This window comes from Podarcis vaucheri, assembly GCF_965113315.1.
Source record: "Podarcis vaucheri genome assembly, chromosome: 3".
In the NCBI taxonomy this organism is placed as follows: Eukaryota; Metazoa; Chordata; class Lepidosauria; order Squamata; family Lacertidae; genus Podarcis; species Podarcis vaucheri.
Window position 1 is genome coordinate 50,713,099 of NC_138761.1, and position 71,943 is coordinate 50,785,041.

The 71,943-nt window shown below is 44.6% G+C and overlaps 1 protein-coding gene and 2 long non-coding RNA genes across 3 annotated transcripts; 2 read left to right on the forward strand and 1 right to left on the reverse strand.

Moving 5' to 3' along the window:
- The first annotated feature begins 3,550 nt into the window (after positions 1-3,550).
- LOC309528442 lies at positions 3,551-6,763 on the forward strand. Its single transcript, XR_014217748.1, has 3 exons — positions 3,551-3,663; positions 5,916-6,076; positions 6,731-6,763. It is a non-coding gene; the product is annotated as an uncharacterized lncRNA (long non-coding RNA).
- Positions 6,764-11,614: 4,851 nt separating this feature from the next.
- On the reverse strand, positions 11,615-12,047 carry LOC309529280. Its single transcript, XR_014218149.1, has 2 exons — positions 11,914-12,047; positions 11,615-11,754 (listed from the first exon to the last, which is right to left on the reverse strand). It is a non-coding gene; the product is annotated as an uncharacterized lncRNA (long non-coding RNA).
- A 63-nt stretch (positions 12,048-12,110) lies between these two features.
- DLL1 (delta like canonical Notch ligand 1) lies at positions 12,111-27,281 on the forward strand. Its single transcript, XM_082217093.1, has 11 exons — positions 12,111-13,052; positions 13,750-14,082; positions 15,317-15,377; positions 15,696-15,953; positions 19,996-20,056; positions 20,904-21,034; positions 21,210-21,379; positions 21,494-21,710; positions 24,586-25,378; positions 25,504-25,618; positions 26,560-27,281. Exons 1-11 carry the CDS (start codon positions 12,993-12,995, stop codon positions 26,563-26,565), a joined length of 2,205 nt encoding a protein of 734 aa, XP_082073219.1. The 5' UTR covers positions 12,111-12,992; the 3' UTR covers positions 26,566-27,281.
- Positions 27,282-71,943: the final 44,662 nt, after the last annotated feature.

The window sequence follows — 71,943 nt, forward strand, 5'->3', positions numbered from 1 at the left end:
ACACTGAAGTGTTTTTTGTCAGCAGCAAATATTAATATTAAATCTTTATATGGCAAAAAGAGCATGTAACCTCTGTTTCATTCATTCTTACTGGAGTGTCTGGGGTGTATTACTTTATGGTGTCAGGATTCAAGCCCCAACCTGCAACCTCTTACACAGATACAGGGGTAATAGCGGCAGTTACTTTTGAAAGAGAGGAACTCTGCACATGCTTGGAGGAATATTGCAGTGTTCTACGTACCAACAACAGGTCCCAGAGCCAAATTAAGGGACTTGTGCCCACATTATTTTAAAGTAAGCGTCACTGAATTCAAGTGAGTTTCACTTCCAGGTAATCAAGGATAGGAGCCAACTGTGTTGTTTGTTTAGTTATTTATTTGAAATATTTAAACTTACCTAGTGACTGACATTCTCAAGGCTGTTTACAATGCATTCAAGATACAACAAAACAGGCAGCCAGCATATTAAGAGTCCTGGACACTGGACTGGCTCGTGCCTTGTTTGCTTCCCGGGAAAAGGCACATGTTGGGCAAAAAATTGCTGCTTAATAGCCTGGTTCTTTCCTTGAAAGTCCTGTTGGACAAACGGCCACTTCTGAGTCAACATGCATAGAGGATCTGGCTGAAGCACATAGTTGAAATGATGGAATTGGCTACGGCAAGTTGTAGTAATGACCTGCGGGGAAAGCACTGTTCCACTCCTTTTCCCCCTCTCCCCCCCAAGCCTTGGGCTGGCCACTATGAGAACAGAGTGCTGGACCCTTGAACTGCTCCAGCAGGGCTCTTTTGATGTTCTTCTGTTCCACTGGATATAATGGGACTTGCTTCTAAGCCAGTGGTTAAGATAACAGTCTTCCTTGCAGAGCATCAATTGCATCCCCCACCCCACTGTTCTGAGCCACGAAGGCCACTGCAAAGAAACCATCTCTGTCCACCCATTAAAAGTTCTAAGCACGCAGCAGGCACTGTGTTCTCCGTCCAGCCACCATGTACTGCTGGGTGTAAGGATCAGGCCCAACCTCACCGTCACCACTTAACACAGCCCATGACATCACTCCATTCTCTCTAGGCAATGAATGGCTGGTCCTTTTGTTGTTCTAATCCTGTTCTCTTTGCCTTATGCAAAACTGGTTAGTTTTGTTTTGCATCCAGGGTGGAAAAGGGCAGTTCCAATATTGCCTTGCTCTACAGCCACAATAGCCAGCTTCACACCGTTTAAATGTGGCACCAAAGAGGAACGTTTAGTGGGAAACAGAAATACGTCATGACAGCAAAAGGATTTAAGTGTTTGGAAACTTGTGCAGATCCGTTTCAGAGTAAACGAGACTAAAATTATTTGTTTCTGTTGGAAGGAGTTTTGCAAAATGGTTTTTAAACTTTTACTTAGACCTTACGTCCTGATCCTAAGCATCTTGGAAGAGAATTGATCCTTGTTTCAACCACTTACTTTTGGGATAGGGCCTTGTTGTGGGTACATTTTTACGTGCCCATACTTAGAATATAATTTGTAATGCATATTCAATAAGGTGTCTTGAATAGTCTGCCTTTTAAAAAAATGTAACGCAAATGTAAAACCAACATGGTCTAGAATGTCTGTTCGTTGACAAACTTTTTTTCTGCCTTTTATCTCACTTTAACAATATTCACATGTGCCTGAGAGTAGCTTCAGGTTGGCTCAAAGGCGCTTTGGTGTCAAGTGTGAAAATTCCTTTGGTATTTTTGCTCGAACAAACCAAAGGCATTTTCACACATGACCCCCTAAAAATTGCTTTTGAGTTCCTCTCACTATTTGTGCGCATATTGTTAATGCAGGACAGAAAGCAAAAGATGGACCATTTAAATTATATGTTGCCTTGTTGAAAAAACAATCAAAATTATATCTATATATATTTATATAATATGTGTCTGTGTGTGCCTATTTGTGTGTATATCATGTAGCCTCTGTAGGTTTAACATTCACATTGCAAAGATGGGAAATGCAAAAAAAGTAACTTTTGTCCTTTCGTATGACTTGCATGAAAGTACATGATTGCTTTCCAGGAATTAAACTCAGGATTGAATTTAGTAACATTTTTTAAAAATGGCTTATAAATTTCTTCCTATGTCCTTTGTTTATGTGTATTTCAAAGGGGTGGTAATCAAGACAATTGGCTGTGGATTACTTATCCTTTAATAACAGCCTCTTGTGGTTTTTCCCTTCCATAAGATGACAAGTATGTGAAAGAGGCCAAGGCTGAATATTTGACCATCCTGATCATGAGTAGGAGAGGAGGTTAAGACAGGATGAACTGGAAGGTAACCAGTCCGCATTCAGTGACATTGAATATGCATCTTGGTTACTGCATGATAAGAAATCCAGAGTAAACGATACGGCGATACAACACCTGCCTCGAAGCCCCACCTTTTCATTGTGACAGGTGGTGGTGAACAAAATGCACTCTGCGCACACTAGGATTACTTCGTCTCATATTAGAATACTGAGGCCTAACTTGAAGGACGGGTTCCACTAGCTAGAATCCATGCTTGTGTTCACACATGCTTATTTCTCACTGAAACGTCAGGCCACGATTTGCACGTGGGAAAGTCGCTTTGCACGAAGTGGTGGACTGAGAGGACAGATGTTGTGTCTTGTCCCATGTCAGACTTCAAGAGGTGATGGCCTGCTTTTTGTTCTTTTAAAATGACTCCACAAACCCCCTCCACTAACTGAACTCAACCCTCCTTTCTGATGTGTTAGCTTATGATACTCAGGAGATACTTGATGCTCAGGCGAATCCCGAAATAATAATAAAAGAAGCCACTCCCGCCCGCGCCTGCAATCTGAAATGGTACAGCTCAGAATTCTACCGCTGCCTAACACGTGGGAGGGCGCCCATCCTGCCCTCCCGGCGCAGTTCTTCGTGACCCAATGGGCTCCGTTCACGCTTCCCCGGAGCGAAGGTTTCCTCTCCCCGCCCACGCGGGGGGGGGGGAGAGAGAAGCGATGCGCGCGCATCCCGCGGGGATCAGCTCTAAACCTTTGGTCGTGTGGATGCTGTAATTCGGGGACGTCGTCCTAGACACGTGTCTCTCAATTTCTTTTGGCGACCCTGCGGGGAAATCTTACGTTGGGGAGCTATGGGCTCCATCGTTCTCTCTCTAATCTCCTCGGCCCATCGCGGCTGGCTTTATTTGCACTAAGGCCCCGGCAGATGTTCCCTGGGCAGACATCGGCACGCGACTGACCTCAGCCCCTCGCAAGAATATTCAACCAATAATCCTTTCCAGTTCGAGGAGGGAGGCTAGGGAGAAGGGAGGCAGGGGAGAGGCAGCAAGAGGAGAGCACTGTCCCCAAAGACATTTCCCTTGTCCCAGCAGATCTCTAGCAGCCGAAACGTACAAGATACCAAAGGGCGAGGGGGGTTGTGGGGGGGGGGAGAGGCAAAGAAAAAAATAACTCGGGTATAACCAAGGGGTAGAAACTGCCCCCCTTCCCCTCGAGTGAGCGGTCTTGGAGGCCTTTCTCTCCCCCCCCACCCCGCCCCCACCTCATTTTCAATCAAGTCCAACCCCACATGTTGGGGCCACGATCAGATTTGCCCATGGAAAGGGCTGGGAAGAGCAGCTGGCTGCAGCAATCTGATCGGAGAGACAAAGGAATGCCCCGTCGGTTCTGGGATCCCAGGTAAACACACAAGCTTTGTGATGAAAATGAGAGGCGAGGAGAGGGCCGGAGCAGATGATTTGCGATTTGGAAAAGGAGGGGGGAGAAGAGCGGAGGGGGAGGGGAGCCCCCGAGCTGCTGCTTATCTATCATCTGGCTTCTCTGTGTGCCAGCTGAGCCACGCGACTGGCCCTTTCTTATTCTAATCAGCACATGCCTTTGCAACTTTCGACAGACCTGCGGGAGAAACTTCTGAAGAATTAGACTCCTCTCTTTTTAAAAAAGGAGGCGGAAAGGCATGTTCCCAACATGTATGTTTGAGCAATAGTTCGGCTGGAACTGCCAGACTCCTCTTTGGACACCCCCAAGCCCCAAACAAGCCGTCTCTGCTTTCCACCCACTTCATTTTTGTGTTGTGGTGTGTGAAAGGCTGGGGTTGCAATGGCACAAGTCTCAGGAGAGCAGGAGAGGAGTCCTTTCCCACATTAATTCTCCGTGGCCTGCACATGCTAAGCAGAAGGGGGAGAGGTGGGGGGAGCAGGGAGGGGGCAGTGGAGCGATGAGTAAAAACTGTTCCACGTTAGAAAAGGAAAAGAGTTTTGTCTGGATGCAAGAAATGACATTATAATTATATAAGAGTGATGTGGCTGCGCAGCTCGATCCAATGGAAGGCCCGCACTGAATGTAATGCCCCCTCCCCGTCAAAATACGTATAGGATAGCAGCCTGAACTCTGAGCGAGATTCGCTTCCCAGACATAACTTTGCGCGCGTTTTCTTCGCATCCAAATGGTGCGCCCTCCGTTTTACCAACTGGGGCAGGTGCTTGCGCGCACACACAAAAACAACCCACAGCGAGCGCCGTACGAGCTTCCGGAGGGCTCGCGTCTCTTCTTCCAAATCACACCCCTGCTCACACACAGCATTCCTGAAGTTCATTTGCTCCCGGATCAAGCAGGTGAAAAGACGCCAGAGCTGATGGTGTCCAGAATCCGTTTTAGTGACACGTCACTTTAGGTTGATCAAGAGTTCCCCTTTGTCCTTCATTCAAACCTTCATTCAATCCGGATTATTAGGGCTACAATCCTATACACACCCCTGAATTCAAGGGGACTGATTTAACGGGGCCTCTATGGAAGGCACCGCCACCCTATGATGCAGTTATGTAATTGTATGCTCTGGATCTATAGGTTTTCATCTTAGAGAATGTCTATTGCTTTGCTTTTTTCAGAATAGGCACCATAAATTAACCCTGATGAGGGGGTGGGGTTCTTCCTGTCCATTCTGCTGTGCCCAGCAGATTTCTGCTCCGAAGTCCTGCCTTGACTGCACCGCTGAGGTGGCCATTCACCACGGGGAAGTGGGCAGGGGGTTATTCCGCATTTGTGGAATAGGCTCGTGTGATATTCCAGGCGGCTAACGGTTCTTGCGTGAACTTCTAAGCCAAACTTAAAGGCACCCGATTTTTAACCAGGTGCAGGGGAAGCCCACCTCTGCTAACATGGGGCATTGTGTGGGGCCCCGGGACTCTCGGTGGCTTTTTCTTACCACAGACGCACGAGGCTACCCCTCTGAATTGGCATCCCGGACGTCTCCCCACCCCACCTGTGAGAGAGGTGAGGTGGGGCGACGTCCCGGGGGCTGATCTAGAGCTTCCTCCACCGCCAGATCGGGCACCCACCACCAGGCGCGTCCCGCCGCTCCCAGCCACACCCGAACCCAAGTGCAAGACCTCGCCTGCCCATCTAAAGCGCAACTGTGATGCACCTGGTCGCAGCAGCCTGGCATTTCCATCATTCAATCCGCGCACCACTTATATTATTAGCATAGCCTATGGATTGGTAGGAGGGAAGCAAATGCAGGCATGCAGAGCAAATGCATGCAAAGCAAAGAACAGAATCGTAGTACAGTATTGGAAGGGGCCCTGAGGATCCAACCCCCTGCATTGCAGGAATCATATACTCAGCTACTGAGCTAAGACCCTTCCCAATACTCTCTCTCTCTCTGGTAAGGTGTTTTGATTTCAGTGAGGTTTTCTTGTCCCCCGCACCACAATTTGAAGATACCAAACAAGGGGAGGGGCTATTTATTGCATTAAATCCTACCATTCCTCCTGGGAGCTTCAATACATATCTTCCGCACCTCAATCTCATCCTCACAGCAACTTTGTGGGGGATGTCAGGCTGAGAGAGAACAGCTAGCTCAGGGTCGCCCAGTTAGTTTCACGGAGCAATAGGGATTTGAACCTGCATCTCCCTGGTTCTCACCTGACTAGGCCACCTGACTGTTGCTGCTGCTGCTCCAGAGAAGCGACTAGCGTTATAATGAACCCCGATGCTGAGAGGGGAACGGGCAAGGATCTCCCTCACTCAGGTGACGTCGGCCTTTACGCTGAGTTTGCAACCCTGAGATCTGGACCTGTTGTGGTTCCACAAGGTATCCTTTCGGTCTGCATCCCTTCTCCCCCGTCAAGGGGGGGGGGAATCCAGAACGGCTCGTTTCGTGCCTTTTTAACTCAAGCGGCACAGAGGGGAGATTGGCAGGTGACACTGAGCCACGACAGACATCACATCGCGCAGACAAATGTCTCGCGTGACGCGCGTTCCGGTGGAGTCAGACAGCGCAGGCATTCGGCAACCAAATTGCGCGCATGCATGTACGAACTGGCCACTTGGCTATCGAATCGCTGGCTGGATCTCGCCAGCTCGAGGGATTCACTGCCACAAGATGCGAGGGTGGTGGTCTCTAGCACCGACGTCTTGGAAACAGGGCGAGGCATTTGTGGGGGGGGGAGAGAGGGGCGCGACGGGGACTCTTGGTCTGCTCCAACAGTCAGGAGGCCTGGGCCTTTTCTTCCCACCGGAGCCCCCCAAGCTGCTTAGGGTCCTGCCCTGGCGGAAGCTGCAAGGACCCACGGCGCCCTGCCCTCGGATCGCAATCTCTTTCGAGATCCTCCGGAGCCAAAAGGAAAGTTTCCCTAAGAAAAGGAAAAGCAGAGAAGCTTCTTCGAGGGCAGTGAGCCGCAGCTTCCCACCCACGCATCCCACCCCCTCTCCCACACACTTTACAATCCCCCTTTTTTTTTTGCAGGGACAAATTCTCCTTGTCTCCCGCTAATGTCTCCTCCGCTGGCTAATGAGCTCGGCGTTGTACAGTAAATTTGCTGAGGAATCAAAAAGTATTTAAAAAGGGGTTGCGGCGCGGCCTTAATGAGGAAGGTAAGGATTTATGGCCTTTTCTGCTGCCGTCTTCCCAAGCGCCGCAAATAAAAACGACGGGGTGGGGTGGGGGGGAAATGAAGGATAAAGTCCATTCAACATACTTCTAACTTAAGCTGCCTTTGCTGGGTGGGGGGTGGGAGAGAGAGAGAGAGAGAAATCCTCCTCCGGGACTGGAAGTGTGAGAGGGGAGTATAGAGACACGCAGGAACTGGGAGTGAAAAAACGCCATTTGGTTCGGAGCAGATGGCTGGCTAGGGGGTTGATCGCGTCTAAAGGCGTGTCATCCCCCTTCAGCTCGAATCCCTGAGGGCTCCCCTTGTCTTCAAAATCAATGAAAATTAAAGCGCAGAGAAAGGATGAATGGTTAGACCTCGAGTCCCTCCTTTGTTCGGCCCAGCTACTGGTGGGCAGGAGTTAAACTACAACAGCCTCCTATAGAAACACTTAAGTTAAACAGTCTCCCCGTTAGCACAGCAGCATCTGAAAGAGAAGGGGGGGGGGGAGGACACACAAGCAAGGAATCGGGGCGGGGGGGGAGAGAGAAGGAGGAGGAGGAGGGGAGAGTCAAGAAAAGGAACTTTCTGCTTGATTTCCCCGATACAGAATCGCGTGGCATAAATTAAGTTGGAAGAGAATAAGCGCTTTGGGCAGGATTCTGACGGATTTTACGACGCCTTTCAGTTCCGCTTTGCGGGCCTAATCGAGAAATCTGCGCCGCGTCAGTTTAACAAATCCTTGAGAGCGAAGGGAGGGTGGTTAAAAAGATTCGGAGAGACTTTGGGGGTTCTTTGGGGAAGGGTGGGGGAATCCAGGGGAAAGGGAAAGGTTTCAGCCCCTGCGCGTGTTTAACTTTTGATTCCCACTCCTTCCAAAACAGGAATGTAAATGAGCGAAATCCCCCCTCCCCAGTCGCCTTTCCAAGCTGAATCTACAGTGGATCCTAAATCTGCAAATCCAGCAAAGGGAGAATTCCATCACCCGCTCCTTCTCTCCCTCCTCCCTCCCTCGCAATGTTGGCAAATGCCTTAGAAAAAAACTATGGGGAGCTTCTCTTGCGCAAGACATGAATGGGAATGAGGCTTGAGAAGTCTTTTAAAAAAAAGAAAGATTGCACTCCAGCCTGACTGATGGCAAGTTGGCAAGAGAATGCATTGGTTACACAGCTCAAGCTGGTGGTGATATATACACATACACATTGTACTTCATCTCATTTGTGGTTCCCAAAGAAAGTGCAGTACAGAGGAATGGGGGAAGGCAGGGCATTATGGAACAGCATCTTACTGTCCTCTTGTCCCCACCTGTCCATTCCTCTTGGTTGCTGTCCCAAGAGATAACTGCTGCAATGACTTCTGGAAATCTATAAGCTTCCTGGTAGCAAACAGCTACAGCATCATTACTGCAATTTTCTTCCAGTTTGTGGAACTGGGCCGAAGGAGAGAGGAGCTCTCGCATGTGCAAACCAACCAGATCCAGAATAAACAGTATAAAACCATAATGTGTGTGATGAATATACATCTGGAGAAAGATGCATCTAAACGTCACTCTGGATTTAAATGGGAGCATGCAGGTTTTTCAACCGATTGTTTCAAAATGATACGTCATCATCTCCCTCCTCCCCTTAAACTGCCCAGGTGTGCCACTTCTAAACAGGTCATGGTGAAACAAAATCCACTGCACTCAGTGAGATTGTTTCCACTAGTGTACTTAAGAATACATACACTGCAAAAAGAAAAGAAAAAAGCCTTGTGTGTCTCCGTAGCTGAGGATTTGCTGTCTGTGTCTGTGAAAACTCGCACACACCTTGTGTGACTCGTTCAATTATTTACTGCATTCAGGTTTCGTGCTCCAGCAGCTGTGCTTATGCTTCACACTAGTATTCCCTTTCATGTTAGTTCTCCGTTGGCTAGCTTGTCTTGTCTTGCGGGATACCTCAACACCACCAGGTTCAAATTCCTGCTGAAATATAAAGATGGCCGAATAGCCTTGAGTCTGTTATGAGCTCAGTCTAACAAAGTGAGATGAGCGCCGCAACCCCAGAGTCTGACGGTCCCTTTACCTTTAACCTATCTCTCAAGGTTGTTGGGAAGGGGGGAGGAATCCCACCCATGTCACCCTTAAGTCCCTTGGGAAAAGAGTGGGACAGAAATGTGTCTGCCCACCAATCTCTCAGTCAACTTAAATCTCCAACAAAACACATAATCCCCTTCGGGCCTGCCTTTGCGGCAGCGTCCAATGTCAGCTTTCGGTTGCTCTTCTTTTCCTGAAGCATATGAGGCAACCAGAATCCCAAGAGAAAGATGGAGAAAATACACTTAAAGTATCTTAGCAAGGGGGACAATTATCCACTCACAGCTAGAACAATAATCAATGGCTTAAAATTCCAAGGAGATCAGCTGAATTGAACCTTAGGAAAAACCTGCCTAGGACGAAGGAAGGAAGAATCTCTTGGAAGGGTATGAAAGGTGAAATCTCTCTCTGAGTTATCTCCCTCAATGACTTCTTGTGAATTTCCAGAAGGCATCTCTTGGAATGCTGCACGGGATGGCTGTTGTCTGATCTAGCAAGACAACATTGGCTGTAGCTCAGCTTCTGCTCTGCATACGGAAGGTCCCAGGCTCACTCGCTAGTATCTCCAGGTAGGATCTGGGAGGTCCCCTTTCTGAAACTTGCTGCCAGTCCGTGTAGAAAAGTTCTCCAGCAGGAATTCCTGACATGGCTGACTAAGCATGTTGAGGGTTTCAATAAAGGCAAAGTCAGCTTAGAGCAAGAGGACTCTGCAAAGTTGCCTTATACCAAGTCTGGCCTGGAACCATCTTCTGGCAGGGCTGAGAATGATCCTCAAGCAGGCCCATGCCAGCCCAGATACCTGAGACCAAAGCCAGGACCTTCTGCTTGCCACTGAGCCAGGCTGCCTCTCTAATGTGTGAATCAATGCAAGAAAGGACCAAATCTGTTGCTACTTTGCAGGGAGGAACTGTGTGTTTAGGGGCCAGTGTCTGTTGCAGAATCAATACTGGCCTACTATATTCAGTTGGAAGTCTCCAGGTTTAATGGCAATGTCAACGGCTTGGAATGACAGACTCATCTTCTTCCATGCACATTCAAATAGTGATTTTCTTTTAACTGACCTTCACCAGCAACTTGAAGAAGTGTTTTACATCGTGTGTGTCCCCCCCCCCCTTTCGTGCCCACTTCCCTCCATGGTAAAATCATTTCTGATCAAGACATCTGCTTCAATGAAAGTCACATTTGCTCCTGCAAAAACACGCTTCCAACGTGGCCATAAAGAAGAATGAGCAAGCCATACCTACAGGGCACTCATTGTGGCCCAATACTCTCCCTTGCCCACCAGCTTAAGCTGCCCCCTGAAAAGCTCTGTTGCAATTCAAATGACATTTACACAGACAGTTACACCTTGCATCCCAATGAAGCACACCAGGCTAGCCTTTGCTGTTTGCTTGTTTACAGAGGTGTTTTGTAACAAGGCCCAGACCAAGGAAGGGGGGGAGAGTGGAGTGGGGGTGGGGGAGTCGCCTTCTCTGTCTCCTCAGCCCCCCTCCCTTTCCTCATCAAGTCGAAATTAGTCACCTTCAAACTTTGTGTGTTCAAATCCTAGGCTTCTACCATCAGGAAGCAAGGGAGACTAATAAGACTTGCTCTATCAGCGGCAGCAGCAGCATCCCCCGTGTGTGTGTGTGTGTGTGTGTTAACCAACACAAAAGCTCCAGTGTCTGATGGATGTGTAAAAAATAATAATAAGGTGACGGTTGGCATAAAGTTTTTTTTTTTTTTTTTTAGGTAGGGAGGGGAAGGAAGGCTGGAAGGGATTTCTTTAAAAATGTGTGCACATTGTTGTAGAGGCAGTAGCGTGCGCCGAGGGGAGCTCTTTCTCTCGTTTGTATTGTGCAAGGAGCAGGTGCTGCCTACATTACCATACAGCTGAGAGGACAAAGGGCCAACTGATGCAGGCCTCACATAATAACAAACTGCCTTAATGACAGCCACGCGAACGACACACACCAAACTCACTTTTTTCCCTTCAAAAAAATGAAAAACTAAGCTTCAAGGAGGAAAAAGGCAGAGAGACAGAGTGAAAAAAGGAATGGCGATCATCTTCATCATCATCATCCTAGGGGAAGTGGAGCCGTTCCATGCAGTTCACCAAGAATCCAGGGGAAGGGAGGAGGGGCGTGTGTTTCTTTTTGGGTATTTAAAAAGCAGGACTGTTTACCCAGCCAAGCTCCCCCCCCCCGCATCTCCCCCGCCTGGAACTTAACACATGGGTCTTTCCCGGATTGTTTGAGCATGAGAGTCTCGGGGGTGTGTGCCGCATAATGATCAGCAAAGGGAGCGCGCAGATTCCGAAGTGCTCTCGATACTTTGGGGAACTTAAACCCATCCAGGAGGTCCTGCCGAGTCCTCGAAATTTATTTCCCGCCGCCCCCGCCCCCCGGTTTGCTCCCCCAAGAACACCTCTCACATAGGTAGCCACGTTGAAGGGAACTTTAAAAGAACACACCCCACAACTACAACTTTGCTCGGCGCGATTGTCTCGCTCGCTCTCCTCCCTCCTCCAGATGGGGGCATTTATAAACCCTCAAAAATATCACAGTGGCCCCACGTGCCAGGTTCAAGGTATTCGGTTTCAGCCGGGCGTAGCGCTGATCTGGTTCCTTCCCTCGGTTGAAGGATATCCTTAGCGGCGGATAGATGTCGTTGCCAAGAATGTACTTTAAAAAACAAAACAAAAACGTGCGTGTTACATTTACACCTTTCAAGACGTTCTGAGTCTCGGCTTGTTTTCCTGCAGGAGCCCGAGTTTCTCCTGCGCTTATAACGTTCAGACGTGAGTGGAAGAGAGGTCGGTCGTGTGTGTCTGGGTGTGACCGTCCCCTGAAAGCAGAAGGGAAAAGGGGGGGGGGGAGAGAGAAGGTTGATTCTTGCAGCTTCCAAATTTGCAGGAATGTAAATGAACCCCCCCCCTCACTTTTTTTGTGAGAGCCGCAGGGGAGGGGAAGAGGCGGAGGGTTGCCCATTTTACAGCTCACTGACCATTTGGCGATCCATTGAGAGGAGGGCTTGGAAAAGTGGTTCCTTTGTGGCCGCTCTCGCCAGATTGGGGGGCTGCTCATTTGCATCTCATTAGCTATGCAGGCGGCCGGCGAGATATAAGGCAGGCAGGCGCCCGACCGCAGGCAGATCCGTAGCGCTACAGAGCAAGCGAGCGAGCAAAAAAAGGGGGGGACAAGAGAGGGGGGGAAAGCCGACAGCCTGCCAGATCCAAGGCGAAAGCAAAGATCACCCACACCTAGAACCACAGAGGGGAGACCCGGGAAGCGTGCACACTCTCACGCGGGCGCCGCCAGTCAGCTGCTCTCGAGTAGCTGCTGAAACAAGACAAGCCTCTTTTGCCTTCCTTTTTTCCCGGGGGCTTGGATTCCTTCAAGAAAACGAAACAGACTGATCGCAGGTCTCTGCCAGAAAGTGGCGACCAGCAACCCGGGGGATTTGAAGGCGGCTGCTTGACAACCCACTGCAAAGCTTAAACACACGCCCGCCCAAACCGCCGCCCCTTTAAAAAAAGAGAGGAAAAAAAACCCCAGACCACCAGCCCAAAGCAAAACCCCTCTTGCCCTCTTCGCCTGAAGCCACCGGGAATTATCTCCTTCTCGTCCCCGGAGGGATTTCCAGATCGTTGATTATTTTAATCTGCTTTGGGGAGCCTTTTCTCCGCCTCTGGGAATTAAGTGGCTCTTCTCTTCCTTTGGTGGGAGAAGAGGAGCGAAGCGCAACGAAGCCGCCCAGAACTGTCGCCGGGAAGAGGAAAAGCCGAGAGGAGGGTAAAAGTTGCGCCTCGAGCCTAATTCATCTTTAAAAACAATCGCCTCCCAAAGAGCTGTCAGTCATCCAAAGGGCGTATCGAAATCCGCATCGACGGGAAAAGAGCTAGAGACTTGAAACTCGCACATCTCCCTTCTAATTCCCCTCCGGCCGGGCTAGGGAGCGAGAGGTTTCTCGGGACCCATCTTCTTGTCAAGACGCCCCTGTTGTTTTGCGGTTGCCTTTTCCCCAAGGGACGGCAAGGAAAGAAGCCCCAATATCTCCCCTCGGGCAACTCATTCCCTCTCAGAATGGGAGGCCAGTCCACGCTGACTCTAGTGGTCTTTTGCGTGCTTCAGTTTCCCTGCCAGGTAAGCATCGGCTGTATATAATGCATGTCTGCGCGCGTGCGGTCGTGTTGACAAACCTCTTGAAACCCGCAAGGCATCGTAGGTAGGAAAAGTTGGCGCGTTGCACCTCTCCGGGGAACTTGAAGGGCTACCGAGGGCGGAGGGTGGTGGCGATCTGTAACGAAGCGTTGCCCTTCTCTCCCCCACCCCATGGGTTCCTGTCGCCCCCCCTCCCTCGCTTTAGTGGAGAACCGTCTGCACGCACGCGCTCGCGTTCACACATACACGCGCGCGGCACAGAGAGAACGAGAGTTCACCTCGGTGGCTTTGCTGGCGCCCCAGTATTAGCGGAACTCCGGTACTTGGGGCACGCGAACTCCGCTGCGCAGGTGCCCCCTGTCGGAGCGCCGCGAGGTGCCATCAATGGGGAGCTTCGCCATTGACAATTCGGCGGATGCGTTCGACGCGGCGGGGGGCCTGGCCATTGTGCTCTGCGGGGGGGGGGCGCTGCGCGAACGCAGCCGCTGTCCCCCCCCCCCCACGCGCCGCCTTGCCTGGAATCAGCGCAGAACTTCCATTGATAAATTTGCTCCGCCCCCCTCTGGGCGCTCGCCTCCCAATCGCCAATTTGCGGCTCCATTTCCGAGGGCCAAGAGCTCCCCCCACGCCCCCCCCCTAAGTTGCTAATGGTGGCTCCCGCTCCCGCTTCCTCCTGCAGGTCTGGAGCTCCGGCGTGTTCGAGTTGAAGCTGCAGGAGTTCGTCAACAAGAAGGGGCTTCTGGGCAACCGCAACTGCTGCCGGGAGGGCTTCGGCGGCGCCGTGCCCAGGGGCGGCGCGGCGCCTGGGCTGCAGCAGTGCGACTGCAAGACCTTCTTCCGCGTCTGCCTCAAGCACTACCAAGCCAGCGTGTCCCCGGAGCCGCCTTGCACCTACGGCAGCTCCATCACCCCGGTGCTGGGGGCCAACTCCTTCAGCGTGCCCGACAACGCCGCCAGCAGCGACCCCTCCTTCAGCAACCCCATCCGCTTCCCCTTCGGCTTCACCTGGCCGGTAAGTTCACCCGGGCCTCCGTAAAGAACAGGGAGGCTGCGGGGGGGGGCGGGGGGGAGAGCAGCGCAAGCTAAGGAAAGGAGCCATCGCTTCCCTCTTTGGTCTCCTTGTTTACAAAACACTTTTAACTACGCCCCCCTAGTGTTGTTTGAACAAATGCAGATTAGGATTGCCGTTCCCTATGTGTAAGTGCACTTTTAGGATTCCAGATTAGTGAGCGCATGCTCATGGTCAGATAAGGCTGCTGCAGAAGACTGGGGGGAACTTGCTTTTTAACTAGGCGTTTCAACCTTTCCAGTGCTTGTCAAGACTCGGATGGGGTTAGGGAACTGGGGTGGGACTGTGGATTCAGAAGCAGGGATGGAATCGGGAAGAGAGCTTTGTGTGTGTGTGTTTATTTGTAGCCTTTGATGCAACAGCGCAGCTCAAAAGAGTGTCTGCTTCACAAATCCAGGCTTCTCCCCAACTCCCCACGATATGCCCTTGCTCCTTGAGACCTTGCTTATGCTGCTGCCAAGCTAATGGCTGATTGCTGCTGCCAAGGTTGCTAGATGCTTTTTAATGCAAAGCGACCTCCTGACTTCAAGGCTGCATCCTTTTGGTCCAGAATCGGCACATTAGTGTCATAATGTATCTGCAACTCCCTGCTTTCCGAGGAGTGAAGCCAGATTAGTGCTCCAGAGAGAGCAGTTCTGACCTCGCAATACTGTTGGCAGGGCCAGTTTGTGTCTCACTAGTGGCCTCAGCCAGTCAGCTGGAGGAAGGGTGATAATAGGGGTGGCTGCACATACTTTATTGCGACTCCATTCCCCCTGTCTTTCCATTATGGAAATGGCTATGTCATTGTCATTTCTGCCCGGAATTCCCAAAGGCTTCATCTACCCCGCTATCTTCTCCTCCAGCCCATTACCTCTCAGGCAGTGTGCAGAGAAAAAGTGTGAAGGCTGACAGTGATGCCCCTTCTCCCGCTCCCTCCCCCACTTTCCCCTCTCTGCTCCTTTTTAACACCACATCCTGTGTGGAGCAGGCTGAAAAAACAGGCCAGGAAGCAACTTTTCAAAAAGCTCTGCCATTTCCTTGAGGAAAGTGAAAACAGGCTGGAGTCAGGGGATCAGAGAGTCACGCTGACTGGGCACACATATTCCTGCCCCTCCTGTGACCATATTATTTCTGCTGACTGTAGACGTTTGCTCTCATTGTTTTCTCTGTGTTCTTTAAAAATCTTATTTTCCAGGGCACTTTCTCTCTCATCATTGAAGCGCTGCACACAGACTCCCCTGATGATCTCAACACAGGTAAATGGCTTTTTCCAAGTTCTACTCAGGACTGTTGCTTTATGGGTCCATGATATGCCTGCTTTTCCAGTTAGTGAACTTTTCCAGTCCCAATAGCAGCCACTTACTTCTAAGGAAGTCCCATTGGAGTCAGTGGGACAATTCTACCTGGATCAGTGGCAACCTATAGCTTTTCCATACCTGCTTAAAAATTCTCACCCCTCTCTGAACTACTCTAAATTTCCAGTGTAATCTTAAGCTTTCAATTTATTTAACTGCATTCCTGTTCTCTCTCTCTCTCTCGCTCTGCTCCCCCACCCCCTGCTTTCTGTTTTGCAGAGAATCCAGAACGCCTCATTAGCCGCCTGGCTACGCAGAGACATTTGACTGTTGGAGAAGAATGGTCCCAGGACCTGCACAGCAGTGGCCGCACTGACCTCAAGTATTCCTACCGTTTTGTGTGTGATGAGCACTACTACGGAGAGGGCTGTTCTGTCTTCTGCCGCCCCAGGGATGATGCCTTTGGCCACTTCACTTGTGGAGAGCGTGGAGAGAAGGTCTGCAATCCTGGCTGGAAGGGGCAGTACTGCACTGACCGTGAGTGTCCTCAAGGAAATCCTCATTTGTCTTTCTAAGGTTCTTTGGTGCCACCGATTCTCTCTCTCTCTCTTCCTCGCTCATGCATTGGTGCAAACATGTCCCATTCAGAAATGAGTGTGCTTGCTAGGGAGAATTTAAAAAAGCCACATACCAACAATAATATAATGAAAGGGACAATGACAATAAAGATATCGTATTGTATCGTATCGAAGGAAATTTAAAATTTAAATCCTGAATCTGTAGTTCTTAAGGAATAAGGATAAAATATATTAGAACTACAAAAAAATGCTTTGTACACCAAACAGCAAATAATATTGGACACTTCTTTTTGGTGGCAATAAATCGATGAGCTCCTAGAGAAAGTAGAAGGTGCCAAGGCATTAGGAGACTTCCTGTCAGCAAAGTTATGGACATGATGCAGCCAACACTTTGGATTTGCATGACTTTTATTGGGAGAGTAAAACAGGTTCCTGGCTGTCCCACTGAAATCAGTGGAATTTGAAAGTGCTTGACACTGGCTGGATTGGATCCATAGAAATTGCCAACGAAAATCCAAAGGTGCAGAATTCAGGAACCTGACCTAAAATAAACATCACCTTCAGGGCAAATCAGCAAAATAATTATGGGAGCTATATAGAAGGTTTGGACAAATATTTAGAGCATTTTATTCCCACCCCACGCCTAGCAGATACAGAATTCCTAACTCCACCTTTAATGGTAGGTGAACAGTGGCAACCAATGGGTCTGACTAACATAGTATTATGTTACCAGTTGGGCTAATAGCATTATAGTACACATTAAAACATACACATTTCTACAAAATTCCTGCAGCTTGTCTTATCTATTGGCTGTGATGTAGCCAAATTGTGTATGTAGCCGGATTGGCAATTTTGCAGCAAGTGCTTTTCTGAACACCAATAAATGTGACATGCTGCTTTTTCCTACTATAGGGTATCAGACTTACTATTAATTTACAGAATTTATGGCAGTGCCTGCAACACATTCTTGACTTTTAGTTCTTTTTCATTCTTTAAACATTTGCCAAATTCCAAAAAAATTAAGAGCATCCACTAACGTAAACAGTAAACACATTCTATACATACAATAGATTAGGCTGCAGTCCCAAACACATTTGCCAGAGAGTAAAGGACCATTGAACACAGAGATACTTACTTCAGAGTAAATATGCATAGAATTTCTTGTAATGCACATTAAAATGCATACAGCTTCACCAAGTTCTTGCCCTGTGTGACATGACATGATTGTTAATCAATAGTGTCAAGTCTAATATAGCTAATCCTCTCTTAGTTATTTAGCATGCACATTGCATAGCAAACCTATGAACCAAATGTAGTCAAATAGTTTAATCACTATTTAGCAGCCCAATCAGTTTTCCCCCTTTTTTCAGCCACAACTTCTTGTTTTATTAGCAGAGGGAGGACTTTCCCTATTATTGCATAAGAGATAAGGCTCATGGTAGCATTACGTGCTAGAGTTAGTATGCTAAATTTGCATTGACATTTCCAACTCAGAATGCCAACATTCTCTAAAAGGGGTGGGGAACCCCTGCCTCCACCCACCCCAGCTTCAAACCAGAGGTCCTCAAACACCTGGAGGGTCCAAGGTTAGCCCCTACCACCCTGCACTCTGATATATCACCCTCTGCCACCCAGGCTCCTCTGGGAGGAAGCATAGATAGATAGATAGATAGATGTACACAAAACAAAGATGAAAATCAAGGACACACATTGAACATTCCTAAAAGTCATTCTGCTGATTGACAGCTGCATTTCTGCACTTGGCACTTTAAAGTTGTTAAAGACTATCCCCCTCTCCCAAAGATCGGGCCAGCATAATTGTGGGAGGAGTAAAGAACAAACACGCCACACACACACACAGAGAAATTCAAGGGAAGTGTTGAAGTTGGTTCACTTGAAGGTGTGGAAAATGCAACCCCCACACTAAAGTCTGTGAGCATTCTTTCCTTGACTTCAGTGACATCTGAATTGCATCCCATATGGTTGTTTTTTAAAGGTCTTATTTAGTTTTTGAGTTCTTAGTTTCAGTTCTGGTAATGTCATTGATAGCAGCAATGATAGTGGAGGAAACATGGGTGTCCATAGGAACTTTTTTTTTGGGGGGGGGGATATTTTCCTGGGGTGGAGCACTAAGAGGCAGTGGGCAGGCTAGGTGCTCATCAAAAATGAGAAGTGTCTGCACATATTGTCTCCTTTCTTGGGATCTACAAATGTTATAACCTTTCTTTTAAATTTAAAAAAGGTGGGAATTTGGGGATTATAGTTCATTGGTGGTAGGAGGACTGTTCTCCCCTTGCCCTTCCATGGATCCCCATGGGAGTTTGGAGGCATGCGGCTACATTTTATAGCCTGGCAAGAGAAATTTGAATGTCCTTGTCCAAACCTAGTGAGCCAGGGATGCCAATAACTCCAAAAAATGGCCTGGAGCTGTACCAAAACATCAACAAACCAGGATCTGAAAGTTGCACCCCATAAGCTCCACATGTTCCAATGGGTTTGGCACTTCACCATGCCACCTGAGGGAACTTCCAAAAGCAGATTGTGATATGGTATGGCTGTGTGCTATTCAAAAGAAAACAAAAGCTTACAAAGGCCACTGGGCATGCCCCAAGCCCTTGGGTGTGTCTAAAGTAGTACGTTGGATCCTTGCCATTATGATAAGATGTGTCTAATGTAATTGCCGCTGTTTGTATGTGTGTGCTTTTTTTTTTTTTTTAAAGAAAACACTGTTGAATGGATTGACACTGCCCAGGCTCAGTATCTGTTCAGAGAGGGTGGGCAGAAGTCTGAGCCAATGCAGCGAACAGAGGGCTTGTGTTTCCCATCATAACACTTAGTCTTCTTGCCTCCTCCTTTCGCATTAGACATGGAGGAGCGCAGAATGAAACGGCTTTAGGAAAATTTTGCCTTTGACTCCTTAGTTGATGTTGCCTTCTGAAGCCCCTTTGTATTACTGGTGTAGACTGACTGTGTCTCCGTCCTTCTTTTTCTTTTTAATAAGCTGAGTTTGAGGAGCGAGTTAGAATACATGCCACCTTTTTTTTTGACCAATGGGGGTGATGTCACCCTAGAAGCCGAGGAAATAAATAAACAAACTGCAGGCTTTCCTCATAGGCCTGCTTGCCCTCCCCACCCCCACTCCCGCTGCCCATTCAGTTCACTTTTTTTGAGACAATCTGATTATCGGCCCAGCTTTTCCTCGTCTTCTGTTTCTCCTTCTCTGGGGCTCGTCATTGTCTCTGGCTTGCTTTGTTGAATTAAAACTTGCAGTGCCTGCTTAATGAGTTCCATAACCAGGCAAAGTAATGAGCAGAAGTCTTCCCTCCTGCTGGCCTGCTTACTTCTTTGCCATTGCTGCGTGTGTGTGTGTGTGCGTGCGCTCCCTAGGCCTCTTCACTCCCGCCTCCCTTTCTGGGTGTGTGAAAGAACTTTGGACTTATTTATTTGAATAAGAAGAAAAATCACTGCGCGTGCCATAGATTAGATCTGGGCAGGGATAGGCTGTTCGAGAAGCACATCTTGGCCCTGATTGGCCGCAGGAGGTTGGGGGTATTGTTGCAGTGGGGCAGCTGCTGGGAGAGAATAGACAATAGAGCAGCTGTCCTGGCTGGCACCCTGCACACCAGCTGTCCACCCTTATCTGCTCTCTCTCTCTCTCACTCACACACATACACACACACACTCTGAGGACAGCAAGAGGAGGAGCTGTGTGCATAGACTGGCGGGGTGGGGGATGGAGGGAGAGGACTTCTGACCCTTGCCGGGAAGAAAAGGCGGACAGGAGCAATTGTGAGGTCTCTTTTGTCCATGGGCAACTGTATTAAGGGGAATGTTCATCCCTGGCGATAAGTAAAGGACCCAGTTATTAAGCAAGATCAATACGCCAGAGTTTAATTCAGCTGCTGTTACCAACTCAGCCCTAGTGAAAGGAGTTTGACTCACTCCACCCTTCCCCCCCCCAAAGGCTTATCTGTACATTTCTGCTCCTTTGTGTTTTTCAGCAATTTGCTTGCCTGGATGTGATGAGCAGCATGGATTTTGCGACAAGCCTGGGGAATGCAAGTAAGTTTTCGGAGCTCTTCGTCCTCTGCCCCTCCCACCCCAGCCCTCCTGCTTGCAGACTGGATCTGAGAATCCCAAATAGATGACATGAAAGGCCTTAGACGTTTTGCCCGATGGTTGGGTGAGATGTCCCAGTAATATGAAGTCAAAGTATTAATCCAGAAATTGAAACATCCCCCCCCCCCGAAGTCTTGGCTTACATCTCTGTCTTGTTCAGCTTTCACTAGGAAATGAAGTTTTGGGATGAGGCTTACTTCCTAGCAGGAGTGCATAGGATTTCAGCCATAATGAGTTCAGATTTGATGACCTTATGAAGCCCTGGCAAAAATTACAACCGCTTAAATGATAGCTGCAATAATGAGGCAGCGGAGTGTTGCAGTTCCAGGAACCAAATCTAGTGGAGAGCTGGCGTGCTGTAGAATAGAAGATTGAGTGTCGTATTTAGGAAAAGACCTGGGTCTAAATTTCTTCTAAATTACGAAAATAGTTGGCCTTAGGAGATCTCTCAAGATACAGGGTTGGTGGGATCAAATGGGATCATCCCATGTATACTGCGCAGAACGTCTTGGAGGAAGGGCGGAAGTGTGATCAATAATAAACCAAGGCCACCACTTTACGCTCCGAAATGAGTTCCATTCAAATCAAAGAGTTTGAATGGAATGGAAAATTCTGTATTCAGTCTGTGAAAGAAGCATCTATTAATAGTTTAGGAATATGGCTTCCTTGATTGTTAAGGAAGTCCCCCCCCCCTGGGGTTTTCTGTTTTTGTTTTTAGCTTCAATGGGTTTGCAGTTTGTGGTAGGATTTCCTGTACTGATAGTCTGGTATTTTTGATTTTTTAAAATAGATGCCGAGTTGGTTGGCAGGGGCGTTACTGTGACGAGTGCATCCGGTACCCAGGTTGCCTTCATGGTACCTGTCAACAGCCGTGGCAGTGCAACTGTCAGGAAGGCTGGGGCGGTCTCTTTTGTAACCAGGGTAAGTTCTTCACCTTTCATAGTAACATGACTTGATCCTCCTTGAACTAAGACTGCAATCCTATGCATGCTTACCTGGGAATAACTTACAGCGGAGTTGCTTCTGGAAGCTGTGTAATGTCCTTGCGAAACCATGTGTCCTTACAGACATGCCTCTTGTTTTTAATCTTCTGTAGATCTCAATTACTGTACACACCACAAGCCTTGCAAGAATGGTGCCACTTGTACCAACACTGGCCAAGGGAGCTACACCTGTTCTTGCCGTCCTGGCTACACCGGAGCCAACTGTGAGATTGAAATCAATGAATGTGATGCCAATCCTTGCAAGAATGGAGGGAGCTGTACTGTAAGTTTCTAAAATGTTATTTATTTATTTATTAAAAAGTAGTTTTAAGAGATGCTTACGGTAATCTCAGTATGCAATATAGGCTTCTAAACACCACACTCTTCTTTGCAACAGGATCTTGAGAACAGCTATTCTTGTACCTGTCCACCTGGCTTCTATGGTAAAAACTGTGAGTTGGGAGCAATGACTTGTGCTGATGGTCCGTGCTTCAATGGAGGGCGGTGCACAGACAACCCAGAAGGTGGATACAGCTGCCGTTGCCCAGTGGGTTATTCTGGATTTAACTGTGAAAAGAAAATTGACTATTGCAGCTCCAGTCCCTGTGCTAATGGTAAGCTAAACCAGTCTTTGACCGATCCGTTCAAGACTAATGAGCATTTTGCCATGACCGTCAATGAAAAGTTGAATGAACTTCCCATTTAAGTTTGTGTAACTTTCAGGGGAAGTGAATGAACTTCCCATTGAGGTTCACTTAAGGCCCCATAATGTGAATTCCCGTTTTAGCAGAGGGAAGAGTAAGATCCAATCCAAGTCAAGTGGTGTCACGAGAGGTGTATGCAGCTTATGCATGCTTATTCAGAAGGAAGGCCCAAATTGTTGAAGTGGGGCTTACTCTGAAGTGTGCCGTGGCCTTGGGTTGGATTGTGCCAAGTCAGGGGAAAAAACCCACAAACTTCGCAGCATCTTTCTAAAAATTCACAGTGGGTGAATATTGGCTAGACATCTTTTGAAGGGGGCATTTTGTTTTGGATAGAATTTTTGCAATGGCTATCCTGAGGTGCTCAAGGTGGTTTATAACTGGAACCCTGAAAATGGAAGACAGAGAATAAATAGGACCTGCAGCAAAATGGTGCTTTGCTCCCCACCCCGGCGTATGGTTGTCCACTAGCCTGACTCAGCAAGACTCTTTTGGTGTAACTTCAAAAAGTTGCAGTCTTACGCATGTTTACTTGGGAGTAATTCCCAATGAACTCAGTAACTCTTACTTCTGAGTAGACACGCAAAGGATTGTTCTGCGCATCTGTCTTGCCTAGTATAAATTCTCTGTTTCTCAACAGTGTCAGCTTTCCCTTTTCAGTTGAATAAATCGCTGCTCAGCCTGTGGCTGGAAGGTTGCAAGTTCGGAAGTTTGTTCTCCCAAATACTCCTTAAACAAGGAAAACCTAGCATATCAGGAAAGAGAGCCATCTCCTGACCCCCCCCTCTCCCTGAGGTGTACAAGCAGGCTTTTAACTTTTAAATATGAAGAAGTATTCACACCCATGAGAACTCTTCTCTTCTGCTCCCCACGCCTGCCCCAAAGTAGCTTGAGGTAGTGCAGTCTAGGAAATGGCCGCTTGGTTCTCTCTGCTAAATGTCTAAACGGACTCAAAGACTTAGAAGAAATCCCCCTGTCCATGCCTGTTGCTCTTCCCAAATTGTTCCTGTCATATGGTCTTAAGCAATGAGTGTAGAGAGCAGAACCAGTTTGATCTTCTGCTTTTCAGCTGAGGGAATTGGCATCAGACGGGCTGCTTCCTATTCTCTGATGGTTCTTTTTCATTGCACTTTTGGCTTGAGTTTAGTAAGTAAGGTTATGCTTATGCTTCAGATTCTGTTGCGGTTCAGTTTTTAAGAAATGACCTGGACCAGCTTCATACCCTGACTATATGTCCTCCTCTGTGTGTTTAAGAATTGGGTCACAAGATCTGGACATTTGTTTTCTATATAGAACATACCCCTTTGAAACGCTGGAGCAATGAAGTATGGCGACCACAAAACCATTTCATTTATTTGTTTTACAAATCCTTATCTTCCCTTTCTGTAGACCCCCAGAGCAGCTCCTAAGCAATAAAATCACATAACCAACCAAATACAAAATGTCCACTAGAATCCTAGACACACCTCATCAAGAAGTAGTCATGATAAAATGGGGGGCTGGTGGCTGGTGGGAGCTTTTCCAGCCTTGGGACCACATTCCCTTGGGGGCAACTTTCAGGGCCCTCCTACCAGTAATGGAAGTGGCTTAGGCAGGTGTGGCCAGACACATACCACTCTCCATCCTCCACCCAGGCAAGCAAAAGGTGTTATCACACTTCCAGGACACATTCCAGCCAGGTAAAACCATAAGAGAAAGATGTGGAGCAGGACCAGGGAGGCTGCAGCCTAGAGGACATGGCCTGGGTAGAGTCCCCAGGGCTGCAAAGTGAGGCCAAGAGAGCTGCATATGACCCCTGGGCCTGAGGTTTCCCCACCCCATTGTAAATGATTCAAAACTGTTTCTAGTAAGAACCATAAAACTGGCTGATAACAGAGCACACCTTAAAGGCCTGTGGATCTTTTTTTTTTTACAAGTTATTTTTACAAGTTCCTTTTAAAGCCTCAGTACTGATGGATCTCAGTGGGCAATATGTTTCATCATGCCTTGAAGGCAGCCTGCCAACTACGTGTGTCAGAGTGAAGCTGCAGTCCTGTAGCTGAAAGTAAACCCTGTAATAAGACATTTGATTGTACTGGGCTTCCCCAGCGTTTTCTACTGTTACAAAGGCTCATCTCTTTGGACTATGTTTTCCTTGCTTTCCTACACAATGAAGCAGTACGCTGTGAGGCTGTGAATACTACATAACTTCAGGGATTATCCATACTTTCTCCTGCATTTTGATCATATTGTGTACCATTTAATTCCAATGGGACTGGAAGCTTTTCTCATTGTGCCATGGCTGTGCCTCTCGAAAATTCAATCTTACCCATCAAATTGGATCTTGCAGTGTGCATGGAAAAACCAAAGACATTTTGCTTAAACCGAGTTTCATTTCAGTGGAGAAGATCGGATTTTCACAAAGTACATCCTCGGAACAATGTGAAAGGCTCTTGGGCCCAGGGAAATTAATCGGTACACAATACGATCCAAATGCAGATCGGGCAAAAGTGTGGACGAGCCGTTGACAGGGCTGTTTAAAGGATGCTGTCGACTGGGAACTGAAAAGATGTGTTGTCTAATGGATAAGAGGCTTGTCTTTGGCCCTGTGAGATCTGGAGTCAGGACCCCACTTGGCCATGAAGCTTGGGTCACTGTTTCTCAGCCAGATCTACCTCGTAGGATTGTTGCTAGAATAAAATAGAAAAATCCCACGTGCTCTTTGGCGAAAAGGCAGTTTTGCAAATGCTATAAATGGTCACTCCTGGGCTATATACTGATCTCATTTGTCCTCTCTGATGTTTTGCAGGAGCCCAGTGTGTTGATCTGGGGAATTCCTACATATGCCAATGCCTGGCTGGCTTCACCGGAAGACACTGCGACGATAATGTGGACGATTGTGCTTCCTTTCCTTGCTTGAATGGCGGGACCTGTCAAGATGGGGTTAATGATTATTCTTGCACCTGCCCTCCGGGTTACAGCGGGAAGAACTGCAGCACTCCCGTCAGCAAGTGCGAACATAGCCCTTGCCACAACGGGGCTACTTGCCACGAGAGGAACAACCGCTATGTGTGCGAGTGCGCTCGTGGTTACGGGGGCCTGAACTGCCAGTTTTTGCTCCCCGAACAGCCTCCGGGGGCAGTGACGGTTGACATCACCGAGAAGTACACCGAGGGGCAGAGTTCGCAGTTCCCTTGGATTGCAGTATGCGCCGGGATTATCCTGGTCCTGATGTTGCTGCTGGGCTGCGCCACTGTGGTTGTCTGCTTCCGGCTCAAAATGCAGAAGAGGCAACAGCAGCCCGACCCGTGCAGAAGCGAGACGGAGACCATGAACAACCTGGCCAACTGTCAGCGAGAGAAGGACATTTCCATCAGCGTCATTGGCGCCACCCAGATTAAGAACACCAACAAGAAAGTGGACTTCCACAGCGATAACGCGGACAAAAACGGCTACAAAGCCCGGTACCCGTCAGTGGATTACAATTTGGTGCATGAACTCAAGAACGAGGACTCTGTTAAAGAGGAACACAGCAAATGTGAAGCTAAGTGCGACACATACGACTCCGAGGCAGAGGAGAAAGGTGCAGTACAACTAAAGAGGTAGGTTAAGGAGGGTGGCAGGGGGTGGTTTCAGCATGTCCCTTGCGAAGTGCAGGCAGCATATTCGAGCTGGTCGCCAAAGCAGCCGTCTCATCCTTGTTTCCTGTTTTCTTTTTGGCTTGTAGTGAACTGTCTGAAAGGAAACGGCCAGAATCGGTATACTCCACTTCGAAAGACACAAAGTACCAGTCGGTGTATGTCATATCAGAAGAGAAAGATGAATGCATAATAGCAACGGAGGTTGGTATATTCTCTAATGCACTCGAAAGGCAAACTTACCCATCCAACTTCCCAGCTAACTAGAGTCAGCCAGCAAATTCCGTCACTTACCAATGCTGTGCTAGCTTAGACTAGCTGAAATTGGATCTGGCTTTGCGTCGTTGTTCTTAATTGAATCCTGCAACCTATTGCTCTTCCCGATGCAACCCAGTTCTTCAAGCTGTTCTTTGCAACTGGGGACTTGAAGAGGAGTTAATTGGTTTGGTACATAGGAATAGTCCGGTGGAAAGTAAGTAGGGCAATTCCAGAGTAGATCCCTATAAAGCTATGCTCAGTGGTACAGAACATGGTTTGCATGTAGAAGGTCCCAGGTTCAGTTCCCAAGATCTCCAGGTAGGGCCGGTAAGCCTGTTATTGTGTAGACATGGATGGACTAATGGCAGCTTTCTGTGTTCCAAGGAAACTGCCCCATAGGTTGTATGTGTATCCATTGCTATTGAAAAACCACCTACCGACTCCAGTGGATTGCATCAGTTACTAGGTTAGGTACTTTAGTAGTACGAAATCACAAATGTGTCCTTAAAGAGAAAGGCATCCGGTAGGCTGTGGTTCGAGGGGAGACCCTACAAGGCATCTGCATATGAGAATGTATAAGATCGTTTGCAAATTGTTGTTCCCAGTCTTCCTTCTTGCCTGATAGATTCATCAGCCTTGCAAATAATTCCACTTAAGTCTTAGTCCACACAAATATTGCTAAACCACCTGTACTTATTGGGGGCATGAAGGGAAGAACCAACTTCCATAAAATTAATTGTCTGGAAGAGATGCTTGTTTCCTGCAGGTGACCAGACAAGCACCCGTTTTCTATATCTGGCATCGTACTGGGAGGGTCTTGTACCTTTATCTTTTGTACCTTCATCAATTCACTCTCGCTTTCTCCCCCTCCCTCCAACTTTACGCAGGTGTAAAGGAAAGACGATATGGCAAGATTGTTGTTTTGGAACAATTTTCAAAGGTGATATGCCCCAATGAATGCTGCTGAACAAGAAAGGGAGAGAGATTCCTTCACTGACTGCTGCTGAGAAACTAAATTCAGGCTGAGCTGGTTCTCTACTGAAGTTAGCAAAAGTGACTGCAAATAATACATGGTGGACACTAGGCCAGGGTCTGTGTTCAAAGATACCTGTTGCACTGCCTTTTATGACTATTTATCATTGCACTATGGTCAGTTGCTTTTTCCCCTATATATATTTAAATGAACGGACTTAATTCCTACATAAGAAGCATGCACTGCCTGAAGTGTATATTCTGGATTCTTATGAGCCAGTCGTTTCTTGAATTAGAGATACAAACACTGCCTTTATTGTCCTTTTTATACTAAAATGTGTTTTTACTAGGTGGGGGAAAAGTGTGTTATTTTTTTTAAAACTGTAAAAAAATTATTTTCAGGATATTTGTAAAGCTTGAGTATTTTGTGACGTTTCTTTTTTATAATTTAATTTTTTTGGTAAATATGTAAAAAGGCACTTCGGGTCTATGTGACTATATTTTTTGTATATAATGTATTTATGGAATATTGTGCAAAATGTTATTTGAGGTTTTTTTTACTGGGGTTTTTTTTTTTTTGGTTAATGAAGAAATTCATTTTTAAACTATTTTTCCAAAATAAATATTATTAATGATATCCAAAGTAACATTTGTGAGTTTGTTTTTTTAAAAAAACATAACACTGTTGGACCATATTCTATCATTCATCATCGTCATCTGAAGGTAGACGGACGGATAGATGAGTCCATTTCTTGCTCCATATCAGAGTTGCATGGCTTTGGACTCAATGTATGCAGCTCTCAGGTCATAGCTCAGTGACAGAGCGCCTTTCTTGCATGCAGAACGTGCCAGGTTAAATCCCTGGCATCTCCAGGTAGGGCTAGGAGAGACCCTAGAGCAGAACTTTCCAAACTGTGTGTTGGGACACATTGGTGTGTCAGCTGCAGTGTGTAGTTGTACGAATGCTTGGAGCACTCCTTCCAGGGCTGGAAAGGGTTACTTTAACCTCTGGTTTGCTAGTAAAACTTGTGGGATGTAACATCACTGAAGCAGTCAAATACAACATTTCCTGTTTGCCCAGAGTGGACTCACAGGGGACTTCCTGTCACACCTGGTCTGGAGCATCCTTCTCCTGTGTGTGACCAGGTAGAGGGGCGTGACCCTGGCGTAGACCCTATAAAAGGGTCAGTCACGCAGTCATCTTCCTCTTGATACTTTCTTGATGCCCTTCTCTCCATTTTGCCTTTTGCTCTCTGCTGGCTCTCAGCCAGCAGTACATGGCTCATCCCTATGAGGAGGAAGCCACACTTTGTATCTCTATAAATGTAACTGCAACTATAAACTAAAGCCTGCCTTCAGGAAACTACTGTGAACTGAATGTAACTCATCTTTACGCTTACTTTTAAAGAAGACTGCCATGTTACTATTATTTTAAGAGGGAAATAAAGGGGAATTTTACCAGGAACAATTCAGACTTGACAAGCCAGACTGGATTGCTTAATTTAAAGGATTCTAACGAACTGTTAACTTGCTTCCAGCAATGTGCAAAGGAATGTGCTCTGCTACTAGCTCACTAGCATGAGTGAGGAAGGATAATATTTAGTCAATATAGCCTCTCCTACTATCCACAACATTCCCACAAAACTGTATTACTGTGTCACGAAATGATGCATGTCTAAAAAGTGTGTCATCAACATGAAAAGTTTGGAAAGCTCTGCCCTAGAGATCCACTGCCAGTCAGTTTAGATAACGTTGATCAAGATCGACCCAATGGTCTAATGCAGCTTCCTATGTATTTAAATGTATTTTATTATAAAATATGCTGAGGACCTTATTACAGAATTTGGAGAAGTGTTCACTCCAAAGAATAACAATGTTTTCTGATCCACACATTTAGTCTGGGAGATAGTGACTGGGGCAGTTTCTATCAGAATTCACAAGGTTGAATTCCCCATGCATGACTCTTATTGACATGAAAGCAAATTGGTGGAGGGGGATGCATGAAACCCAGCTATGGCAAATACCAGGTCTTAAAAGATCTTGGGTAATAGCTCTGGAAAATAGTCCTGGCTGAGACTCTGGATAGCCACTGCCACCCAGCTGGGCTACATGGACATATGAACCAAGTCCATTTAAAGCAATGTCATGCATTTATATTAAATCTTGTAGATCATGAGGTGCCATGGAGCAAAACTGCATGCTCAGCTGGGACTCTCCCACAGTTAGCTGCGGTAAGTGAAAGTTCACTGTTTGAACATGGAGCTTTGTCATTCCATCAGTAGCGATGAAAAAAACTTACTAAACTCTGGGGGCAATGATAAAGATGCAGTTCACTGAGGGCCAGTCTCATGCTAGGGCCATTGTAATTTACAGGACCTGTTCATGGGTGGACGGACTCCTGTTGAAAAAGGTTTATCCCTCTCAATCACTTGGTTTCTAATGGGGGAAGCAGATGCTGAAGCAAGCTTGTTTGGTATCTCTGACACCTCATCCCTGATGTGTGATGACAGGGGCAAAACTACATTTTGCACAAGCTCAGAGTTATCGCAAAGCAATGGTTTATATATCAGTACAGCGTTCTGAAGTTCAGCATTGATTCTGGGTGAGTATTTGGGCATCCAGCTTAAATGATCTCCTCTTTTTGAGCTTTTTGAGCTTCCCGAATCCACATGGCTTTCTTGGATCTGAAATTGCACATATCTGGGCTCTGTTGATAGACCTTTTTCTGCGAGGGGAAAGACATGTTTTAAGCAATCCAAATTTGCTGCTTGTGTTGCATGCATGGAAACAGGTCCATGTGCACTTGGAAAGAAGTTGGCTGACTTTGTGGCAGAGGGCTGTACATAAAGGCCTTCAGCCAGGCAAAAATGAAAGCCATTTCAAGTGGTCCAGATTTTTTGTTAGCATTGCACCTGGTGGCCTATTTCCTCTGCTTAGTGTCATACCTTGCAGCCAAGTTCAAGAAACGCTGGATTGCAGTGAAAAGCTTCCATACAATCAGACTTCTTTTAAACCCCATTAGTCTTAAAGAGTAACTGTGTTACTGCCAAACTGCACTCTAAGGCATTGAAAACAATGGAACTCTGAGCAAGCATGTAAAGTATTGGACTGAACCCCTGGGCGCTCACCTCTGAATATTTAATCTCCTTTGGAGAAACATTTTTAAAGTATTTCTGCTGTATTTGGGAGGGTTCCCAGTTTTATGTTTCACCCACCCACCCTATGTAACCTTCAGACAGGCACGGTCTCTTGCCTGTGTCACAGTTTGACCAGTCACACTGGAGATGGGCAAACCTCGCACAAAAATGTTAACAGGTTTGATTGTGTGAGGGTATTTCCCCTGAAAGGTCTTGGGTGTCAGAAAAAGCATATGAGAAGTGAATTCAGCCCCAGTGTAGTCTACTTTTAATTATTACCCAGTTCTTGTCTACCTTTGGCATGTGGCATTTTTGTGATGACCTTTGGTTTTCATGAAATAAACATGATTCATGAGTGTGATAAGCTCTGGGCAAGCTCTCTCTTTGCCCCATTAGAATGTGACAAAGTGATGGAACCCAGGAACTGGCTTGTATATGTGAGCAGAACAACCGATAGGAAGATAATAAAGTTAGCATCAAACTATTCTTTCACCAAAAGAGACAAAGGTTTAATTCTGTTTGAGGACACACAATAACTATCTTTCATCTCTTTTTCTCTGAATAATAATGATAAAATAACCACCTAACTTACCTCAATACCATGGTGCATGAACACAGGAAATTATGTGCTGCTGTTGTGCAACAGTTGACAGTGCAATCCTGTACATTCAGAAATATGAACAACCGAGTTCAATGGAATTTACTTCCATGGAAGTGTGCAATCTTACAACCTTAGTTTTCAATGACAAAAATGTCAGATCCTCAGTAACGAGAGTACTGATGCATTCTTGCCAACACAAAAGATATCCAGATTAGATTAATTAATATGCAACCAAAATACACAAAGTAGCTGTAGCTCAGGATAAACTTCTAGTGTTGTTCCCAGTGTTGAACATCTTGCATGTCAACAGCAATAAGAAGCAAGTGACCACAGTCGAGCAAGGAGTGAAGTGCACTTGATTGAGTCCAATGACTGAAATAGGTCCACACATGCTTCACTCTGTGCTGGGAGTGTGAGTATTTAATCTGTTGATGTTGGTTTAGATCTCGCTTCCTCTGCTTTTGTGCTTGGATGAAAGAAAAAAGCAATGTAACCTTAGATATCAACAAGTTAGGATTTGTGTAACACTGCCCAGGGTTGCTTTTGAATTGATTCCAGGAAGTGTTATCTTCTAGAATGGCAGTTCTGAGCATCCAGAGCCGGGCATATTTATCTAGGTTATCAATCTGCCTGATGATAAAGTTCTTTTGACATTTCCTCTTGAGAAATACAATACTTTGCTTTGTTGAACTGTTGCTGTCAAAGGAGTGTTGTCCACTTGCATTTGTCTTGCAGCATAATTTTGTAACAACATGTTTTCATAGAGTTAAGATGAATGGAACTGTTTCCACAAGCTTGGGGCAGGGGGAAACAACAGACGGATTCTATTTTTTACTAAAATATATTTTTACTGTAGCCATATCTAACACAGTAGAGTTGACCAATTAATGATTAGTTGTTTTACATTTACTGATAGCTACATTTACTAATAGTTACAATTAAAGAAATATTGAAAGGAAAACATCAAGAGTGCCAAACTACTAAAATAACACTATTGGGGATTTAATGATAAGACAGTTCTCTTTTTCAGCATATCATCTTTAAAAGTGATCCCCATTCCCACCCACCATTAAAATATCAAGAGCTGCAGTTCAATGTGATAACGGTAGGCTTTTGCTTCATTTCTCGACATTAGTCCAAACACCTGAACAATCTGACTTCTCTTAGGACCCAAGTGTGAAGTTACACACTTAGCAGTCAATATGAAATACAGATTGTCTCCATCAATATCCATGTGCAGCCCTGACCTTGCTGCTGACCTTCCCAGTGACACTGGTGTCAGGAGGGTGGCTCTGCAATGCAGTCCCTCTGTGTGGGCCAGTCCTGACATGGGCTGAAGCATCACTCTGTTTCTTGAAGGAGCCACTCAGGAAGCAGTTCTAGCGCCATTCATGCACGGAGTGTTCCAGCTGATTAAGGGGAAGTGGGGCTGTACCACAAGTCTCCACTCCCATCATCACATGGCTTCCCTAGCCAGGCAAGCACTCCTTGGGTGAGCACAGATATAATTCAGTGGATATCATGAAGACAGGTGTAATCTAAAAAAAAATAGCAACCCTCAGCTGCAGGTTGAGCTTGGCTTCCTTCTGACTTTAAAATACAGGTGGAATAATGACCAGTCTGTGCAAACTACTGAATCAAATACACAGTCAGCTGCCAATCTTGCCAATCTTGCTGATGCTTCATCCATTACTTTAATTAAAAACGCACCGGTGAAAGTTTATCTGCATAAAGAAACAACGAAGTCTTGCAGCACCTTGAATTTGAATAGATTTATTGTTGCCTTAGCTTTCATGGACGAGAGTCCATTTATGCCACAATATATCTACTAGCCTTTAAGATGCGGAAATATTCTGTAATTTTGAAAATAACACATTTTTTAAAAGTGCAAATTGCCCAGGAGTGGAGGGAGGATTCTTCAAGAGATCACAAGAACCCAGCAAATCATGCTGATGCTTGACCTCCTACATGCTAATAGAATGAATGTGAATGGCAACAGACTCTTCTCCCACAACAACAGAACTACAGCACTTCGTTCCTGGTAGCCAAGCCTTAATTCTGGCTGCTATGCCTGTCTTGCAGCCAGGGCACTGCATCTTTCCATAATAGTTCACTGATTTCTGATTTTAACTTTTAAAAAAATTGGTTTTCATTGTATGGCTTTATGTACAGTTGTTGTGAATTGTCCGTTTTATTTTTTTTTTATGAATAGCAGTACATGACATGAACCATAGAATCACAGAACCAAAGAGTTGGAAGGGTCATCTAGCATAATTCTCTGCTATGCACTTCCATATAGTAAAAAGTCAAAAACATTTCCATGTATAAGAGCAATGCAAATGTTTAAAAACAATTCCATATACAAAAACAGATAAAAGCAGTTCCACTGCAGATGCAGGCCAAAATAAATCTCTCCATTTAAAAGGCTAGTTGAAAGACCTTAAAAGAGCTATAGTTCAGAATCATAGAATTGCAGAGTTGGAAGGGACCCTGACGATCATCTAGGAATATGTAGCTGTCTGTTATTGGGATCAAACCTGCAACCTTAGCATTATCAGCACCATGTTCTAACCAACACTGGTTACTCCTGCCGCACTTGGAGGCTCTGCTTGATGGCTGTTTCCTGCAGGGAATAATTTCGTGTACTCTGGTTAATTGCACAGAGTAGCCTCCTATCCACAGTATGAGTTGTCTGTGCATTGCTGTCAACTGGTGTCAACTTTTGAGCAGCCTTCCCTCACCCAGATGCCCTTCAAATGTTGCTGGGTATGAGTCCCATCCTCCCTGACCGTTGGCCACACTGGCTGGGGCTGATGGGATTTGGAGTCCAACAACATCTGGAGGGCAAACCAGACGGTGGAGGCTGATCTGGAGAATGAAGCCGTCCACATGAAACAGCACGTCACACAAAGCCCCATTTCCTGGCAGGCTCCGCATGGGAACTGTAGCCTGAGAAATGATCTTTCATGTCCTACATTTGAGACGCAAAGCACACATATCTTGTTGTGGGAAAAGCTTACTTCGAGAAACGCTCGGAATCCTTGTCATCGCTGAAATATACCAGTCAACTACCATGAAATGCCATTCCAAAGAAGCCTTTGCAAAAGAGAGAGGAGAAGAGGGAGACCCCTTTAGGTCTTTCCAGAAATGCTGCAGGAAATGTAACGATGGGAATAAATAACAGGTGCTGTGAGCAGCTGCTAGTGCATCACAAGTCATCTTTTTCAATCGGTTTTCTGTTAAGGGATCAAGATTTCTCCCCCCAGAGGGTTTCCACCATCACATATTCAAGGAATGTTTCTCTCTTTGTTTCTAAAACTCAGCCCCCCAAATAAATGCCATGCTCAGTGCTTTTTCTTTTCAAGGGGTACTCAAGGATACGCAGTACCAGCACCTCTTTTTGTTGTTGTTAAAAAGTATGACACTTACTGTAACAACTTCATGGTGAGTGCTGATTATGCTAATCACAAATCTTTGGCCTGGTTAACATTTGGCCTTCAAAGCATTAACTTTCCAGCAAAATTCATAATTCTAGCTGACTGCATTTGGACCATGTTTATATATATTGCTTTTAAAGCCAACCATTATTTCTGACTTGCATTTCATGCAGTGAAATCATTGGGGTGCCCTCATGAGCCAAATCTTGCCCTTTTAAAAGATAAACCACTCATATTTCTCAGCGACTATCTGAAATTTGGTTTCTCCCACCCACACTGAATCAGGGTGGCTGTGGGAAAAGAGGGAAATCAATATAAATTTCCTGTCCTTTTAGTACTACGTCAAGGTATTGTTTTATTCAGTGCTTATTCTTGAGACTATATCATTGGGAGACAAGTGGGGCTGTCAACAAAAGGTTGCAGTACATCCTCACCTCTTGAGAAGGCTGTGTACACTTTGCCATTCTGGTTCTAGCTTGCTCCCACCGCTGGTGTTTGAAGCAGATCACATGTGACTTTACCCACAATTCATCTGAATTCTGTAGTTTCTTGAAAAATTCTGCTGTTGGGTGTGTTTCCCCTCAAACTGCGGTCAAGCTGAGGTGTGTTCATTTCACACAGCTGCTGTGCATGCACAAATGGCTATGCATGTGTAGATGGCAGCTTCGCTGAATAGCAGGGTGGGGGTTGGTTGAAGGCACAGGAAAACAAACCAGATAATCAGATGTAAAATGCAACTTGAAAGGCAGCAGGGGAAAGGACCTCACTGATATTTAAGCCGCGAATGTGTACATGCCCCAAGAGTACTCCTGTTCAGAGTTTCAAACAGCCAGTCATGTCCTACTACAGGACACTCCATTCCTAGCTTTTTCCAGTGCTTCTTCTTCTGGGGGTACTCAAAGGTGTGCAGTACCAGACCTCCCCCCCCCATGGTCAAAAGTGTGGTAAATACTGTATTTTCCGGTCTATAAGACGCACCAGACCACAAGACGCACCTAGTTTTTGGAGGAGGAAAACAAGAAAAAAAATATTCTGAATCTCAGAAGCCAGAACAGCAAGAGGGATCGCTGCGCAGCGAAAGCAGCGATCCCTCTTGCTGTTCTGGCTTCTGGGATAGCTGTGTAGCCTGCATTCGCTCCTTAAGACACACACACATTTCCTCTTACTTTTTAGAAGGGAAAAAGTGAGTCTTATAGAGCAAAAAATACGGTACGTTAACAACTTCCTGGTGAGTACTGGAACCTTTTTTCCCATAAAGAAAGCACTGGCTCTCTCCTATGCATTCCTATTTTCTATGTGACAACACTCTGTGGCTCCAAAGCATGCTTTGTTCTCACTAAGCAGGATGTTTTGGGAGCTTCTTCTTCTTCTTCTTCTTCCTCCTCCTCCTCCTCCTCTTCTTTTTCTTCAAAATTCAGGGTTCCCTCTAAGCATGCTGATAGTTCCCTGTTGTTTCCAATGTCACCCTTGTGCCTCCACGTACCATAGCCCTGACTTTACTGTTAGGGGGAGTTATTAACTCAAGCCAACAAGGCTCCAAAAGACTGATGACATGGAAGTAGGAGATCTGTCAATGTAAGTAGGCCTCACTTCTTACCCTTGCCCAGCTGCTGTTGGGTATTAGTCTTCTCTTTGAAGCAGGAGTAGAACAATCTGTTGTACCTGTCTGAAGCAAGCATAACCTAAGAATCGCCCTGCTGAAGCAGGCCAAAGGCCCATCTAGTCAAGCATTCTGTTCTCATGGTGGCCAGCCAGATCCCTGTGGGAAGCTCACATAGCTGACCTGAGTACAATAGCACACTCCACTTTTAAATCCCAGCATCTTGTATTCAGAGGAATACGGTACTTCTTCTGACAGTGGAGCAAGAACTCACAAACTTCTGAAACTGGCCCCAGAGCCATGGGACCCATATGAGGTGTTTGTTCAATTTGTAATACAATGGAACCTTGGTTTTCGAGCATCTCGGAAGCCGAACGTTTCGGTTTTCAAATACCGAAAACCCAGAATTAATTGCTTCCATTGGACGTCGAACGACTTCTGAGGCACATTTCTCAATTTTCTCCATTGAAATTGCTGACTACCCATTGTGCCTTGGCTGTCAAATGTTTCAGAAGTCGAAGTTCCAGTGTACTTTATTTAAGAATCTGTACATCTGGATCAGTTTGAACTGAACTTAGGAAAGTTAATTTCTATAGTGTCAAGATTCTAACTGCATTTTAACTTGGCCACTTCACCAAGATGCTTTTCTCACAAAAAGCCCCTTTGTACATCATCTGTGCTAGAACTGCTAGCTCACAGCTGCGAAGAAGCCAGGTGTAATTCAGTGCCAGGAATTTTACGCAACAGTTTTTAAGGCGGGGAAGTTGAGAATAGCAATTAATGTAATTAAAGTTACAGGGAGCATTAGCTGGGCAAAATATACTGACTCAGAAGTGTGAATCGTGTCATGCCATTTTTAATAGCCAGAAGCAACCAATTACATTGGCATTCTATGCCAGAAAAACTATGCCAACATTGACTCAGTAGGCGCGTGCCGCTTTTCCAAGCACTCCTCGTGTCACTTCCTGCAGCCATTACACCTGGGCTTTTCTTGGACTTTTTCCAGGTAGTTCTTGAGGTGTGGTATAGGGTGGGATAAACACAGGAATAAGACGACATAGCAACTAAGGCTAGTATACTATTTCCAAGGTTCCTGAAATTTGTTCCATAGTTTTCTTTTTTACTTGCCATGTTTATTTTTTAAAAATTATGTGGCCTAGGATTTGTATATATGTATTCTAGGATCCCTCTACATAAATGTAGCTTTGGATTACTCCAACTTTGAGCGCCTGGAGCCTGGAGTTGACAATGAGACCTATTTGGGGTTGGTGAGGGGTGGGGTCAGGACAGTCTGTACAAAATCAGTTATGAAGAAATATAAACATGCATAATCTAAATACACAATAATACAATTTCACTTCAACATTAAAATAAATGTCCTCTCCTTCCGGCCCGAGGGGAGGGATGCCCAGCACTCACGAGACCTCTGTAAAAGCTTTATTTGATAGAGTATAAACATTTGTTTTTAAAACAGAGTCTGTTCGATGCTGTAAGGACAGGGCATTTGTAATAATAATAATAATAATAATAATAATAATAATAATAATAATAATAATTTATACCCCACCCATCTGGCTAGGCTTCTCCAAAATATTAAAATACAATAGTCTGTCAAACATTAAAAGCTTCCCTAAGCAGGGCTGCCTTCAGATGTCTTCTAAAAGTCTGTTGGGTGTTTTTCTCTTTGACATCTGGTGGGAGGGCGTTTCACAGGGTGGGTGTCACTACCGAGAAGGCCCTCTGCCTGGTTCCCTGTAACTTGGCTTCTTGCAGCAAGGGAACCGCCAGAAGGCCCTCGGCACTGGACCTCAGTGTCTGGGCAGAACGATGGCATCAAGAGCTGATGAGAGGCCCAACAGAACCCACTGGGACACATTGCCCCTGTCTTCACAATGCTGCAGGACTCTTTCTTGTTTCTACACCAAGAGGCTACCCCTCTGCAAATAGTTTCACCCAGAAGTTCTTTGAGCTGGGTTGCCACTACATTCTAAAGCACCTTACCAAAAAAACGAATAGAAAAGCATACAGATACCAGTAGCACATTTAGAATTAAGATAAAAAATTCCTTCCAGTAGCACCTAAAAGACCAACTAAGTTAGTTCTTGGTATGAGCTTTCGTGTGCATGCACAATTCTTCAGATACACTGAAACAGAAGTTGCCAGATCCTTCTATATAGTGTGAAGGTGGGGAGGGGTATTACTCAGAAGGGTGGTGGGAATGGGAGATTGGCAGATAGCTGAGATGAGCCTGTTGACGACTCTTAACGACTGCAATAGGTCTTACAGGAAAAGGCAAGGGGTGAGAAGGTGAAAAATGGCTTAGTCATGTATAATGAGATAAGAATCCAATGTCTTTGTTCAAACCAGGTCTCTCCATGGTTTTAAGTTTGGTAAAGAGTTGCAATTCAGCAGCTTCTCTTTCCAGTCTATTTCTGAAATTCCTTTGTAGTAAAACAGCTACTTTGAGATCTTGTATAGAATGTCCTGGGAGATTGAAGTGTTCTCCTACTGGTTTCTCTGTTTTGTGATTCTTGATGTCAGATTTATGTCTGTTTATTCTTTGGCGTAAGGTTTGACCTGTTTGTCCAATAGGTGGACAAACTTTTAGGTGCTACTGGAAGGAATTTTTTATTTTGACTATGGCAGACCAACACGGCTACCTATCTGTAATTTAGAATTAAGGTTAATCTATCCCTGCTTTAGACAGCAATAACAAACTAAGAAGCACCTACCTCTGTTTGAGAAGAGATTTGTTGCGACCTGTGGCCAGAACTCATCATGAATGCCTCTCTCTTTCTCTTAGAACAGCAATAGCACCCACCTGAAAGGTGATGGAACTGAGTTCCAGCAAGTTCCCCCTGAAAAAAAGCCCTGGCTACAGCTATGTTTCCAAAGAATAAGTTACAGCAAGTGCTTTATCAATAGCTGGCATTGCCACTAATAATCAGAACAAAGCGGAACGTCAAACCCCATCCCTTCTCTTTGCTTGTTGACAAAATAGCTTTTGATTGGGATGTTTTAGAGTAACAATTCTGATGAGGCTAATTCTCAATATTTTAATTCAGTATACGTGGGGGAGAGTAGCCCTTGGGCAGTAAGGTAAATAATTTTGCTTTCATTTGCTTTGCAGAGCCTACAGGGAACCTAGCCATAAGGTCTACCATCTTGTTCCACACTGTTTATTGAAAACACGAATTCCTCATGTTGAACTATCTTAGGGACACATTTGTTACACGCAAAAGGCTGGCATAAAAAGTTATTGGCTAAAAGATTTCCAGGGACAACAGATGTCAAATCCAGAGGGCAGAGAGGTCATCTGGATGCTCTGATGTTCACTATGGCAATTATTGGTCACTGGCTAATGATCTTAAAGAAGTATTCCTTTTGTCTGCAAGAAATCCATCCCATCATTTTTGACATTCCCCTTCTGACAAGCAAGATTTCCAATCCCTTTATCTGGAGACAAACAGAAACAGTGTACTTGTGGTGAATAATTTGAGCTGATATTCTTGCCAGCTGTTAGGGGGACACATGCAAAAAAAAGGGGGGGAGGGAGGGGAAGGTCAATGACATCTGGTTAATGGTGATCTTTCCAAACAGAAGTATCTGCTTGGGGATGGGCTAGGTTGAAGGAGATTAAGAAGTGATGCCACCTCCAAGCTCCCCCCCCCCCACACTGAAGCAAAAGTGATAGCATGGCATCAAAGTGACTGTAATAAAAATAAGAACTTACATAATGGAGAAATGGTGACATTACATTAGCTCATATTAAACAATGGTTGAACAGTTGCTTTCACACCCCACATCACTTTCAAGTTTAACTCTCCCCCCCCCCCTTTCAAGCTACACAATGGATTTTTTGCTGAGTTCGAAAATATCAGAAGACAGGCAGAAAAGTCCGTCTTTTGTTCCTCCATCCTGCAAGGCTCTTGTTTCTTTTCTTTGCTGCCCAGCACCTAATCATAAAGATTCTCCCCCCTCTCACCCCGTTTTGCCTGCCTTGTTTCCTTTCTGCATCCCTCTCTTTTTGGTAAATCATGCTGAGTAAATTTCACTAATGAACACCATGAACTTTCCGCCTCCCCCCCCATTCAAATTGTACAATCCTTTCCCCTTAATTTCACCAGGGCCCTTAATGGCTGCATCCTGGTTTGGCTATTCTTGTTCTAGAGTCCTAGCACTCTTTTAAGAGCGGGTGGTGGAAATCCTTCGCTTTAATCTCTGCCTTTTTCTGTGTTGACTTTTGCTCAAGATTAAATTGCATTTGCCTTTTCTCTCTCTCTCCTTGGTCTTCCACGGAAGTCCATGCAGCTCGATTCAGTAGATAATAGGAATCCCAAAATGGAAACAAGTTTCTTTTCTGAAAAAAGGGGGAAAAACTTGTTTCCTGGGGTCAGCAAAGGACAGGAAAAGAGTTGACAATTACTTGAATAAACAGTGCTCAGAGAAACAAAAATCAATGTGCAATTGAAGCTACAAAGTCACTGAGCTGTGATCACAGGCGGGGAAGCAGGGACACATTATTGGGCCTTCTGCTGGTATGTTGTATCTGTCACCAAAATGCCCTTACACAAGAGATATCTTCCATTTAAAGCACTGCTATGCTTTTCACTGCCTATGTCTATTGATTTAAAAAAAAAATACAACAAAGCAACAACACTACTGTTCCCACAACTGCTTTATGATGCTTTTCAGGCTAATAGCAGAACCACCTAGCAAAGGACACTTCCTGGGGATTAATGACTGACTTGGGGCTAATGACCTCCTGATGCATCTCAGACCATTTAATCCTCAGAGGAAAGGACCTGCAGCTCCGTCATGATTGCTTATTAATAAGAGTGTACTGACAGCAGATTTGCTAGATTTGCACTGCCCTGAGCTATCTTAAAACAGTGAGACCAAATTAAAAATGAGGCATTTGGCTGGAGTTAAAAATAAAATAAAATTCCTTCTTTATTCTTTTTTAAAAAATTGTTTGCTAATTTTGTAGTAGCTCAACAGCCACATCCACTCCATAAGTCTTCAATTGTATTTCCACTGGCTGAGGTTTCTACTGGCTGAGGTTTCTATACTCTAAGGGTTGAGGGATCAGTTAGGGGGCAAATATATCAATCCACCCCTAGGATTTGTGTGGTACAAATACAGCTTGTCAAGCGCTGGAGCTCTGCAAGGTGGACTTGGAGGCCTTTGGCGATCATGGCCATACTCACCAATCCAGCAAACATTTATTACGATCGACTGATCGTGAAACACAGCGAAAATGCAAAACGACAGCCTCAGTGGAACCAATTATTAATTATTAGAGGTGATAAGTTTGGAACTAGCCCTCATAGCAGGTCTGAGATGTTACAGCAGTTAGATATACGGCTGCCGGTTTGATAACAAATTTATTAGCCCCCTCAAGACTCAATAGGGTGTCTAAGGATCAACCAGGAAACTATACTTCTCAGGTCTTGCTCACCCCTTTATGGCACTGCTAGAACATTTAATAACCTTTCCCCAAGATGTCAGGAAGTTATTGCCATTGAAAAACCAATAAGACCATGGTCACCAAATGCCAAAAAGTCCAGCCTGTAAGTACTTTGCAGCACAGATTCAAGTGCATTCCTGAACCTTTGGTTCACATGCACACCATACATGTTAAGCACATTTATAATACTTTAATACTCATGGTTTCCCTCAAAGACTTCTGGGCAGGGCTGGCCCAAGACATTTTGGCACCTGAGGCAAACCACAAAATGGTGCCCCGCTTCCCACCAGGGAAGAAGGAGTGAGTAGAGATCTACATCAGGAATCCTCTATTTCTCCATCCCAGCATGCAGCAGCCTCTCAGCTGGGGTCTTGTTTGCTATGCATCATAACTACCACACAGGAAGTATGGGAGAAGAAGCAGAAAAAGCCGGGAGAAAAAGACAACTGCACAAAGAAAACTTGATCTAAAGGCAACCTGAGTCATGGTGGACGTGCCTTTCCATCCCATGGCCTTGGGAACAGGCCCAGAATGGATACTTTAATTCCATGGTGGCTCCCGTGATCATGCCCTCCCATCTCGAACTCTACTACCTCAGTTACACGCCTCTCGTTTTTACAGCAGAAGGATCAGCATTACACGGATCTATTGAGAGCAGAAACCTAATATGTAAGCCATGCTCCACTTAAAGGATTTTTGTACACAAAATACAGTACGAACAGCTACTGTCAATGCAGTGTGGACACCAGGCAGGAGCAATACTTAATCAGGCGAGAGTAAATTTCCTGCTGTCTATTCAGAAAGCCATTTGATTAATGAACTTCTTTGCACGGGATGGGGCTCAGCTATTTAAATTAAATTTTGTTTCAATATTATCCACACCGGTTTTACACTTAAAAGTGTGATAGGCTACAGGGCCTAGTCATTTGATCACTGAAAACCTATGGTAGCCATCTGTCGACTCCCACCTTTGCCACCACAGTATGAACTGGTCATGTACCTTCTGACTGACTACCATCTGGGTGTGTGGCACCCAAATGCATTTTATTGTAAATGAAGTTGTAACCATCGAAAGGGAAGGGGGAGAAAGTCAATTACCACATTTTCCCGTGTATAACACGACCCTATGTATAAGTCAACCCCTATTTTGGGGAGCCTCCAAATAAGAAATCAATAGTTTAAGTGAGCTTTTTGGGGGGAAATTGCCCAAAAGATTGTTGAGCTTTTCTAATAAGGTCAACCAAAAAATTGATGAGCTTTTCTTCCGTGATTCCCCACTTAATCCACCACCCTGGTTGACGGAAGTGGGAAGTGGAGCTGTATTTCACTGTGTAATAGCTGCCTCCTTGCCACCACACCCCCTTGCCTCGCATCTCCAGCTACCTCCATGCCAAACTGCAACTAGCCCCAGCCTTACCATATAAATCCATGTATAAGACGACCCCCAATTTTTCACTTAAAAACTTGGGAGGGAAACATTATCTTAATACACAGAAAAGTAAAGTAAGTTTTCTCTTAAAGACAAGCCTACAAAATTCACACTTTCTGAAATAATATGCAAAATGAAACACAACCCTCCTTCAAAATTCAAAATAGACAGATCGACCCATCCCTAAAATGGATGGTGATAATATTATAAATCTAGAACACCTTCTGTGATGGACAGGCCTTGGGGCTGCCTCCTGGTGACCCAGCAACCAGTGAGAGCTGGTGAGGCCGTCAGTCAATCAGGAGCGAGAGAAGGGGAAAATTTAAGTCAGATGCTGACAGTTTAATGGTCAGATAGGGACTTTCTGCCTGGGTGGGCAAATGAGGTCTCTGACTATGTGAGTGGGCTCAGGTAGAGAGTATCCATCAGTCGGGACAGATAGTGAATTGGCTCTCAGAGGTAGAGATTTGACTGTCAGTGGGAGAGGGGCTAACTGTCAATGTGGGCAGTTGAGGATTGAATTATCTGAGTGGGATAAGCCAGGCAGGGCAACCTGGTTTTGATTCCCTGAGAGAAAGGTGCTAGAAGGTGCTGAGCGGGTGTTGCTGGGTAGAACACTGAGAGCCATTCTAGGTGGGGAAGTCTACCTGAGGCTTGGTTTGCTAAACAGCACTGTTTAAAAGTTTAAAGACTTTGTTTCTTAACCTAAGCTTTGTGCCCCGTTTGTGAAACCATCAAGGATGCAGCTGGTGTAAAGTGGTAAAAAGCATGAATGCCTTTTACACTTACACACAGAACTTGCTAGTCTGAGAGAAGAAGACCATGGGGAAATAATCTTCCCTGCTTCTCTTATTATAGTGGAACTGTGTATACAGAGAAGAAAGATGTCACTGACAAACCCTGTTATGTTCCTGAGACAGTCTTCCTAAATACCTTATTTGACTTTAGAATATGGAAGGATTGCATCCTGCATTTTAAAAACAGGTAAAATGACTCGTATTCCAGCAGGTAACATGCTGTCTGGAAACTAGAGCTCTAATGGAAAAGGTACCACAAGTTTATCCTGGGGGCAGAGGGGAGGAAACTGGAGCAGGCTGATACATTAGTGGAGAAGTCTGTTTGCAAGTGTGCATCGCCTGGGCAGCAGAGTGTGTATGTTGTGCCTGGAACAATACACACTTACAATTAGTTGAATTTCACTGTGGTGGAGATGTAAGCTGACAGGCCGCCACACAAAACCATCCTGCAGTCAAGCTCATGCTGAGCTCCAGAGTGGAAAAAAGGCTTTTAAGTGAAAACCTTTGAAGTTTAAAAATATGGAAACACTCGATTCAGGCACTGCTCACCTTTGAAGGTTTAGGCTGAGTCTTCTGAGGCTCAGACAAACTCTGTGCAGGTTAATGCTGCTTCTTCTTGTTTGTTTGTTTCCTGTCATAGAAGGCTCTCAGGGCATATCAGTCGGGAAAATCAATGGAAACTTTATTGTTTATCTCAAACAAGAGCAGAACACCATAAACTACAGCCATTGCCTCCTAGTGCTTGAACAGTATCCACCAGCAGTGCTGTAGAACCACCTTTCTGCCATTGACATGAAGTCATAGAGTTGGAAGGAACCTTGAACATCATCTAGTCCAACCCCCAGCAATGCAGGAATCTCAACACGTGGTTCCCCATCCAAGTTGAAACCATACCGGACCCTGCTTAGCTTTGCAAATGTGCTAGCAGTTTCATTGCATTGTTACTGCTCATGTGGTGGCAAGGTCAGGGCTTTGCGATTGAATCACCGGGGTGCTGGATTGGCAGCAGAACTCCCAAGAGTGCAACTGCTCAGCATCAAACTTGGTGTGAGCATCCTCCCCATCACAGCACTGTCCAGTTAAGCAGCAGCACCAGTGGCTTACCACTGGTTCACAGCTCTGCCCTGCCACATGCACTGCTACTGCTACCCACATACCTCCCTTCCTCCCAAAAAGTTCATGATAGCATTTGGGTTCACAAAAGGAAGGTAAGCTCGGATAAGAGACAGAAAAAGCTTAATGCCACTCAGCACACTTTATAGCGGAGCAAGACGTTGAACCTGGGTTTTCCACATTTGAACTCTCTAACCAATTCACACGGTTTTGTAAAAATCAAAATTTAGAAAATGCAAAATATGGCATTTTCAAATTATTGCAGTCGGTTCTGCTCCCTACTAGATACAGAATAGTGCCTTGGTCAGGAGTAGCCAACATGGTCCCTTCACATGCTGCTGGATTTGAGCTCCCATCAGCCCCAGCTAGCATGTCCTGTGTTCAGGGATTATAGGAGTTGTTGTCCAACAACATATTAAGGACACCATGTGGCTACCCCTGGTCTAGATCAATCCATCAGTAAAAATGGTATAAAAATGTGCTTAATAAAGCTTTCATGCATCAGTTTGTAAGTTAAACAAAACATAGTTGAAAGTAAGCGATGTGTTATGTAGCTGGTGATGGTCACTTCTCTGCAGTCAGTGGCTCACTCCAACAGAATGAATTTAGGCACAAAGAACTCCATAAACACAGCAAACTACAGCCAACATTAATGCTTAAATGCCATTAATGCTTGGATGTATATGCAAGTCTGACTCTTCTCTGTAGGTGATGATGACTAACTATACCATACCATACATATCTATATAGCACTAAGGGAGAATGTGGTGTTTAGACGCTTCTCAAAATGACAGGCAGGTCTGCCTTGATGCCATGGGGGCAGAAATGACAGAAACTTCTCAGAGTCTAGCACAGTGTTTCCCAACCTTTTTTGGGCAAAGGCACACTTGTTTCATGAAAAAAATCTCGAGGCACACCACCATTACAGCCCCGTGACGTCAGCGCGCAGCGTCACGCCGGGAGGGACATGAATTGCTAGCAAATTACATAATCACCTCCTTGAGGGCTGGGCTCATCTTCTCCGAAGGCAGAACCCCATTAATTAACAGCACAGACTCACACCATAGCCAAGACGAGGGGGGAAAACCTCAGTCATGCACAGTCATGCACATGTGGGGGCTAAATGAGGACGAAGACCGGGCAGAGAGCAGGGTTCAAATCACCCCACCTGGCCAGGACAATCCCTGGGTGCTCCCTTGGGCCACTCGCCTGACCCACCTCGCAGGGCTGTTGTTGCAAGGATAACACGGGGAGAACCACGTGCGCCCCCGGGAGCTCCTTGGAGGAGAAAGCGGGCGATGAATGCAATGCACGAAATATATGAGAGGCGACCAGGTTTTGCAGGTGAGGGGCCCCCGCCAGCCTCCGCTTCCAACACCCGGCGCAACGACGCCGAAGTTTCCCCCCGGGCTCGGCTCGGGGAGCAGCGCTGCTCCCCCCCGGCTCCCCTTCGCCCTCCCGGCTCTCTCTGCCACCCACTGGGGACCCCCCTCACCTGCCAAGTCCGGAGCGCCGGTGGAAGTTGCATGCATGCATGCATGCAGGGCGCCGCGTTGCCATTGCATTGCACTGCACTCCATGCAACGCCTGCACGCATGCATTGCCTTGCACGCCCGCCAAGGGGTCTCCCCGTGGTCCAATGCGTCCCCTCCGGCGCGGATGCAGCATTGCAAAAATAACCCCCCCGACGCAGCCCTACCTGGGGGGCAGCCTCCGCCGCTCCGCCTCCGCGGGGATCCCCGGGCTCCATCCTGCCACCCGATTTCCGCGGGGGCGCAGGCAGGCTGCGCGGGGTCTGCGCGGAAGAGCCCCTGCCCGCCTGGCCGCCGCCGCTGCGCTCATTCCATGGCCGGGAGAAGAGCACTTCAAACAAAATGCCCGGCCCGCCAGGCCACGCTGGGAAACGTAGCTCGCGCACCCCGCGCGGGCGCGGAGCTCAAGGGCGAGGGGACTACGGATCCCGGCAGCCCCCGCGCCGGGGACGGAGGGGAAGAGGCCGGGTGCAGGGATGGAGGGACGGGTGGGCGAGCGAGTGAGTGGCAGCCGCCAAGCCTTGGCCGAGAGCCAGGAAGGGCCTCCCCGGAGGAGGAGGGAGGCGCAGAGCGGGAGGGAGGGAGGGAACCCCAGGGGTCATCTAGTGACGGCGCCCCAATCGAAAATTTGACTTAAAAAAAAAAATCTTTCGAATTTTTTAATTTTTCCCGCGGCACACCAGACAACATCTCGCGGCACACTAGTGTGCCGCGGAACAGTGGTTGGGAAACACTGCTCTAGCATACCCCCCACTGCCCAGATTAAATAGGGACATCCTATTTTGCGGTGCATTTTTGGGCACTGAAGCCCCCCGAAACATTCAGGGCGTGATCTCATGTGAGATTATGGCGCCCAAAAATGCATGTTTTGGGTCGCCGTGATCTCTCACGAGTCACGTGACTCATGCAGTAGTGCATCCTGGAACACCCGCTTCCTGGTTTTCTATGGTGACATGTTGGAGAGCATGGTCTAGAGTCCAAGGAGGGAAGGCCAGAATGGAAGGGCCTATGAAAGCAGGTGATGGGGGACTGAGAATGCAGCACAGTAGGCCAAGGGGAGCAAGGAAGACTCTAGGAAATCATGGCTCAGAGGTAGAAGGAAAACGAGGGCAAGAAATTGAAACCGAGAATGGCTATGTTCCATCTCCACTGTCGAAGGCAGTGTGTCTCTGAATACCAGTTGATGTGAACCACAGATGGGGAGAGCATTGTTGTTTTGCTTGCAGTCTTCCCCTGGGAAGCGCTGGACTAGTTGGGCCATTGGCCGGATTCAGCAGAGCTCTGATGTTCTTATGAGAAGAAGGCCACATGCCCAGGAATGGTAGAGGCAAGGAAACACCTTTTAATACTGGTGTGTATCTTTGGTTGCAAAAAACCACTAGTAAGTATCACATCTGAAAAGGGTTTGAGTCAAATGGATTGGCTTTTCCTGTTCTTTGTAAGCAGAAAGCAAAGTTGGCTGTAGATTTATTTGTTTTCCATTAAAACATTTCCCAGAGAAAACGTTGTTGTCATTTTTAATATTTTAAAAGAAGCACAACTTCAAAACCAAACCAAACAAAAACAAATTCCAGGAATGTTGTCAAACTTACCTTTTTAGCTTGGCAATTAGTCTGTGCAAGTCCTCAAGCTGATCTATGACCACTGCATCCAAAATATTTCATTGTGGGTTGAAAAATGACGCAAATCAAACAGAAAGGAATTTTTAATAGGAGGAAAAAGTTCTTTTTAAAATTTATGTGACTTCAGAATTGCCATTTTGAAAGGGCAGACCTAATTGGATATGTAAAAGCTGTTTCCGTTCATTGTTGTTTGCCCTACATAACTCATTAGGTAGATTTTTGAGCAAAGAGACAGACTGTGAACAGAAATTCATACCTTAAAAAGGTCTCTGTGCCATTACCTGTTGCATACAGTTTGCATCCTTGTTGTCTTTCACACACTTTGCATATACCTTTTTTTTTTTTTTTAGGATGATGGAACTTCATTTCCAAATTAGTTGGATTTTAAAGGTAAAGGTAAAGGGACCCCTGACCATTAGGTCCAGTCGTGACCGACTCTGGGGTTGCGTGCTCATCTCGCTCTATAGGCCGAGGGAGCCTGCGTTTGTCAGCAGACAGCTTCTGGGTCATGTGGCCAGCATGACTAAGCCGCTTCTGGCGAACCAGAGCAGCGCACGGAAATGCCGTTTACCTTCCCGCTGGAGCAGTCCCTATTTATCTACTTGCACTTTGACATGCTTTCGAACTGCTAGGTTGGCAGGAGCTGGGACCGAGCAACGGGAGCTCACCCCGTCGCGGGGATTCGAACCGCCAACCTTCTGATTGGCAAATCCTAGGCTCTGTGGTTTAACCCACAGCGCCACCCGATTTTGCTTCATAGTAAAATCTCTCCCAAAGTCAGACCTAGGCTTCCAGCCATGAAGATTGGGAGAGCTGTTCTTACTGGCCTATATGAGTGAAGACTTGTTCAATGATTTAGTACTTATCAAGCAATCAGATTTGCAGTACAAGTTGTTGATAGCTGGCTGGCTGATTAACTTGAGTTCCTTTGACAATGAAGGCAATATGAAAAGGAAAGTGGATCCAGGAAAATTCCGGTGATGTTTTGCCCTCCTGAGTATATCGGTTCTAGAGCAGGGTTTCCCAAACTGTGGTCTTTGGACCATCAATGGTCCCTGAGCTTCATTTAGGTGGTCCACTGTGTTTTTATACATATACAATCAAAATCATGCAGCATCTAGCACAGTACATTACAGTTGCTACAACAGGCAGAATTTTTTTAAGTGGTCTTCCAAGACCCTCAGAATTTTTCAAGTGTTATTGGGGGAGGGAAGGTTGGAAACCATTGTTCTAGAGCAGTATAATTCTGGAAGCAAAGTAGATGGTTTCAGTCAAGTGGTCTTGTGCTTCACTAATCTTTCAGACTTGCTGAAATACATAGATGGTGACCTGACAGATACTATGTAACTGGAAAAGTGTAGGTCTGATTTATAGGTCAGTGAATGGTAGGGAACAGATGATAACCATAAACTGAATGTTTTGATAATGCCACTAAAATCAGAGTGGTCTTGGGAAGAGGGGCAGAAAAAAAATTGCTTGGGCAGCCAGATCCTGGAACTTGGGGTTAGGCACCCCCACCTTAAATGAATAAAATTAATCGCCTGTGGGATTTGATTTCTCTGCTAAGGATTTGTGGGCCAATTCTTTGTACTTCTATTTTCTGTCCTCAAATCATTGTAGACTCAGGAGTTTGTTGGGTTGTCAAAAACTGGCAGATTTATTCCAATGTTTGGTGCAAACTGAAAATATCCCAGCAGCAGGTTCACATAGTTGTTGGAACCTGTCTGTCTTGGGATAATATGGAAGAGTGTGCCTTGGGGGGGGGGTAGAGTCAAACCATTGGAGAGTTACAGCGCCTGCTGTGGCTGTAGAGACATTTTATTGCAAGTGGGGCAGATGAAGGCGTCCACTTTGCTGCTACAAGTGCACTATGGCATTCCTTCTCTCTGCGCTCCTCCCAGTGGTCATTTCTCCACTGGTAACTGCTGTGGATGCATGACCTGTCTGTCTTTCTCTAGGCACTGCTAGGGTGTCCCATAAAGAGGGGTTGATGTTGCCAGCCTTCATGTCATCTTTGTTATGCAGAGTTGGTCTGCCAACAGGCCTAGTGCCTGAAGCTGGCTCCTCATAGAGCACTTCCTTGGTTGGTTCAGATAGCTCGAGAATAAGGCCTTTCTCATTCATATATATATATATATATATATATATATATATATATGCAGGTTTTGGTGTCTTCGGGTGTCTTCCCGTGTAAGAGTCGGGGTGTCTGTGCGACGTTTCGACGAGAGCTCTGTTCCAGTAACAAGAAGCCGAAAGCACCAGCCTGAAGATGACGAGTGAGACCTCGTCGAAACGTCGCACAGACACCCCGACTCTTACACGGGAAGACACCCGAAGACACCAAAACCTGCATTCCTGTACCCGTGAATATCTACGAAAGCAAATATATATATATATATATATATATATATATATATATGCATGCTTTATTTTCTAGCTCTCTGAACCAATTGCTAGGATATTGTAATTTTGTACCAAACATTAGAGTATATCTGCTGACTTTTGATCACCCAACTAACCCCAGAGCCTTGGAAGTCTTCACACTACATCTATAGTTAAGAATATATTTGTTTAAAGCTGCCATATGTTCAGAATTTCACGGACATAGCCAGGATCTGTCTGCTGAAAATGGTGTCTGGGCGGAATTTTCAAAAAGCGGCTAAAATGTCCAGGAAAACCTGGGCTTATTGGAAGTGTTGATTTTTTGACAATTTTACTGAAAAATAGGTAAAAACTTCAATTTTGAAGCTCAACAGCTTTGGCCAAAAAAGGAAAGAAAGAAAAGCTCAACAACCATATTTCCCTTTTTGAAATATGGAAACCCTATATGTGTTCAGATATACTTCATTCAAATATACTTCATTCTATTGTACCTTAAGGTAGGACAGTAAATGAGCAATATCTTAAATCTGGGACATCTAGCAGCTCAGATTCAGCAGATATCATTCACAAAGTATCAGAAGTATTTATAAAGAGTTGTGCTTTGGTCAGAGCCCTCAGGTATTGAAAGCCTTCTTAAAGTCCACAAGCTGAGTTTGTAGATCAAATAAGGAAAGTGTTTTGCACCTGTCCTTTCCATTCTTGTAGATGGAGATGATGTTGGAATATGATGTGCATATTGCGCACACCTACCCACAAGAGATCTCTGGACTGGTCATGGGTCTTTAGCGGTGCCCTGAGACCTTATTGTTTCCAGATGTACCCTGTGTTGCCACTGTCAAAACTAGTATGTTATTTTATGTGGCTCAGTGCCTTGATCTAGCACAGAAACACTGATGAGCCTATGTGTCAATTGATGCAAGGCAAGGAGCCCGTCTCTGAAGAATAATTTAGAGATCCTAATGGGGGAGGTATCAGCTGCTCTTGGAAACACTGATAAAATTCATAATTAAAACTGCACTCTCCAGGGCATCCATCTTTTATAACCTCCTCTGAGTGTTGATTTTATTAGCTCTTCTTTTGTTTGAACCTATAGGGAGTTTTCTTTTGCATCTGCATCAGGCAATGTACATTTTCCTTTCCTCTACTGCCCATGAGACAGTTTCATTTAAACTAAATTTGTATGGGGACATCAATTTCAAATCAGATCCTTCTCAGTCTGACAGAAGTGCTGGTATCAATTTTTTTTTAATGCAATGGAGATTTTTTTCATGAGCAAATTTTTGCCCATTCCAAAGTTTCAGAGTTTGATCCTGAGTTGTCTGGTTATGAATAGGTTTTTGCTCGTGCCAGTGTTCAGTTTCAGAGTTTGATCCTGTAAGTTGGCTGCTGCCAATATGGAGTTCCCTCAACCTTGCCACCATCTTGTCCCATCCCATCTATACACAGTGTCACAACTGGGAGGGTGCTGCCACAACTGTTTTTCCCCCTTTCACTGCCACAGCTGGAGGTCCTGCGATGTAGTGTCTCTGAAGCCAGTGGCTTGAACTCTAAGGTCCAGAATCTCAAGGGTAGCAAGCAGAAATCGGTGCCTTGTACTTACAGCAGGACTAGCCAACCCAGAAGCTTCATACTGCGTGTCAATCACTGAGTGTGATCACGTTGAGGAAAGGTTAATGGAACTGGATTAGTTTAGTCTAGAAAAAAGATGATTAAGAGGCACTGCAATCCACCATCTTCCAATATCAGAAGATCCACCACCTAGATTATTTTGGTTTGCTCTGGACATGAAACAAGAGGTTCAGACTACAAGATAGGTCAGGGTTTTTAACTAAACATTAGGAAGAGCTGTTCAACTGTAAACCAGACTGCCTCATAAGTCCATGAATGCTTCTTCATTAGAGGTTTTTAAGCAGGGGCAGGATGGTTCTCTATCAAGAATTCTGCAGTAGCAGTGAATAGGCTAGATGGCAATTAAGGGACCTTCCAACTCTATGACTCTATTTTGCATGATACCATTCCCTCCAGCTGCTCTTCAAGTGGCTGCTGAAGCATGAGGACACACAGACTACAGTAGGCTACCTCTAAAACGCATCACAAGGTCATGATCAAGTAGGTCAGGTGCACAGGCAGGAACCAATCTCCGTTGCATGCAGTGAGCTCCATCTGCTAGTGGGAAAAGAGCTCAGAAGAACATTGTATTGCAGTGATATTCTTCAACATGAACAGTAGGTTTTCATAGTGAACAACCCTTGTTCATAAACAAATGGCCGCATTCTGCCTTGGCTACAGCATTAGAGTAGCTAATATATAAGGTTACCGGCACATGGATGATACCGGCCCAGAGCCTAGCCTCGTTGGAGGGGCAATGTTAGTCCACTAGTCTAATAAAAAGCACTCCTGGCCACATACTCATCTGAGAATCCAGAAGCAATGCAGATTCCAGGAGCACACCAAGAGGGCACACCTGCTCCCTCTCGGAAGTGTGACCTGCTTAAGAACAGGTAAACTCGCTTTCCCTGATTCACAAGCTGTAGAAGTTTACTTCATCAGAGGGATTCAACATGAGTTTGTTCATCCTCATCCAGTCCTTATCAACATCCAGGCATCTATGCGATGAATAAACCACTGCTCTTGGATTTGATAAAATAAGAAAAATTGACCTGAGTATTGACGACACCATTGGTGATGAATTATCTCTTTCAACAGCTGCATACAGATGTCTTCCTAAGGACTTCCATCTTTTCTCTCTCTCTCTCTCTCTCTCTCTTTTTTTGAGAAAAAAATATTAGGTAAGAACATGTTAGCTATGACTTGGTATAGTGACTCCTGTCTCGGTTTAGGGTATTGAGCTAAATGACCCCAGTGCTCTCCTCCATGGCTATGATTCTATAATGATCAGTGGGCTTGCTTATGGGGACAGTTGTCAACTGAGAAGGTGGCTGACTTGACCATTTCATTTCACATAGGTCAGCAAGCAGCCATCAGAGGAAAATGATTTTTGTTCGCAATCGACCTGGGTTAGATTGAAAGCAGTGACCCAGAGATGAAAGGCTCAAAGGGAAAGGGTCCTACTTTGTGTATGGCCAAACACCACTTCTGTCTCCGCCTCACTCATTATCTCTTCCAAAGCCCTCTCCTCTCCTCCTCCTTGCATCTCTCTCAAAAAATTATTAATCCACCCTATGCCCTCTTTTTTAATTGCAAGGCACCATATGGAGATCTGTTGAGGTTTTGTTGTGGCCTCAGTACTCTCTCCTTTTGTGTTATGATAGATTTATCCTTCAAGAGGGATATATTGACTTCTGCACTTCTGCAGCCTGATAGATTTTGGAGAGGACTTTGTGAAGCAAAACAGGGCTTAGTCAGAAAATCAATACTAACGGCCTGCCATCATCTGAAGGAGCCGGAATGATCAAAGAGCTTTTCCAGAAGACGTGGGGAAATGGATTTTGTGAGCATTATATGAGTGATAGCCTCTGTTCGGTGCAAGTGGCTCAACAGCCTGTCACCCCACAGTGGGTTCGGGTGGGGGAGTTGCCTTGTTGGGAGAAGATCAGCTGTTCATTGGAGATTTTAATTGTGATAGACCTCACAATCTAGAACATAAATAAATACAAGAAAATAAGGCAAGATCTGATTTTCATGAAATGATGGATTGCTGTATGGAATAGCGCTGCAGGTAGCCGATGTTGACAAAGGGACTTTCTTTCTTTTTTCCATGTTAAAAGGGTGACATAATACAATATGTCTCCTGTGCTATACTGGTACAGTGGTACCTCGGGTTACAGACACTTCAGGTTACGCGATTTCGGGTTGCGCACCACGCCAAACCTGGAAGTACCGGAACGGGTTACTTCCGGGTTTCGGCACTCACGCATGTGCAGAAGTGCTAAATCGCACTTTGCGCATGTACAGAAGTGCCGAATCGTGACCTGCATGTGCGCAGATGTGGTGCTGCAGGTTGCGAACAGTGTGGGTTGTGAATGTGCCTCCTGCACGGATCACATTCGCAACCCAAGGTTCCACTGTACAATGGAAAAAGCTCAGAAGGCAAGAAAAAAATGTATTTCATCCTCCACTCTGAAATATTGCATTTTTATTTCTTGAAAATTGTATTTTTACATAACGTTGCAAGTACAATTGGCAAAAGAGACTCCTCCACCCTCCCTCAGGCATTTTTGGCATCCATCTGTCCTGAAAGACAATGGAGTAAGCCTCCAGAGGTAAAGTCAAACCACTGTGTTAGCAGCACTGAAGTGACCTCCGTGGGACGCAAGCCTGGGTAATGTGTATGGAGGTCCTGGGCTGCCCAGATGGCAAGATGCCCCTTTTGGTCTCACTGATGTGGTCCAAAGGAAAGCAGGGCAATATGTTTGTCATCAGCCTGGCTGCAGGAGTTACTAGAAAATGTACAAGGTGCCATCCAGCTGTCTTAGGGTCCCCACTCAAGATTTGTATAAGGTTTACTCCTTAGACTTTTCTTCTCCCAAAGATATCCTGCATGGCAATGGAGGTTTAGGATCAGAGTTTTTCTTCTCCTAGATAGGCCATCCTCTCAGGTTGATGAGCCCCATCTGCCTCTCTACAGCACATGCAGAAACCGCCTTCTTAACATTTGGATCCACTACTGCCTTCATCTGCTCAATCCACCAGAACAGGCAACAATTTTAGCAAAACAGCTGGCGGGTTGAGTTTGGTCACCACTGACATAGGCAGAGCCTAACTAAGGGAGCCTAACTAACTGAGGAGGTCACACTTACATTTCCTCTGCTTAGGTGTTGTTTTTTTTTGCTCTGGAGTTTTGCCAATGAAAACCCACTCTTTAACACTTAGTTGGAGCAAACAACAATCTGTGGAAAATCCGAATAGATGATTGCTCCGATTGAGCGCTAAAGAGTGGGTTTTCACGGGCAAAACTCTGAGGCAACAAATAGTAATGCTTGGACATGTGCCTGGAAAGAGTGGGGCAAAAAGTAAGTGTGGATAAGCCCTAAGTCTAACATGGCACCTTCTAGATTACTCTGGCTCTAGTAAAGGAGTGGTAGGAAGTTAGTAGGATTTCATCCCCCACCCCCCCGGGTGCGGCTCTCAGCATTTCCTCTGAAACTTTTTCTCCAAGTAAGGATTTGGGAGAGGATGGTTCCTATAATTCAGGATCACCCTGGTAGCATACACATTTGAAAGCTGCCTTACACTGAGTCAATGTCAGCTCCATCTAGTTCAGCATTGTCTACACTGATTGGCATCATTTGTCTTGAGTTGTCAGGGCCTGAAGTTAGAACCTTTTACATGGGAAGCTTGCGTGATTACAAAATTAAGTTATGTTTGTTGTCTTACTGTCAGGCTTCAGGGAATCGGCTTCCTCCCCCCTGTGGCAGTAGATAAGCAGAACAAAGGAAAAGGAGTCTTCTTACCAGTTAGAAACTTTAATAATAACAGTAAGACAACAAAGAACCCATCTCCTAGAAATAGTGATGCTCCCAATTAAGAATCCCACTCCCTTATGTCCCTGTTAATCCACGTCACTTCTACGTTTTGTAATCTGAGTTTGTACCCTCTGTGGTTTGTGATCTTTCTGTTCTGCCACTTTCTCCACTCTGCTTGACCTTGGGGAGAGCGGATGGATGCTTTCCAGAGACAGTGAATCTGTTAACTCTCTCTCTCCCAGTGCATCTTCTCCTAGCTGTTACCCATCCAGTTCTTCCCAGCTTCTGCCTTCTGAACTATGTCCCTCTGCAAACCACTGTTCCAAATCTCTACTGTCCTCCTGCTCCTGGGAAGATTCAGGATCTGGATCAGGAGCAGGGGGAGGGGGTGGGGGAGGGGAGGCTCCCACCATTCCTCCTCAGCACGGTCTCTGACACTTACAGAGCACCACATTTTCTCATTTCTTTTCCAACAGTGCAACATGAGCAGAATTCATTAGTCTAAGGAGTAGTGAAGAGGACTTACACTAACTCTCGCCTAGCTTACTCAGCTATATGTGGGGCAGGGCACATCTCAGATTAGCTGCTCCCATATAGTATGTGCAATTAAATGTGGTCACCCTGATTCTCACACCAAAACACTGAGGCCCCAGGCGTACTTTTTATTTTTTGCTGTGGTGTAAACAAATCCCTATATTCAGCACCAACATCTGGGTAGATTGAGATTGTGCAAATCCTGCAAAAGCGACAGCCAATGATGTCAACTTTGACTGAGTCAAGTGCCCTTGGAGGATGCTCCAGTTTCTCTTCCTTCAGTAATTTTGGTAAGGAAATATCTGAAATGAGGACACTGTTTATAACCCGATGATGCTAGGACGTATGGAGTGGAATTTTCAGGAGTATTAGGTTTTACCTCTTCTTATATTTTAACAATATATTGAAGGAGAGCTAAATAAGATTTCTTTGCTTCTTGCCGATGTTATAAGAATTTTAAGGTCATATATAAAGAAATTACATGTTCATAACTGTATATATAAACCACATGTCTGAAACTCCACAGATTAGGTCCTGAACAAATTGACCTCAAATATTTCTCTGCAAGGTCAAAGTGGGAAATGTCTCCATTGTCTCTTTCCTCACAAATCCTGTCCTCACAAATCCTGTCTTAAGGGCACAATCAAGATATGAACAGGGTGTGAGCCTGTGACCTGTGACCTAGATTCAGGAATTAAGTAGTTATAATAACAAAAGAGTGGCCAAAACCCAGATAATGCAAACAGGTAACTTGCCAGACAGGAGATAAACAACACACTCAGATTTCTGTTGTAGACCGCCTTTTCTGTGATGTAGGTATGATGTATCTGAGGGGTGGTGTTGGACTCCAGGGCGGGCAATTTAAAATGTTTATTCTGGGTCCTCCTCCTCTCTCCTGTGTGTGGGGGAGCACCCTGTTGCAACAGTTAATAAAGATCAGGCTTACTAGCTGCTTTGCTTCTCAATATTCTCTGGTTGGTCTCTGTTATTTTCTCCTACCGATAGAGAACCTACAAAAGGACTCTATATGGGCTCTTGGGTACCCCATAATTGTAGATACAATAAAACAATGTAATTTGTCAACCATTCAGAATATACGTATATTTCTCTCTCAAACTGCTCCATCAGGACCATTCTGGAAGTTCATTCTACATACTGTACCGTTCATTATGGTCAAATCTATACCCTCTCCCTTAAACAATTGATTATTATCATTATTGCTTCAGTTAGAACAGTAATCCACTTGGCCTCATCAGCATCAGCATCCTCATGTCTATCATTCATTACCATATGAATTCACAGTAATAAGTGATTTCTTTGTGGTGATTGCTTCTTTGTCAGGTCTGCCAGAGCTACACAGCCCAGGCTGAAGAGGAGGAACCAAATCTGTAAACTAATCTCTGTATAACATATTGATTATGTTCTCTATGCCTTTTTATGACCTTGCAAAGAAAGCAGGCAAAGGGCTTTTCTAAATCTGTTTGTGCCATTGGTGCACAATCTGGTCATGGGAACCCTTGTACAGACACTTGGTTAATTGTGCAAGCCTTTTTGTGTCTTACATGATCACAGTTTTCCTCTTGCACCGGTAATCCAGAAGCAACTAGCGAAATCCCTTCTCAAAATTCTCATACTGGCATAATGTCCAGGGCTGCTTTACACATGACATTTCTCCATACTCATCTGAATTTCTAAAAGTGTTCACCTGAATACATAAAGCACAAACCTTGTTGTTGGCATCTGTCTGTCTTGGGAGAGAGTGAAAGAGTGTACCTTTGGGGTGAAGTCAAACAGTCGGAAGGTTGCAGAGCCTGCTGTGGCTGTAGGGAGAGAGATACAGGAGAGACAGGTTTTGTTGCAGCTGGGGCAGATGAAGGCATCTGGTTGTGTTGCTGCAGATACACCATAGTGTTTCTTCTCTCTGCACTCCTCCCAGCTGTCATTCCACCTCTGGTCACTGCTATGGATGCTGGCCTGACTGTCTGTCTCCAGGCACTGTGGTCATCTGCAAGGGATTCTCACGTGGCAGGCTTGATGTTGCCAGCCTTCACGTCACATTTGCAGATATCTTTGTAACACAGAGTTGGTCTGCCAATGGGCCTGGTGCCTGAAGCCAGCTCCCCACAGAGCACATCCTTGGGGATCTTGCCATCTTCCATTCTGTGGACGTAATCAAGCCAGCATAGACACTTCTGAGACAGGAGTGTAAACCTGCTGGGAATGCAGGCTTGGGAGAGCACATCTTTGTTTGAAACTCTGTCCTGCCATGTGATACCCTAAATCTTCCTGATGTAGCACAGAAGTGCTAATGCAACAAGGACATATATCAAAGAGGTACATTTGTCAGGGAGTCAATGGTGTAGTGATAATAATTTTGGGTTTAGGAGTGCAGTGGGTTGGAGATCACTGGATTTTACCCCAGCTTAGAGTATACCCACTGAAAGTAAGGGAACTGAGTTAGTGGTGTCCAATATTTTCAGTGGGTTAACACTGGAGAGAACCCAATAGTTACATTGAATCAGTCATCATCTCGCAGACAAACCTTCCTCACAGAATTGTAAATAAAATGGGTGAGGGGACAGAACCACATATGCTTCTTGAATTCTTTGGAGGAATAGTGGGGTAAAAATGTAGTAAATGACTAGCTTGAGCTTCTTGTCGAATACACTGGGTGGCAAACCCAAGTTTGTTCCTGCATAATGTGTGAAAAAGCCCTTGGGCATAGGTGCCACCAGCTGGGAAAGGGGCCTCCCTCAGAATCTGAACAGAAGCCTCACAAGACTAACTAGCTCACTGATCTTGAGACCACACATCATTGGGTAGAATTGCCTCATTTTGACAGAGGATTTTTAAACCCCATGTAAAAAACGTTCACCAGATGCTCCTGCTGTTGTCTGCATAGGACCACATTTCTAAGGATATGTCTGTACCAACTCATTTTTGCCTGATCTGTTACTGAAAGTAGCACGAGGAGGGGCTGGATCAAATTAAGCACTGCATACATTTTTATATCTATTGCCCACTTGCTCAAAGCATAGTTCAGTAGCAGAAAGTGTCCTGGGAAGAGGAATTGTTTGTTAAACCACTCTGGCAAGTGTAGCTCTGTGAGGTGAATAGGGGTCTCTTCACAACTCTCAGCACCCTTAACAAACTACAGCTCCCAGAATTCAATGGGGGAAGCCATGACGGCTGAAAGGGGTATTGTACTGCTTTAAATGCATTGTGTGAATGTGACCTTAGATGCTTTCCTTTGATGGAATTACCAAAGTGAGTCCCCGCAGGAGCATGTGTGCTGGGAGGCATCTGTCACTTAATGCCACCAGGATATCTGCTTAAAAAACAACAACATACCCTTAGAGCATCCTGAAAGATGTGGCTTGAGACTAGGCCTGTACACTTGCAAGGAAGCACGTCCCATTGAACTCAGTGGGGCTTATTCCGAGTCAGATGTGTTTACAATTGGGCTGAGTGATTTTACACTGATGTTTATTTTCAAATGTTTTTGGTCTGTGTTGAAGACTAGCGGCTTTTATTCTTCTTTACTGTTGTTGTTGATTCTAAAAATAATTGTGCCTGAAGGAGGAAAATAGTTAAAAGAGGCGACAGGGTGAAATACAGAGGGAGGGAGAGAGAGAAATAGAGCAGGCACAAAATCAATTGGCCTGCTCAGCAAGAAAGGGAGAGTTTTTACCCTAATCTGTTCCGTTAGCATAACAAGAGACAAGCTAGAGGAATTGTTAATAACAGCACAAGAGGTTGTTTAAGTCAAGCATGTGTTTCAGCTCCACGGGTTGATTAATCTTGTCACCATTTTTGTTGTTCGGAAAACTTTTCACTGGAGTGGCAGAGAGGGGAGAAGGGTGGGGGGTGGGGTAAAGGATCAGAATAGCAGCGCCTCCGCCTTCAAACCTGTGTCTACCCTTACTTCTGCCTGGATTAGTCGGCATAAAGCTGTTTTCTACAGCCGCGGCCCTCAATGGCAAGTTAAATTTAGACAGATTGTGAGGAGTGGAGAACATGGGCCTGAGAAAGGAGATCTGGCTCCAGCCCTGACCCACTCTTTGTTCTGGCATAGTGGTCACCTGCCAGAAAGCACAATGCGCCAGCCTCCATCCCTCCTTCCCGGATTCAACCTGACCTTTGGAACCCTCTCTGATTGGCTAAGATCATGTTTGAGTTGTTGCTGGGGAGGCCCTCAGAAAAACAACAACCTCGAAGCCGCCGCCCTCCCAAGTCCTTTCTCCTTTTCTTTTGAAAGGATGTGTGTGTGTGTAAAGGGATAGAGAATCAGCCCCATTAAAAATGCAAAGGCGTGACAAAGGGAAGGTCACTTCTTTGGCGAGGATCTGTGGCCAGGTCTAATGAGGACTGCATGTCGCATCCCTTGCAGGAAATTGAAGATGAAGGAAAGGAGGGGAAGTTCTCAGAGTATTTTTTAAAGTTGTCAAAAGTCATCCTTAAAAGTAATAAGAAGGCACTAAACCCCCAGAGTGTCTGAATTTTACATTCTGTTCCCTCCCGCCTCCAGCCAACAACAACAAAAACAACCCAGTACCTGATTTGCTAAGATTGCTTAACACCCAGCTTTCTTCAGCAGAGGTTTTCTAGCTGGGAAGAATTGTAATGGCACACAACTTTGTTCAGATGTCCTCCTGGGACAGCAGCTCTAAACAGTCCTGCAGAAACAAAAATGACATCACGGGTGTTATTTGGTGGGTCATTGTGCTCTATGCAAATTGTCTTCCCCTCTTCCCGGCTTGGGGATAAAGACGTAGTGCTTTCCCTTCAGCCCCCACAAATGACCAACTTTCTCTCTCTTTCTATACAAGGCAGAACTGACCCTCCGAGGTAAATAAATGCCATTCATGTCTCGGTTTAATTTTATGTTAATTTTCACTTTTGTAACTTTGGCTCCTTGTCAGCATCGCTTAAATGGGCTTTGTGTATCTTTTTGTTTTCACTTCAGCCCTTGATCCAGAGCAGTTTCCTCCATCAGGCTTGTAACCCAACACTAGTTGTATGCTTTAAGTGAGATTTTTATTTGTCTGGACTTCTGGGGCTGCTGCTGAGAAGAGGAAGCAGCAGCTCTTTGCTCAATTTTAAGCAGAAACAAAGGCATATCCCGTCGTATGTTAGCAAAACACAGGCTTTCTATATTTCAACTGCAAATGCAGAAACTTTGTATTCTTTCTTCATTGTTTACCATTTGAGACTGATACTTAGTCACACCCACACTATACATTTAAAGCACTTGTATACCACGTTACCACTCATGGCTTCCCCCAAAGAATCCTGGGAATTGTGATTTGTTAACAACAACAATTTGTATCCCAACAACACTAAGCACCCTTTACAAACTACAGTTCCCAGGATGTGGTTGTGTGTGGTGTTGTTGCTGGTTTTTTTTTCTTCCAGAACGCCATGAGTCCTTTACACATATTGTTGCATGCCACTTATGAGGAAACGATGCCTTATGAGGAACGGCTAAGGGAGCTGGGCATGTTTAGCCTGGAGAAGAGGAGGTTAAGGGGTGATATGATAGCCATGTTCAAATATATAAAAGGATGTCACATAGAGGAGGGAGAAAGGTTGTTTTCTGCTGCTCCAGAGAAGCGGACACGGAGCAATGGATCCAAACTACAAGAAAGAAGATTCCACCTAAACATTAGGAAGAACTTCCTGACAGTAAGAGCTGTTCGACAGTGGAATTTGCTGCCAAGGAGTGTGGTGGAGTCTACTTGTTTGGAGGTCTTTAAGCAGAGGCTTGACAACCATATGTCAGGAGTGCTCTGATGGTGTTTCCTGCTTGGCAGGGGGTTGGACTCGATGGCCCTTGTGGTCTCTTCCAACTCTATGATTCTATGATTCTATGATTCTATGATTCTATGATTCTATGATTCCATGTGGTGTGAGATTCCATGGTTTCCAGGCGTTCACCCAGGATTCTTGTTTCCTTCAGAATGAGGCACAAAGGAGACTGTGGTGTCTTTATGATATATGGCTTATTTTCACATATGTACAACCTGAGCCTATGATGGAAGGGTTCACAGCATTAACACCACAAAAGGGTCTTGCTTCCCCCATAGCCAAAGCCTTGGATTCAAACAGAAACCAAACATTCATTTGACTTTATTGGTTCCTGGCTTGCTGCTTTTGCTTCCAGCTCACATCACTTCAACTCTCTGCTCTCCACTTCACCTTTGTCTTTCTAACTACCCACAAGTTTGGGGGGGGGCTCAACCATTTGGTGTCTCGCATAGAGCCCCTTCCTTTGTTCCCCTTAATGGTCCATCACCTCACAAGGGAACTAGCTTGGCTATTCCAGGAATTAGAAGGTGTTCCAGGCTTTCAAGACTAACCCCTAATATGGTATGAATGTCACAAGCCCCTTTCCATCAATGGCTTCTGTTTCTGCTACAACCTCCCTTCCATTGCTTAGTAATATGTACACAGCCCAAGCTGCCAATTAGGAAGGTATTGATTCAAATTTTGCCTCTGCCACTAGATAGGCTTAGACAAGTCACATGTTATTGGCTCAACCTCCCGTCAGCAACAATACTGACCAGTTTACATGATTGTTGGAGGGGTTACACCAAGCCAATGTATGTAAAATGCTCTGAACACTCTGAAGTCCTGTGCAACTGATAATAACTATATTAATCATTGCTCCAACTTTTTATTAAAGTAAATTGAAAGCACCATATGACTGTACATTGTCTTGATGTTTATAATTCCAGAGCATAACAAACACTGGCCATTTCCCCATAGATCTATTTGGCTGGTTTACACATGTTCTTTTAAAATAAGTTAGTTTTATCATTAGTATGATAGACCCAACACTCAGCTATGCAGCTGCAAATAAAATGTTTTAAATGTGTTGTAAAGTGCAATACACAAATGTGACAACAGATGGCGACAGTGAGCTGTGCCAAATTCAATGTATTTTTCAAAACTTTTTGAAAAAAATTCCACAGAGTTTTTTTATATGTGTATATATTCCGCCCTTATCTTCTGTATCCATTCTAATAAAGTTGGCACACCCCTCTTTTTCTGGTTCTTTGTCATTGTTATTTTGACAGCTGTCAATAAAGTAACTGCCATCTCCAAATCATTTTCTTTATAACACCCTAAAAGAACAATGATGGTGTAATAATGCACAAGATAACAATAGTATTAAGGACTGGAATTAAAAAGAGTATAATAGGACGCTTCCAAAAATATGTATAATGTCTGTCCTGTCAGTTCTTAAAAGCCCCTATTACACCTAAAGAATAAACCCAGAAATTCATTATTGAATGGAGAGTTTAATGGTGAAAATTCTGTACACACCTTTGGTTTAATTTTGTACCATATTTCACTTGGTGCAAATGATGAGGAGACTTTTGACATAATGCATTCCCAGTTATGCTCTTTATACCAAAGCAATCTTTTAAAATCTCTTTTAACAAATGGTAATTCTGCTTTCTATAATTTTGTCCGGGAAAAACCCATTCCAAATATGACCACTCAGCCCTGTCAAAAGCTTTCTCTGCATCTAAAAACAATAAAGCATGTGGATTATCTTTGCCTCGTTCCAATAATTAGGTAGTTTCTTTAATCACATAGCTTCAATAATAGTAAAAACTTTTCAAAATTGAGATTACCACATTTTTCCATGTATAAGATTCCCCCTATTTTTGGGGACTCCAATTTAAGAAAATGGGGGGACTTATATCCCTGTATAAGATCCGTGTATAAGATGACCCCAGCTTTTAAAAATTATTTTAGAGTAAAAGAACCTAGTCTTATACATGGAAAAGTATGGTACTTCATTTGAAGATAATTAATTTAGACAAAATTAATTAGTTGTTTGTTGTGAAGGGTAATCTGATCTATACAAGTTCATAAAACTTTAAAAACTGGTTTGAGGTATCTTTATCTTACTAAGCTATTTTATCTTTATTAGACATAAAAGATATTATGTTTACCTTCCATTCTTTACTTAACAATCTTGTCAACATTTTAGATAGCTTATTACTAAATTCAAAATATCCATGTTCACAGGGCAACCATATAAGCACTTGAAGCTTTCTTGTTAGAATGTTGCCATATAGTGAATGTCAGGAGCAGGAGTCAAGCACAGGCCAGCAATAAAAAAACACGGTGTCAGAAAAGATAACTTTTTCTTCAAAAACAAAACAAAACAGGGTAGGCCTATCATCTTCCTCATCAACCCTATGTTTGTCTCTCTTACCAGTGGTATCTTGCTGTTATGCCTGATGAACAATTCTGTGCAACTTAAAGGCTTTCATATTCCACTAATACTTTAAAAATCATAGAGAAAAACCCTGCAGTAATTGTTATGCATAAGAATACTAACATTTTGCTTTTATTGAATTTTTCTGTTAATAATGCCATAAAAGTGAAAGTTATTTCCCATTGTTTCTTTTCAAGTTTCCAGTGCTTTTTTTCTGGGGGGTACGCAGGGGTATGCATACCCCTAAACTGTTTGTGAATCCAAGTTTGGCCTCATTGAGGGGCAGTATTTCAATATGAGTAGCAAAATGAGAGTATCCCTAAACATTTTTTTAAAGAAAGAAAGCACTGCAAGTTGCTGTATAGAAAACGGCAAATAGCACAAAGCTGTCAAGCAGTTTTTCTGCATGCCATATCAGATAAAAGCAAGCATAAGAATGGTAATTGTTGTTATAATTGCAATATTGCACAATTTTTGATCTTTTTCTTCTATAAAGATCAACCACTACATTCCCCATATGGGCAGTGGCCAACCTACAGAAGGCAACGTACAACCTAGACTACAATTGGGCTCGGGGTAGGAATGAAGTTTTAAGTTTAGTTATTGTTGTTTTTACATGTATGCTTCTTTTTACATTATTTGGAAAGTGAGCTTTGAAAATTTGTTTCTATGTCATCTTGAACATTTTACCATAAGATATCCAATAAATATTGCTTCTAAACAGTGGTTTTTTTCTTGGGGGGGACGCAGGGGAACGCATACTCCTAACATTTTGTGAATCTAGGTTTGGCCTCATTGAGGGGCAGTATTTAAATATGAGTAGGAAAATGAGAGCGCCCTTAAACAATTTTTTTTGTTTTAGAAAAAAGCACTGCTTCTAAGCAAATGCAACAAATTCACCAATGATCATTTGAAATTGCTATTTTATATGTGCTTTAAATATTTCTTATAATTTCAGCTCATCAGATCTTAAATATGTAACACTGTTTACACTTAAAAACAACAACTAATGCCAAATTTCTGTATGCGTACTATGCCAGTATGTCAATAATCAATTAAGCTCTGACAGTATACACTTTCCATACGGAGAATCTATTATATACATCAACATCAATGTTCTGATCATGTTTTAAGCATAAACAAAAGGGAGGCGAGGGGTGGAATAAATGTACTTCCAAAGATTGACCTGGTTGTCTTAGAAGTCAATTTTAGGCAGTAGGTGCATAAGGGTGATAACTTTGCAGAATTGTAAAACTTGGTTTTATTAGTAACATCTGTTGTGCTTTCTCTCCCCCTGCCCCATAGTGGGCTATTCTGAGCAGACACCAAGGATATTGTCAGGAGTTAAAAGTAGCTCTCTGGAGAAGGGGCCTTTTGGCACTTACAGTGTCTTACTCTAAAAGTTCCCAGGAGAAGCGCTTGAGACACTTTCCCTTTGACAGAAGGACAAGGCCAGCCTGGGATGCCTGTGTCCATCAGAAGCTTCAGTCTATATTCCACTAGCCAAGGGTATTTCAAGATCAGACACATAAATAATAGCATTCACACACATTTGGTTACAATGCTTAATAGCCGTAGCAGGAATCAGGAGTTAAAAACAACGATTCCTTTATTGTTATTTTGGTTTGAGGCATTAAAGTGATCTGGTTGTTTTTAAACTGCCTAATTTTTAATTATTGCCGTTGTTGCAAAAATGCACATTCTGCTAATGCCAGTCCATGTTAAATTTAAAATAAAAATGTCAGCATTTCCCACTAGCTGAAGGCTGAGCAGATTTCCCTGCCAAAGTGATCCAGAAAACTCTTTAAAATAAAAGTAAAAAACGTGCGTTTGACAAATAGGAAGAAGGTTAACTGTGTACCATCGCACAATATTTTAGATCATAGATTGCAAAGCTAGAAAGGTTTCACAGTGTGGCAAATAACGACTGCTGCATCGTGGGAACAGGCTGAGGCAGACAATGATGGAATTGACAATGGCACACACAAAGGCCACCTTTGGGAGAAACCATATCTCACGGTGCGCTGGGAAAAGTCAGAAATAGTAGCAGATGCTGTCAGGACTATAAGCAACAGATGCCTCCTGGCCAGTGTTCAGCTACTACAACCAGATCACACTATTCATAAGCAGGCAAGCATTCCACCCCCCCTCCTCTCCCTCTTCTTTGTAGGAGGGAGGTTGCAAATACAAATATTGCAAAGGAATTAAAACCAGCAGATGGTGGCAGGAGGATTTGATGAGATCAGGGTCAGATATGGGTATACATGTGATACTGACATTAATCATTCTTTTCCTTCTGGGAATTGAAAATTCGGGCCACTAATACAACATTAAAATGACCATCTTCATGTTATGCTTTATTTAGCTCCCCCCCCCCAAAAAAAAATCCAAATCACCCTACATGTGAATTTCTATCATATTCATGAGAATTTAACAGAACATATGTTGAATACTTTGGTTAATTCAATTTGTGCTTATTAATCCAGCCTATCCTAAACAGGGAACTTGAATAGCCTTGTACTAATACGATCATGTTATCTAGCTCACTATTTTGACACTTGCTAGTTAAATGTTTCCTCTGTTTATATTATTACCTGGAACTCTTCCCCCCCCCTCACTTGTTGTTTCTCTGTAGACACTATAGTAGATCCAGTCTATCCTAAGCAGGAAATTTCAATAGCCTCATTTATTCCCCTATGGATGCTATTATAAATCTTTAGCTTATAGCTTTTGGTTTTAGGTCATTGTGATGCGCACAAGGAAGCAAGAATTTAGTACACTTTTTTTGAAGTAAGAGCTACAGCTTTCCATAGAATATGGTGTATAAACGAGTTTGGAATCTATCATGAACTTTGCTGAACTGAGCTGAAAAATGGTCATACACTGACCCACTGCTACTTTTATTTAGGGAATACTCACCACGGATATAGCAAACATATGGCAAGATATTACAGTGGCAGTGTGTTACAACCCACATTTTAAGTCTTGGTGTTTATTGTTTTAATAAATGTGTCTTTTGTTGTTTTGTCACACTGTGTTCTCCTGATGGTTGTTATTTTAATAGAAAGACAGGATGTAGATATTAAATAAACCAAAGTAAATTAAACTTCAAAACTAACTTCCACCAAAATGCTGTCTTGCATAAGTCATTGCAGCAAACCACCATTTTCACATGGTCAAAGCAGCAATTGCAGGCCTTTTCCGGATTGTTTTGAACAAGTATGCTACCATTACTGCAAGGCACTTGATATGCCATATGTTGCTTATAAATCATGATGATATTATAATATTGATCAAGGGATGGGTAAAAGGGTGAAAGATTTATACGATTTGAAGAGAAACCAGAGTAATGGGAGCCATGGTTAGTGGGATTAAATTCTTTATCCAGCTGTTTTGGAAAACTCTCATTTTCAAGTTACTGTTTTGGACACAGTCATATAGTGCTCCCATTTGCTCGGATGAAGTTCATTGAGTGATGCTGGAGAATCACAGCAACCATTCCATCCCTATGGATCCCTGGGGACAGCTCATTCATTGCAGATGAACCCAACTTGTGCAGGAAAAGGATGCACTTGTTCTACACGAACATTGGAAAGAGAAGACAAACCCACAGGAATGACTTGCAAGCACTATGATAGTTTGCCAGAGATAGCCCTTGACAAGGATCCATTGAATTTCTTGTGGGATGTATTATTACTAGAGCAGTCAAGGACAACCTTTTCCTGTTGCCTAGAATGGACACACAGGGGAATGTGGCTCCAGAAAGGGAGAACTTCCTGTCATACCTGCTCTGGAGCTTCTTCCCCCTGTGTGTGACCCTAGCTGACCAAATAAAAGGGTTGGCCATGCAACCATCTCTCTCGTGGACTCTTGCTCTCCTGGCTCTTAGCCAGTGCATGGCTTAACCTTCACGTAGGCTGGAGCCCACAAGCAGAAAGTCTGAGATGTAGCTCAGACTTCTTTTCACTGTAACTACAAGATGAAGCCTGCCTACAGATTACTGCTATGAACTGAATGTGAGTAAAGCTTTACAGTGGTACCTCGGGTTAAGTACTTAATTCGTTCTGGAGGTCTGTTCTTAACCTGAAACTGTTCTGAACCTGAGGTATCACTTTAGCTAATGGGGCCTCCTGCTGCCACTTCACCACCGTCGCACGATTTCTGTTCTCATCCTGAAGCAAAGTTCTTAACCCGAGGTACTATTTCTGGGTTAGTGGAGACTGTAACCTAAAGCGTCTGTAACCTGAAGCATCTGTAACCCGAGGTACCACTGTATTCTTGCTTTTAAAGAAGACTGTGTTGTGTTATTATTATTTTAAGAGGGAAATAAAGGGGAAACTTACCAGGAACAATCCAGTCTGGACAAGCCAGAGTGGGTTGCTTAATTAAAGGATTCTAACGAATCATCAACTTCCAATAAGTTGCAAAGGGAATGTGCTCTGCTGTTTACTCATTAGTGTGAGTGAGGAGGGGTAATTTCAAAACAATATATCCTCTCCTACCTGCCTTAACATTCTCACATTTTTACCATTATAATTTTTGGGGTATTTTGGTCTTAATTCTGAAATAAATGAATGGAGGGAATTCCATGGAAAGAAAATTCCCCCTTCTGCTGCAACCAGTGCCCTTGGAAAGCGGCACCAGAGGGCTGGGAGAACTCCTGAACAATGCAGAATTAGATGTGGGGAACTGATGTGGAGCACTACTGAATCAGAGGGAAATCACTCCAAATTGGGCAGATCTCATCCTGGTTCTGAATGATTCTGCGTCTCTCTCTCTCTCTCTCTCTCTCTCTCTCTCTCTCTCTCTCTCTTTCTCTCTCTCTCTCTCTCTCCCCACCATTTCACATTGTTCAAGAAGGCCCCTGACACCTCAGAGAAGCTTTTATTGGTGGGGTATGGGCAGCTGCAGGGTGGAGACTTTCCTTCTCTGAAATCCCTTTTGTTCACTTATTTTAGGAGACAAGCCTTTGCATAAGCCGATACAATCAGATCCATCTCTGACCATTCTACGCTGAAAATTGGGGGAGTATCATTCTTACTGAGTTCTATCTATACTTAATTTAGGGAAAAAAGTATTCCATGGATCACTTCAGCATTTTCCACCAAGGATGGGATCTGAAGCTTTTGAAATCACTGTCTATAAACAGATTATAGGTGAGCCTGCTGACCCAGCAAATTATTAGGGGCACAGGGCCCTCATGCACACATAGTGTTTCCTTATCTGTGAATGCCTCCTCATTCATTTGAGCTGAAGGAGCAGGTGCACTTATGCATTCATGTGTACATATCAGGCACCCATGGATCTCTGAATCAGGGAACATGTGCAGCCTCAGTTTTTAAGCTAAGCACCTAGTATATGATATATCATATTGAATTCCTACGCCTGACATGGAAGCCAGCTATTCACCCAAGCATTCAGCAATTTTTCAAATCAGTTTAAATACTTGAATACGGATCTGCCTAACCCTAACACTAGAAATCCAAAATCCTCAAAAGAAACTGTTTTAAATCTTGATATTGAATGAAAGATTGTGATTTGTTTGAGAACATATTTTTTAGAACCTTAAGTAGACGAATTAGCATATTTCAGCTTTATGTTTCATTCGGATTGTTCTTTGATTTGAGCGTCTAGCACAAAAGTGATCCATATATTACTTTTCTGCTTGATCTGGAATAAATCTTTCCACCCAATAGGAAACCCCTTTGTTTTAATGTTCTGTGTCAATGAGCCAATTAATTCAAAACTCCCTTCACCTCCCCCCCCCCAATCCTCAGCACCCACAGGTCCAGTTGTCATTAGTCCTTTCTTCTGAAAAGACTCATTTCCATCACTCCATGTCACCCATGAATGAGAAATTAATCAGCACCATTAGAGAGAAAACTCCCACTTGAACTGCAGGATCTTTTTCTCCCTCATCGCCTGATTGTGATTTCATACCTTTTATGTAAAGCAGACTTCCAGAGCTGTTACCTATTTAAGGAATTTTTCAATTAACATTTTTCCCCCTCAAGAGTGACCAGAGCTTTTCGAACCCACCACAAAAGGTTGGCTTCCTTTTTTCATATAGCCCTGTGCACAGTTCAGTTCCTTCATCCTTAAGGCCTTTTCTTTAGCAGGAGTAATTTAGTTCAAACTCTCGCCAATCAATAGCTGATCAATGCACAGCAGGAGAGAATTTCTGTTGAAAATCCACTATACTTCAAGGCGGTAAAAATTTATCATTTGGACAAAAAGTATCCTGGCCCTGTCTAAAAATCTGACTAATTGGCCCTTGGGTAAGAATACACAGACCTTGGTTAAAAAATAAAATAAAATAAAAGCCTCAAAGGGTCAGAAAGCAACATGCTTGCTTTAAAAAGGGAAATTTATTTGCCATTCTAATATAATGGGAACCCATTAATTTAACCTCATGGCTTGGTTTAAGTTCTCCACAAAATGTTAATAGTTATTTTCTGGGTACAGGTTTTATATACATTTATTTGATTATTTTTAAGTACCATGGCCAAAGAATAAAATTGCCACCCACCTACTTCAAAGCAGCCCAACAGACTGCAATAGGACTATGATTATACTGAAGTATACGTATTATTTTCTTTATTTTCGTTTTGAGTCATAACTTCTTTCTTTCTCAAGAATGGACTTCAATACTACATAACAAAGTAGAAAATCCAGTCCTTTAAATGCAGGCAAGTTAGGTTTCCAGTTGCCAAAATTTGGTGAAGTCATATGTTATTACATACACCACTCTCCTTTTGGGTGAACATTATCTTATGGTTAATCCTTTAAAACATTATTTTGCTTATTGAGCTTTTTTTAAAAAAATCTATAAAACAAAAAGAAATAAGTAAAATAAAGTGCTGGGCAGCAACTCTCCCTCACATTGGGCGGTATTCCACGCTCTCCGTCTGCTATTGGTAGAGCTCTTGTACAGTGGTACCTCGGGTTACATACGCTTCAGGCTACAGAGTCTGCTAAACCAGAAATAGTACCTCGGGTTAAGAATTTTGCTTCAGGATGAGAACAGAAATTGTGCTCCGGCGGCGCAGCAGCAGCAGGAGGCCCCATTAGCTAAAGTGGTGCTTCAGGTTAAGAACAGTTTCAGGTTAAGAACAGACCTTTGGAACGAATAAGTACTTAACCTGAGGTACCACTGTACTAGCAGGTGACTGAGTTTTAATGTTGTGCAACAGAGGAATCCAACGTAACAGTTGCGGAAAGTCATTGTGCAACAGATAGTACAATCTGTTGTGAGACTGTCCTACCAGCAACCTGCTTACACCTTCTTTAGCACAACATTCCACTGATGCAAAACATTTAACTAGCAAAATAAGTATTACCACTAAGCGCTACCTTGGAACATTTGACGGAGTGCAATTCTGTATCTGACCTAGACCTATGGGGTGGAATGGGCCAATGCTGTGACATAGTATAAAGCAGCTTCATATCAAGTATGAAGTACTGGACCTAATGGTCAGGGGTCCCTTTACCTTTACCTTTACCCACACTGTTTGGCAACAACCCTCCGGGGTTTGAGACAGGAATCTTTCCCAGCCCTACCTGAAGATGTTGGGATTTAAGCAGAGACCTCCTGCATTCAAAGCTGATGTTGTACCACTGAGTTAAGGCCCTTTCCCTCTCTGTCCACACCTACCAGAAGCATGAGTTTCACTCCTTATGGTCAGCCTAGTCCTTTCCCTAACATGGAGTGGGTGATGGACTCAAGCTGAGCCAAATGGTCCCTCTGCCTTCACTTTCGCAGGCCTCAATATAAAAAAATTCCTTCCAATAGCACCTTAAAGACCAACTAAGTTAGTTCTTGGTATGAGCTTTCGTGTGCATGCACACTTCTTCAGATACACTGAAACAGAAGTTGCCAGATCCTTCTATATAGTGAGAAGGTGGGGAGGGGTATTACTCAGAAGGGTGGTGGGAATGGGAGATTGGCAGATAGCTGAGATGAGCCTGTTGACGACTCTTAAC

Excerpts from the sequence above, each read along its gene's own strand:
- DLL1 (XM_082217093.1), top strand. The coding sequence starts at position 12,993 with ATGGGAGGCCAGTCCACGCTGACTCTAGTGGTCTTTTGCGTGCTTCAG. Across the intron at positions 14,083-15,316 it reads CCTTCGGCTTCACCTGGCCG|GGCACTTTCTCTCTCATCAT; the intron begins GTAAGTTCACCC and ends CTTATTTTCCAG. Across the intron at positions 21,035-21,209 it reads CGGTCTCTTTTGTAACCAGG|ATCTCAATTACTGTACACAC; the intron begins GTAAGTTCTTCA and ends AATCTTCTGTAG.